At 33.1% G+C, this 72,089-nt stretch overlaps 1 protein-coding gene across 1 annotated transcript; it reads left to right on the top strand.

The window, feature by feature from the left end:
• Positions 1 to 21,255: 21,255 nt before the first annotated feature.
• Orco (odorant receptor co-receptor) lies at positions 21,256 to 71,185 on the top strand. The gene is made up of 11 exons (XM_088226208.1): positions 21,256 to 21,384; positions 28,313 to 28,415; positions 31,656 to 31,866; positions 33,447 to 33,583; positions 34,502 to 34,662; positions 40,027 to 40,240; positions 51,730 to 51,940; positions 57,188 to 57,287; positions 64,656 to 64,760; positions 69,320 to 69,475; positions 70,691 to 71,185. The coding sequence occupies exons 2-11, from the start codon at positions 28,313 to 28,315 to the stop codon at positions 70,739 to 70,741; spliced, it is 1,449 nt and encodes a 482-aa protein (XP_088082334.1). The 5' UTR covers positions 21,256 to 21,384; the 3' UTR covers positions 70,742 to 71,185.
• The last annotated feature ends 904 nt before the right edge of the window (positions 71,186 to 72,089 follow it).

Raw genomic sequence — 72,089 nt, 5'->3', positions numbered from 1 at the left:
CCCCCTGGCCTCGTGTGATGCAAAAAAAATAAAATCACGCCGATTTTTCGTGAAGGTTGGCAGAGAAGATAGAATGCCATATCACTCTGTCTTGGCATACAGATCTCCCTTTCTCTACATTCATGCATCTTCTCATGCACGCGCACCGATTATTCCAACTTTTGACATGTTAATCCTTAAGTATTTGTTGGGTTTGGTCACGCCATGTCTTTCGCGGTCGCATCATAAATCTTTTCAGCCGTTCTTTCGCTGTCCATTTGCTCTTCTTGTCCAAACCAACGCCGACCTCCATTCTTGATTTTGACAATAATACTCCTCTCAGCCTTACATAATGCACGGATCTCGACATTTGTGCATCTATCGTACAAAGTTTTATCATACATTCACCTGAATAATCGCATTTCGACAGCATCCTGCCGATTTTCATCCCTGTTTTTACAATTCCCTACTTCAAAATAGTTTTAACGTGAAACAATTTAAGTTTATCTTTATGACGTCTCGAGGATTTTCAGATTTGATCTTCGCTCTACCACAACCTGAACTCCATTTTCATATTCTTATTTTGGAACGGCCCAATGAATAAAAAACCCTTTATTCGTTATTTATAATTTCAATAAGTAATTATTTAGTTTTAAACTAATACGTATTTGAAATGTAATTTTGGGAAGGATATTGCTCTTAAGTGAAATTGGTCACCTTTCGTCCGGCAGAGCTTTTAAGCCGGAGCTTTTAAACGCCTTTAAAGCTTTTGGGTATAATGAGACCCTCGAGGGGTTTTGGGTCAATTAAGCTCGGTGGTCTACCAGATACAAGCATGAAGCTTTTATACTTCTAAACAAATATTTTAAGATTTTTTAACACGGTGAACCAAATATTATGTTATTTTTTTATTTATGCTTTATTTAGGTACTTCATTACATCTTAAAAACTAATTCAAACTTTTGATTTTATCATAATTCAAACAATTTTCATTATTTAATTGATGTTTCTTCATACAAAGGTACAAATTACAAAACTATCGACGTAACTCTATTTCAGAGAGGCCAAGTGCCCTGTGTTGAGTTGGAATACAACATAATGAAATGTGGAAGCATGCATATCATAAAAAATATCAAAATAAAAATTATTACACAAATCTATCAACATGTATTTGTAACAGGTACATCAGGATTAAATAAAAATTAAATTAATCTTGAATAAAAAAATAAATACAGAAAATTGGGGTGATTGGTAAACTTTTCACTGTTTTAGTCAAATTTGCAGAACGAAATTCACGTTTTGACTGTGTCCATAACTCAAAATCGATACATTTTGAGTAACAACAGTCTTCTACGCAGTGTGCGATATGGGAAATAAATTATTACAAGTTCGTACATAAATTCTAAGAATATTGTAAAATATCATTTATTTAAAAAAATATATTCATACTGTGGCGCCTCCGTCATAGACAATCCTCAAGGACCTACCGAGGAGCGAAACCACACAAGCAAACGCAGCTCGTCAAGTTACCAGCCTGCGGTTCGATACCCAGCCGGAAGTAGAGGGAGACAAGAACAAAGGCTATAAAAAGCGCGAAGTTCAAGGCCCGTTCTTCTCTCCTTGTCCGAAATTCAACTGCAGTGCTTCCTCACATAAAATTAGTCTCCTATAAAACACGTGTTAGATGTAAATTTGAATTAAGTTAGATTTTATTGAATGTGTAATAAAATATCTTTGCATTACACGCTAGTTTCTTATAAAATAAATAGTGTTATCCATGTAAGTAAGCCGTTCTTATTTCTTGTGTGATAAAATATATATATATGAATCCTTTTCCCCGCCACCTTCTGAAAAGAACGTAGTAGGGTGTTGAGCGAGAGGTCATAAGGTACCGACGGGACCGATTGCAGGCTCCAACAGGGACGCGAGCCCCCTAGCGGATGGATGCAGGTAAAAAGGAAGATAGCCTAATCCTACCTCACGCACACGCCCGTGAGTACAAAAGTTACACACAGCGTGTACAGAGAGACCCCAACAGGTAAGCAAAACGCCACACACACCCACAATACAAATACAAAATTTGAAAAAATAAAAAATAAAAACGTTTCCCAAACTCTATGAGGCCAAGGGCCTTGTGTTGAGTTGGGATACAACATAATGGAAAGTGGAAGCACGTACATGATTAAATAATAGCAAAAATAAAAATTAAATGTTATTACGTAAGCATACATATATTTCAAAGGACATTTGAACAACACGCTTAAAATTATATAAATCTATGCAATATCTCGCCGCAGTCTCCTGAAATGGTATCTTTCTTTAGACAAAATCCAGACTTGTACGCTCTTCCTGAAAATAATTTTTGTATTGAAGAACTTTATGTGTTTATAAATCATGATTTAAATTTGTCTACAAAATTTTTGATTCTAAACCGAATACACGATTTTCGAAAAGTTAATCAAAGTCAACTTGAACATAATCATAATACTAGAGAAAAAGTAAAGATCAGATCTCCATTGGAAGCGCTGAGAGCCAGAGAAACTTGGCAAAATGGCTTCCAAAATTTTATGATTTGTGTTTTACTTTAGGTGTTAATATAGATTTTTTAAAACTTAAACAATCTTAGAATATATTTTAATGTACAATTGGTATGATCATGGTATGAACTAGACAGACATGGCAAGTGTGTCATCTCAAGTCAGGAGTGATAACGCCGCTTGCTTCTTGGATGTTGTAGGAACACATTGACAATACTGTTGAGAGAGATTTTGTTAACCGATCTTAAGATCTTTGGCAAAGAGGAAAAGAATCGGACATTGGTTCTAAAATTACCCACAGCAAAGACAGCATTGGTACGCAAGTTACGGTGAGGTACATTAAGAATAATCTGAGCGAGGATCTTATGGGCATCTATATAGTAAGATAAGACAACATGTGAGAGGAATAAATATAGATAGAATGGTGAATGTAACACAGTGTCTAAAGTGGTCACTTGATGCCTTGATGCCCAAAATCCCTTGACCATGTCAAACCAAATCATCGAAAGGGTCGAGAGTATTAAATACCTGGGGGTATATGTTCCGGATAATGGTAGCTTTCAAAAAGATCTGGGAGTGCGGCTAGGAATAACAGGCGCCACATTCAACAGTATGAAGGCTGTCTTATTCTCCTATATGGATGCGAATTATGGCACCTCATTTAGGCCCGAAACAGCAAAATGCCGAGTTTTAAGAATTGTTGTCTCCAAAGAATCTTGGGTATGCGGTGGTTTGACTTTGTGCGGAATGAAGTAATAAAAAAACGGACGCAGCAAACTCCGGTGACAGCTGTCATCAAACGAAAGCCATACGATTGGTTTGACCATGTACTGCTTACGCCTCCTGAGAGCCTTAACCACGCTTGCCTACTTTACAAGGCATCAGGTTCTCGACGTCCTGGACGTTCACTGCTAACTGTTTGTCGGCAGTTCTTTTTAGAACTACAGGAGTCAGAGCTGGCAGCCGACAGAGATGCCTGGAAGATCTTCGTGGACACCGTATGTTCCAACTAGGGAGAGGACATTGAATGATGATGATGATAGTGGCCACTTTAACCAGCGTATGATAGGACATTGTGCAACAAATCCTGTCCTGACCCGGATCAGCTTATGTATAATAATGGATAGAGAATCGAGAAAATTGACAGATTTAAATACTTGGGAGTTCACATAACTGAGAATGGAAGCACGCATAAAGAGCTCGCAAATTGCTGGAGCAACTTTTGACATGATGCGTGTTGTCCATAGCTCTAGTCTTTATTCGGTCAAAGTAAAATGCTGATTATTCAACTCTTTTATAATGCCAGTACTCTTACATGGGTGTGAATCTTGGCACTTTGCCAAAGCTCACAACACCAAACTTCTGAGTTTTGAGAGTTAGTGCTTGAGGAGAATATTAGGTATAAGGTGGTTCGATTTGATAACAAACATTAAAGTCCGAGAACGGACGCAGCAGCCTCCTATAACGAGTGTCTTGAGGATGCGGTGGTGGACCAGGCTTGGACATGTTTTTCGCATGCCTCAGGAGAACTTAAACCCAAATTGTCTCTTCTTTAAACCTGCGGGCTCTCATCGTCCTGAAAGGCTGTCGATGAAGATCTTTTGACTTTATTCGGTGGAACTAAGGGGCACTGGATTGACGTGGGAAGAAGCAAAAGTACTGGCTGGCAATAGAGTCTCCTGGAGGCAACTGGTGATGTCCACATGCTCCACTTAGGAGCGGGTGTGGAAAAGAAGAAGATGATAGGTCATTATTCCTGTAGATGCCTAGACTTCTTTTTTAATTTATCTAAAATGTTCTTTATCTCTGTCGCAATATGTTGATAACAGCTCCCTACGGGGTTGACTCCAGTCCTTGTTTTGAAAAATTTGGACAAACTCAAAACATTGTAAATAAAATTCAATTAAAAAAGGCTACGCAACACCCTGTAGTTTTGCGTAACCGTGTTTGGTCTTGTTAATTAAGTTACCTGTGCTTTTAGTAAAGTCCACCCAGTATAATAATATTATTTTGTTTTCCTTTTTCTATCTGAGAAGCGGACAGTCGTTGCGACATACTTATGTATTAAAAAACCCTTTGACCCACTTCACACGCATCGTCCAAATCCAACGGCACGGTCAAATTAGGCAATTGAAACAATCGGGAAATATCACATACTACGATTACCGATAAAAACATATGAAATGGATTAAGACTGATTAATTGTTTATTCAAAATCAATATAAATATTGTAGAGAAATGTTTAAATACGTAAATTTAAAAAAAGAAATTAAATAAAAACGTGGTAATAGAAAAACGCGACGCGTCTCGGTTGTTATGACGTCAAGATTCATGAAATCGTTCTACTCAATTTTTAATGACAGGAACAAATAAACATGGATTGTGACGTATTAGGGGCGTGGCCAATGGAATGACCGTATTTGCGCGAATTCAAAATTACAAATTTACAAGTATTTTTTATGCTACTATTAGCAAAAAGATATTTATTTACCAGACTTTCATAGACCTTCATTGCTCTCTTTAAATGTTAAAAAAAATAACCGTGATATTTCCCTATTCCACAGTCGGTGCCGGCTCAGTATTTCAATTACAAATAACTATCGACGTGCTTAAAAACATGCTAAGCATTTGAGCGATCACAATGAACAATAATGAACATGCTTAAGTTATCGCAGTCACAAGCCAACGCGTGTGTAATCTCCAAGTCGACGCTCGTGTCGAAAGTTTTTTGTTTTCCTTGTAAATAAATACAGTTTATTGTCGAAAAATCGGCGTTTACTGTTAAAAATAATACATTAAATTGCATTAGCAAAATAGTAAGGAGTATCTTATTCAAAAAAGTGAAAATTTCATTTTAATAACTATGGTGACTGCTTTTTTTTACATTTGGCTTGCCAACCGTCGAAATAGCACAATAAAATTTAAAAAAATGCTGTTTTTGAATATTTTCCATATTTACACCGGTGAAATTCAAATATGTGATTGCGCAGCAGGATTATACATCGTGAAACGTATATATTTTGACATTTAATATAGGTGTTCACGGATGTTGCATTGTGATCGCGAATACGATAAACAACCATGCTGAGAAATTGTTACCTCGTCACTTATTAGCACGTCGATAGTTATTTGTGATTCAGCTACTGAACAATGAAATATTGCGGTCGAAAAAAATTTTTGTCGGCCTCGTGGTGTAATGGTCAGCGCGTTTGCCTAGCATGCAAGATGTCACGGGTCGGATTCCGACATGGTTGATATGAAAAATTTATTTAAAATAGTGTTTTCACACTAGAATATTTCAAAGTCCCTGGACTGCCACTTGAAGCGTTAGACCGATCATTTTACCTTGATGCAACAAAAAAAGATCAAGATACGCTGCAATTGGTGTACCAATGTAATGCCCTATGCACCATTAGGTGCTGAAAGGGAATGATGATAATGATGATGAAATAAAATTAAAAATTAATATTTCAACCCTGTCAGAGATTGAACCCAGGATCTCAAGAATGGTAGACAAACGCATCAATTGCTACACGACGAGGCGGACTTATCTGCACTCGATTTTCTTATTCAAGATTTTTATTTGAGATTAGTCGAGTCGAAAACAATCTCTAGGATCCTGGTTCTTTTCCACAAACAGAACTGTATTTTTCATCCGCCTGTTAACATGTTTTTTTTTACACAACAAAAATAATGTTTTTTTTTTATCAAAACACAATGAATGAGAAAGTTAGTTAGTCTTGATTTTATATTTTTATTTGATAATATTAAAGCGATATTAAAAAAAAAAAATATATATATTTCGTATTTTTAGAGCTTTCAATCTTTTAGTTTTGTAATTTTGAAAGTACTCCCCATCTGACGCTTCAAGTTTTCTTCCTCTTCTTCTCGGTAAACTCTGCTGATTGATCAGTTGACTTACCGTAAACCGGAAATCTATCACAACTCTCTTTTCTTTGTTTGTTTCGGAAGAACTACTGATGTCATTCAAAATAGTTCGCTTTTATCAAAACATTTTTATCATATTTTTCATACATTTCCAAGAAACTTCGCTGTACAATTTAATACTCTAATTTTAACAGCGCGTCGAAATCAGTTTTTTTAGCCAATTTACCGTGGGGCTCATTAAAAAAACAATCTTTTCAGGATAATTTTGAAATCGTAAGCATACAGCACAGAAAACTCGGGCGTGAGAAAAATATATTTTTATTTTTTTGTGTTCTTATCGGGATCGAACCCCGAATCTTCCGTGCTAAAATTCAAGCGTCTTAGCCATACACCACGGAGATCGCCTTTAAAATCATTATTTATAAGTTTTTTGTTTATCTATGTTTGATGTATCAAAGGTTTTTTCAACTATTTTGATATTGTGTGGGATTTCCCATAATCTTGAATATTATCTGAAGGTCAATTATAAATCTGTTGTATTTGGAAAATAATTGAGGTAGTCATGCGGGTCGAGAATAGAATGAATATTGATATTGCACATTTTACAAACGTAAATTAGATTTCAAGAACATTCATATTAAATAATATTCTAATAATTTATTTATTTATTTACATACATAAGTTTATTGTACATTATTTGAGACATAAGTCCCAACTCCATGGGACTAAAAGTCATGTCATGAGATGGGACAAGCAATAAGTGGACTCATATACATGAGTAAATCACCACAAATATAGGATCAGACATAAAAATAATTTTAAAAAGACATATGTAGGTATAAATATAGCACATCCGCATGGTAAACAGTAAACTCAAACATTCAAAAAATCATCCCACTCAAATCCCTCCTACAAAAGAAAATCTAGTCCTTAACTCCTTTCTTAAAAATATTTTTTGTCCTTGAGAGCTTAATACGCTCTTTCGAAATATTGAACACTCTCGGTGCGATAGATGAGAGATGCCTTTGAGCAAACGTCGTACGGGTTTTGGGTATGACATAATTTGTGCTCTGGGAAAACCTCTTACGAACATTTTGCTGAGATCTATTCTCATTGTTCGACCAAAAGTGTGTAAATGCTTCTTTTAGGTACAGTTTTCACATATCCAGGATCTTCATGTTTTGACTGTTTTGATGGGTATGTTGGAGGGCACCGGACTATTATTTTTAATTATAATATCTTAGAAATTATGAAAGACATTAAATGGATGCCGAACAACACCCCCAGCCAGCAATTCTATAGGTTGCAGTGGATTGAAATACAGCAAATTGTTTGGTAGTGAACTGTTGTTTATACAGAATGTCAGATATTTCGTTTTATCGATATTAAATGTTAGAAGATTATCATCTAGCTATTGTTTAACAATTTTTATACCTCAGTTTGGTTTCTGAAATACAGTTCCAGTCACCAGCCTCGAATAACAAAACTGTGTTGTCGACAAACGAAATAGTTTTTCTGGATTTATTTATTTCGCAAAGAGAATTTATGTAGACTTCAAATAAAATTGGTCCCAAGACGCTGCCCTGGGGAACTCCAAAAGTAATAGTTGACAAAATTGTGAAAATATGTATATTTTGTTTTTTTCTTTAGTTTTAAAATATTACAAACATTAAAATATATGAATATCTCAATATTTACTAAAATCTAATTATCATTAAACTGTTTATTGATTATCGAAATTTCTTATCAATGCACACTATGGATTTAAAGAAAAATATTGCAATAGAACCAAAAATTTTCAATTTTGGGAAGAACCAGAAGATTTGTTGCTTAGGGTTTATGTAAAATCACATATAACACAATCACTGAACCACACACCAACCACCGCAGCAGCATATTATCCTATCAAATTGAATATCCAAAATATAAACAAAATCACCATATTGCAAAACAGAGCTTCAATAATAATCTCGAGAAAAAATTCAAATACACAAGGGTAAAGTCGATGTTAAATAAATTCAAAGTACTAATACATTATTAATAAAGAATGCCAATAATACTTTGTATTCATAGCAGATATATATAATGATTATTAAATTATTTTATTTAATTAGCTATGCATACTTAAGTACTTTTTAAAAAGAAAGATTTGGGTTCTTATGATTAACTCAAATATTTAATTTATGATAGCCATTTTCAACGAGTTGTAAATAACTCACTATTAGAAAATGGGAATAAAGTTGTGGTAGTGTGGGGTGCGAACCTCGGAACTTTGATTCGTGAGTCCACGACACTAGCCACGGGACCACAACCCGATTTGAAGTTTTTTACAAAAGGCTGAGTCATGTTAGATGGAGACTATCCTAAATAGACAACGCTCCGTATTAACTCTCCAATTCACTAGTATTAAATAGATTTCCTGGTATTAAGTATGTAAACTTATTTATGCAATTAATTTGTAAAATAAAATAAAATAAAACAAATCTCTGTACAACAATTCGCTAGAGAAGCCTTATATTTCTATTGCATAGAACAAAAGTGTTCCATATTTTTGGATTGGTTTTTAGTTAAACAATAAACCTGTAATGGACGATTTCAGTTTGAGCTTGTAATTCTTGACCTAAGTACCCACGGCCCGTTGTATTGCTGTAAACTGTAGCTTACTCCGAGGTAGATAATCATTGAACGATTTTTGTACGTATGTGCGACTCTATTAGCCTGTGGCGTATTATTACTCTAAGTTTACAATATCATAACATTCGTTCACAAAACCATTAACTGTAATAAAAACACGTAATTTCGGAAAACCAAAAGAACTTTTTCAAAGCCAACCCAAATACGATTAGTTTTTAAGAGCTAACTTATGTGCTACGCACATATTTTTAACACTTTTTTTTCTTCTTTCTTTCTCCACATTCGCTCCTAAATGGAGCATGCGGACACCACCAGACGTTTCCAGAAGACTCACCTCCTACTTCGATCCCGCGTTCTATAGTTCCGCCGCATAGAGCCAAAAGATCTTCATCGATGGCCTACCAGAAAGTGAGAGCCCGCAGGCGCAAAGAAAAGACTTAGATTTAGGTTCTCCTGAGGCATGCGCCGCACGTGTCCACTGCCGCATCCTCAAAACGTTCGTCGTCGGAGGCTGCTGCGTCCATTCTCGGGCTTCAATGTTCTCCTCAAGAACCTACTCCTAACACTTTGAGCACCGGCCGAATAAACATAGAATTTACCCTGTGCCCGGCCCATTTTTTAAAAATTTCATGCTTTGTGAAGGGTTTCTTAAAAGTGTCATAATTATGAAAATACTTGGTTAAATCAATTAAAACTTCTCATATCTATTTGAAATAGTTAAATCAGTCATTTTTATATGATAGTTTTGCCAACATTGGCCTTTATAAGGAGAGCCACATTGCAATGTTCGCACATATACACGGTCTCACTTCTTTTTTTGGGCTTTGTATCCCGGAGCGGTGTAAACACGTGATTATAATAACCACGCGTTGCGTCCCGGTCCCGTGTTTTCACGTGGTTTACCAGCAGCAAAAAAGCACTAATAAAAGTCACTAGAGGTTAGTAAAATGCGCTTTTTTAGACAGTTGGTAAGCCACGTGAAAACACGGACCGGGACACAACGCGTGGTTTTATCATCGCGTGTTTACACAGCTCTGGGATACAAAGTGTTTAATATTAGCGAAGGTGTTTTTTTCAGTAAAATATATCACCCAGCTTGATGTAAAAAACTAAAAATTGCAAAAAATTTACTTGGCCAGTTTTCCTTGTACGCTCACGATTTATGTAATATTCTTACAGTAATTATACGCCACTTACATTACAATATTCGCACATACACAGGACCCCACTCCTTTTTTGTGCTTTGTATCCCGGAGCCGTGTAAACACGTGATTGTAATAACAATGCGTTTTATCCCGGTCCCGTTTTTCCGTGGTTTACCAGCAGCGAAAAAGTACTAAAAAAAGTCACTAGATGTCAATAAAAAGCACCTTTTTAGACAGCTGGTAATCTACGTAAAAACACGGGACCGGGATACAAAGCATGGTTATATATATATTTATATGGATAATTTATATAGCGCCGTTTTTGTGAAAATCACCTCAAGGGCGTTGTACAGTAAATAAATATCCCACCACGTCTTGCAGCCACAGAGCGCATGGACAATAAGAAATCTAGCCCCCATTTACTTTTTTTTTTTATTTGACAATAAAGTTTAGAGATTAAGTGATATTTAAAAAAAAAAAAAAAAATTGAATAGAAGTTAGATTACAACAAGTCTTGCAGTTACTGAGGGCAAGGACGGTTGGAATTCTAGACCTCATTTACTAAATTTGGATATTTGATAGTTAATAACACCATTACCTATTAAAGCTCGATTACTTACTGTCTTGCAGCTACAAAGTGCATGGACGAGTGAAATTCTGGCAACTTAAAATTATCAATTAATTTACAAAAACAAACGTTGAGCATAATAGTAAATTTGTAAAGTAAATTATTATGAAAATAAAACTTTGTTATCAATGTTACACAATTTTATTCTTTTACAAGAACAAAGTTTCTGTTGTGTTCTTGTAAAATAATAAAATTGTGTAACACTGATAACAAAGTTTTATTTTCATAATAATTTATAATGAAGTGTTACGAAGTGAATGCCGATTCAATTAAAAATAATTTGTAAAGTGTTCGTGCTAAAAAGTAAACAATCAAAAACTTAACAGATAAAGCATTTCAACACTATGAATAACATAACAGATAAAAATATCCGAAGGGTAGCTTTCATAGATTTTGGGTAGTCACTAGTCACTGTCGCAGTGTCGCAAAAGTGCAAACACATGTTGTTTGTTAAATTCCTAGAAGATGGTCCGGTCCACGTGTAGTTGTCGGAGAGGGAAAGAAGCCTATTGTTCCAACGACTTTGTATCCATTTTAGTCTGTATTATTTCGTTTTATAATGAATATGAAATTCCCGCTCAATTTTATTTATTTTTTACATTATTATTTGACAAACGTGTGTATGAGAGTGGTTTGAGGATTGACGTATGATTTTGTATGTACGAGTATATTGAAAATATTATTTTAAATCTATTAAATCAATTATATATAATCACGTGTTTACACGGCTTCGGGATACAAAGTGTTAAAACTCAGAAATTTGGTATTTTGAGTTTTGGTAAGGTGCCGAGGTACGCACCTATATCACGTACCCACACGTATTGGCATTATACAAATGTTGAATAACCAGCATTTTGTTTTGGCCTAGAACAGACTAGAGTTCCAGACAACACGCATCGTGTTAGAAGTTGCTCCTGCAATTCGTAGGCGGTTTGTGAGCACTTTGTGCACGCATGTGCATCTTTCTCAGTTATAGGTATGCGAACTCCCAAGCATTTATCCTCTGCCCATTATTAAAGAGAGGCTGGTTAGGGACATGAAATAATTTGTTGCACGTAATCTGGGTATTTTCGGTATTTATTAAGACCCGTCTGGACAGAGTTTCCTACAGTTTTTCAACAACTTCATGAAGACCACCAACAGATTTTTCGAAAAAAATCGCATTGTCTGCGTTCTCCGAGTTCCACAACTTTAGGGGAGTTCACTTCTGTTGTTGCTGGCGAAGCTGCGCCAACATCGCCAGCAACTTTTTCAGCTTTATTTCCTCAAAGTACAATGACTACTTAAATTTCATTTGGCATGTAATAAAATAAAATTACAACATATGTATTTATTTTGTTCATTAATGCCCAAAAGGCATTTACAAAAAATAAAAATAAAATACATACTAACATACTAAATAATACAGAATATACACAAAACATATGTGAAATTAGTTAGAAAGGATATGATAAAAAGTTTAAGAAAGTAAAAAAAAAAATACAATACTAACAAAGGTATGCAAGAAAAAACAGTGAACATATAAACAAAAAATGCAAAGATATAAGCTTATGAAATAAATTCTGTAAAGCAAACACAGTAAATGAAGTGTTACGGTAAGCAAGAAAGACAAATTTAAGTTAAATTAATAAACAAGCAATCATTTATTATCGCGAAAAAAGAAGAAATAAAAATATGTTTAAATGAAATGCGTATTTGCCAATACTACAATGCAATTTGATATAATAGTAAAAAATAAAAAACAAGTATAAGGTAATAAAAATAAACAAGTAAGTAATTTTTTAATTTATGGGATTAAATTGTCAATAATAGTTTGACGAGCAGCTACAAATAAACTTGATATTGTGGACTTATAAGATAATAAAGAATTGGACAGAATGTCTACAGCCGTTCCATACGTGTTACCTAACCTATGCAGCCTCGGTATCAATGAATTGTTTTGTTGGTTGGAAGCAGTACTGGAGCAATGAAACAATAAAGTACTCCTAGTGTTGACAGCAGGTACTCTAAAATTAATCAATTCAAGTACTTTTGGTACGTCAAAAAGAGAGTTTACAATTCTATGCAGTACAATGAGATCATTAATAGTTCTTCTTTCAGAAAGTGTTGTTAGGTTGAGCAGTGTTAATAAATAGTCATAGTTCACATTTTGTATTGGAATGTTTAATTTGTAGTTTGTATATCGTAGACATTTATGTTGAACTTTTTCTATATTATAAACATGAACATTATAGCAGGGTGACCATATTGATGAATAAAAATCTAAATTACTTCTTACAAGAGAACAGTATACAGCCCTACATTTTTAATGCCTTGCTTGAAATTTCTTCGAAATAATATACAAAAGACAATTTTTGATCAAAAAATACCCCGAGATCCTTTATCACTGATACTGTAGAAAGATTGACACCGCCAATACTGTAACAAAAAATGAGTGGTTTTTTTATTCGATGAAAACGAATGATCTCACATTTTTTAGTGTTTAAGTACATTTTATTATCTTTACACCACTAACATATGTAACTTTAAAACAAATACGTATATTGTAGAACAGAAAATATTATTTCAAATGACGAATGATATTTATCATTTTGTTTTGCTTTTAATGCCAATTTTTAAATTTGGAAAAAAACAGGATAAAACTTATGTTAACACCTAATACATAAAATGTCACCACAGTCCTTTTCCGCACCTAATGGTGTATAAGGCAGTGCATTGGTACACCTATTGCAGTGTATTTTAATCACTTTTATTACATGAAGGTAAGATGATCAGTCTAACGCTTCAAGTACCAGTCCAGGGACTATGAAATATTCAAGTGTTAAAACACCCTCCTAAATCAATATTTCATGTCAACCATGTCGGGAATCAAACCCGAGACCTCTTGCATGGTATGCCACTACATCCACAAGGCCGACAAGTATATTATTACTTGTTATCTGTTATTAATTGTTCCGAAACATCATGATATTTTGAACTTTATCATAATAATTGGTCTAATTAATAAAGCTAGTTCATATAAAAACAGCGCTTAATTAAGACACAAATCGTGTCTAGTAGAAATATAACTAATTTTCTAAGTGTTCGCTCCGTCTCTAGTATATAATTATAATATTTAATATTACCCCAAAAATTACGTACCATTTACAAGTTACTCCGACGAAATTGTGATTATATTTTTGAAACAGTACTTTGAGTGTCCAAATGTTTCCAAGACAGACAAAAAATGAATTTAAAATGCAAATTTGTATATAATGTTAATTGTGCATATTGCCAAATGGCAATTTTTTCCAAACAACAATTGCTAGACAGTATGCAAATGATTTGACTCTTTCAGACCTGAATGGATATCTGTGGACATAAAAAATAATTTGTATCATGTATGTACTAAAAGAAATAAAATGTATTTATTTATAAATTTTTTATCTATACTCTCATCGGTATAGGTTGAAAATTATGGCTACAATTCTCGCTTTGTTGGCAGCTGCCCCGAACAAAGGCTGAGCGCTGCAATGGAACAAGTCAAGCAAGTTCTTTAGCCAAGAGATGCGCCTTCTACCTGCACTACGTCTTCCTTCAATCCTTCCCTGTAGAATGATTTATTAAATGTTATGTTTTTTACCTCTTATCACATGTAGAATGATTTATTAAATGTTATGTTTTTTACCTCTTATCACATGCCCAAAGTACCCATTTTTTTTATTTTCTTGTATCTCTTTATCTTGTTTTATCCGTCGGAGAACGTCCTGAAAGTTATTTTATTGCAAGGGAGGTCACGTATCCTGAAAAATGCAGCCTCGCGTCATCTCTATTCTGACTCTGATCTCTTGTTAACTACCAACCAGCGGCCCTTGTTAAAGATTTCATAAAAATTAAAATATGTATGTATTTAAATGCATTATTATAATAAAACTTTTTCAAATTATATGGTTTACATCTGTTTTAATGAATGCATTCAAACAAAACCTAAAATCATACACATTTCATTACTTTACCCATTGTAATATAATTTTACTAATGACTTTTTTACCCCTTGTTTTTCAGAAATCATTACAAAACCACACTCACGAAGGATGGGACACCAACAATAAAATAAAATACTTAAACTCATTAAAATAACATTATATCCATTCATTTGTTAACCCATAGAAAATTTGTCGATAATGATCCTTAAGATAAAAATAACTTTATTTAATTTACTTACATATAACTTTGAATTATGTATCCTTACCTCTGTTATGTATAAATACATTTAACTTTTTAATAAATATACCAGTCTCGAAGATGTCGCGAAAGCGATGAAACCGGTCACTGGATATTCCAAATTTGTGGATTAAAGTATCACTCGTGTTTTATTTATATAATAAATCATTACTTTATAGTTAAATTTATTTCAACCGAAAGAGAATACATCCTCTCTGTTGAAATAAATTTTAATATGAACAACTTCCTAGGGAGGAAAACCAGCCAGTCTGCAAGCATTTAGACATACTCAAACATTGTTTACTTTAAAGTTAAATTATTTTGATTTTAACTCTTTTATTCTCATAGTTATATAAAATAATGATTTACAACCCCTGCATGTACTTGTCTCCCACCAGTCTAGCGGCCTCCGTGGTGTAGTGGTCAAGACGCTTGACTCACGCACGGAAGGTTCCGGGTTCGATTCCCGGTGAGAACACAAAAATTAAAATGTGATTTTTCTTAAGCCTGGGTGCTCTGTGATGTGATTCACCACCGTACTTAGGCCTCCAGGCCTGTTGTGGTGCAAAAAAATCAAATAAAAAAAATAATGTTGGTCTCAATGAAACCCGGTTATTGGTTAAAATTATAAATAAAAATGGAATAAAACTATAAACGTATTTTTATTATTATAATATAAATCAAATAACGTTTTTTTTAAACAAACTCTTGGTCTTAAACTGTTATCGAATTATTAAAGTTTATGAAAAATGAATTTTTATCTTATATTACACGTTTATTCAAACAAATCCTTTTCGTTATAGCTAAATAAATCTGAAACTAGCTTTTAATATCATTAAGAAGGACGAGAAATTCACTCCAAAACAAAAAAAAATAAACAAGCCAGTCATAAGCTAGTTGTCAAACAAAAATCGTCAATTTTTATGTAATGCCGACCACCAACATAAGCAAAAAAAATAGAAATGATGTACTGAACAGAACTGAAAGAGTAAGCGCTAGTTTTTTTTTCATTCGGCTTGTGGCAGCCCTGCGCCTCCCTACAATACTTTACTGAAGGCTATTTAGCAGATGTGTTTTCTCATGGTCTTGTTAAGGGTCGCCACAGAAAATGTTTCAATCAACACTTTGGTTTTATATTTTTATTTTAATCTCCCATATTAAAAAAATCTACTGAAATAACGACTTAATATAACTTTGAATTTTGAACAACCTTTCTTAAATTTAATTAACGCATGTATTTTAAAAAAGGCGTTATTAATTTCTGTTTATTTAGGATAAGCTTTCTCGTATAGCATAGTAGAAGAGTTGAAGAATATGGATGTTTAAACATGGCCAGAATAGTTAATGTTACACAGTGTGTAAAACGGCAACTTAAATGGTCCCCGTGGTGTAGCTTTAAGTCAAGACTCGCACACGGAAGGTTCGATTCCCGGTGAGGACATAAAATTAAATATGACTTTTCTAAAGCTTAGGTGTAATCTACCACTGTAATTGGGTCTCTTTGAGCCTGTTGTGGTGCGAAAAAAAAATTACATGCCAATAACAGGACGTAAGCCTTGTATATGCCTCGACATATATTCACTTTCTAAAAATGTTTGCCCTCTCTGTTGTAATAAATTTCAATACTTATAGTTTAAAGAAAGGAAAATAATTCACTGGGCACATATGGGCATTTTAGTAATTGCGAGGAGAAAAGTAGCCGGGGCTACTCCCAACAGACAAGAGTCCGTTCAATCAAACATATGCCAATTGGCCGCAGGTTGAAGGACCATTTCTCTAGTTGTATACCGTAATGGAAAAATGAAGAAATTCTGTGGTTTGTCATATTTTTTTTATTTTATAACATACCACCAAAATAAGACAAAACTTTTAAAAATATTTTTATTTATCGAATTATCAGCGCTATAACTTTATTTTTTTGTGATTTATGAAATAACTCCGCCTACTACGTCGCAAGTTCTCTAAGGTGAGATCTTCTGATTAGTGCGTTGGCCTTCCATAAATATGAAATCTATCACAACACTATATCATTGATTGATTTTAATAAACTAGTGACGTCGTGCAAAATTTATATTTTTTTCATACATTTTCGTAAAACAGCCGTACAATCAACTGCTTAATATTTTTTATTATATATCCGATTTCCTGTAACACTGAACTCCCTCATTCAGCTAAATGAATCTTAGACACATCAGTAAAGGAATTTTTATTTCACAAAAGCCAAAAGTTGCCATACATTTAAATACGAATTACTAAGAAGTGAAATCTAGTATTGCCTGCAAACGTTTTGACATATTTAAAATACTGTTGATTTTTTTTTATTCAGTCGTTCTTAGTTTTGTATTATTTTTTTATACCACTTTTATTATGTACATCCCTAGCTGATAAAGTTTCGTGACATTGCAAACGTTTCTTACCCTCCAATGGGAAAAAGTTTATTTAAATTATCCCTTAGAATGCCACCCCATTGGTCCACGTAAAATCGAATATCGAACATCGATGACACTGGTATTAATTTATCATGTAGTTGTTGTGAATTTTATATTAGGAAAACCAGGCCAGGAACATACAGATGTCAATGTCATCAATACTGTCATATAGCAGACCGATACGGGGGAATAGAGCCTATTATGGCATAGTTTAAAAAAAACCGCATCCCTGGGGGACCACCGCCTAGACCTGAGTATTTTGTTTTATGTACATAATGGCCCGATACCTTATGGGTCTGGTCTAAGAAGGGTAAATTTAGCAAAATGAGAACACTCGCCGTTCACACGGAATAATCAGGGTCATGCCGAACACTCTTTTAGTGAAACGGAAGGCTTGTCGACAATGAGGAAGTTCAGTGGTTTTTTGTAAAATTTAAATTTGTTAATAGACTGTTAAACTAAGTCAATTTTTTTATTTTTTATTTTTATGTATCGTATTATCGGCGCTACGATTTTTCAAAGTTTTGTATTAACTCCGCGTGTAACGTCAGAGGTTCATTTCCGCTTATTCTCATTCAGTTCTTCCCATTGGTCCAGAAGCGACAAGCATACCTGAAATCTTCCATAGCTCTCAGATCATAGGTCGATTCACATGAACCAGTGACGTCATTTAAAGTAGTGCGTTTTTATCAAAATATTTTTTATTATTTTTTCTGTACATTTTCAAGAAACTTTGACGTACAATTTAATGCTTTAATTTTTACCCCACGTAAGAAAACATTTTTTGTATCCAATTTCCCGTAGGGCTGAAGTTCCTCATTGTCAACAGGCCGGCTTCTCCTGAAGAGTTTTAAGTGGTTTCCTCTCCACATGAGCAAATGCTGAGAAGTTCCTGATTGGCCCACATTAGAATATCCTTCCTGATCCCAACAGTTTAGCTAAAATAAAGTAATATAATAGCAGAAAAATTCTCTTTTAGAAATATAAACCTTGTATATTATAAGCAAGGTAAAAAATAATGTAACTCTCATTGAAAAAAAAAAAAAGTAACGAGGGTCTTTAAAGGCCTGGGCTTGGAAGGCGAGAACTAACTAATGGAGACCTATTACAATAGGTCTTCACTGGTTGCAGTGAAGTCAGAGCCTCAAATATAGGATTGACAATAAAAACAATACACAGGTAGGTACAACATCCATACATCAATGAGACGCACACGCGCCAAATGATTTTACTTTAAATCTAGAGGGTAAAATATAGGATTAACAAAATAAACACAGGACTTTAACTCTCAATAACAAATAGATGGCGAATCCACTGTTGCGTTTTGGAGTGCATCAATTTCATTTTCGCCGTAGTAACGTGAAGAAAATGACCTATAAAAGGACACAGTGCGTAGTAACTTAGTGCAGTCAATACAATTTAATCAGCTTAGTTCAGTCAATTCAGTGTATTTATAATTTTTTTATTAATTTATTTATTTGTTGAAATCTAGTCATTTTATGTTTATTTTATTTTATTTGGGAAATCAAAAGTTCTACATACATATTTATAGTAAACAAACAGATATAATGTATAAACTCAGAACTAATAACAGACTCCCACACAGTATACAAAGTTAATGAAGAAAATATATTACATATCAAATAAATACATATAAGTTTATACATTTGGCAGCCTCCGTGGTGTAGTGGTCAGGACGCTTGACTCACGCTCGGAAGGTTCCGGGTTCGATTCCCGGTGAGAACACAAAAATCAAAATGAATTGTTCTCAAGCCTGGGTGTTCTGTGATGTAATTCACCACTGTAATTGGGCCTACTGGCCTGTAGTGGTGCAAAAATAAATGAAAATGAAAATATAAAAATGTTATTTTGATGTACTCGTAAATATTTTTCAATAATCAAAGAATTTTTTTAAATATTTTTTTAAGAGCAGGAAGTTATTGTAAATTTGGCGAGATTAGGACAAGAATGCTTGAAGAGAGGATAAGGAGGGAAATGGAGATGTACATATTTATTATTATAATGTCTACTAAGTTACATAATGCATTTTTAGTGTAAATTTTAAATCTGACAGAGTGATGTTTGTTTAATCTATAAATTTTGTATTGTACACTGAAAAAGTCCTACGAAAAAAAGCATTTTATACAATACGCTTATTATATAACAGATACTTAAAACTAGACTAAAAATGATCTCAAACTTTTAATTATCAATATACGTACTGTGTCATAAATAAAGTTATATTATACAAGAAATGAATTTGGAAAACCATCATTAAAATGTTAGTACATATTTACCATTGTAAATTAAAAATAATATGAAAAAATAATATTATATTTATTCATCACTACTCACCCACGGTGACAATGCCCGCATGCTGTCGCTGATTTCCCCTTTGAATTTATTACTATTCAAGTTGAAAATATCACTCGCATTAGCTCCAATAATATTATTGTATAGGTTGAATATTCTATAAATGCACTAATTTTTTGCTGCATTAGTGTTTATATCGGTGCAGTAATATAATTTGATACATGGAAATGAATTAAACTTAGTAAATAGGGGCCAGTCAGTAATACCATTTAAAAGCTTTAATAGAAACGTTAAGTTAGCAATCTGTCGTCTATTATCCAAAGAGTTTATTATAAATGTACTCTTGCTTTATTATAAATATTGAATTGGTAATTATTTCTGTATGATGGACATTTAATTTATTTATTTTGGACTTTTTCTATTTTATATTTGTGGTTTTCATAGCATGATTATCATAGTATTTCATATCATCGCCGTTACTTTCGCATCTCGTAACTAAGGTGTGTGTTTTATTCAACATGTGACAAATAATATTGATGTTTTTTGTTGATATTTCTCGATAAAACTCCACAGTTAATGATTTTGATAAAATTATAAATAAAATTATCAATGAAAATTATTGGTTTAGTTTTATTTTTTTATTGTTTTTACCAACGAGCGCTTTCGCCTAAGTAGGCAGGCATCTTCAAGACTGGTGAATTGTTTACAATGTTTACAGCTTTTATTTCTTAACATATTTTCTGTCCTCTGTTAAAATATGTATTTGATCTTCTTATCTCCAAAATATGTTAAGAATAGTACAAAAGCTGAAAACGTTGTAAATAATTCACCAGTCTTGGAGATGCCTACTTAGGCGAAAGCGCTCGTTGGTCAAAATAATAAAAAAGTAAAACTAATCCAAGAAGTTTCATTTATAATTTTATTAATAATTTTTTCAAAATCATGTGTAATAAATACACATTAAACATCACCTTAGTTTCTTATTTCATCTCCAACTGGGGTAGCGGCTTTAACCTAACAATAAAAAACAAAATCTTACACACATTTTTTTCACAATTTGCCATCCAACTAAACAAAAGCCTGTTCTAAAGGTCAAATTGCACTAGAGCGTCACTGTGCAGCACTGCTTGGCGCGTCGCAACAACACGAAATATTATTTTCACTGTTTTGGATGAAACAAACGCACTTTAGCTGCGCTACACTGCATGGCCCTCCATACAAAATTTTGTCGCTAAAAATTCCCATGTTTTGAATACTATAAATCCTTGGTGCATTGATTGGTTTTTGATACCGACTTTTCTCATTTCCCTATTCATGTATTTGTAAGTTGTCGGTTTTAGGATAATGGCACTGTTTCATTTAAGGCAGCTCTCATAATAGCCGACTTTCCCCTACACCGTAGTGACACCGTGATGTCCATATTGTGGCTTTTATTGGAAATTAATTGAGACAAGTGTTTGTAACAATCACTCATTATATTTCTTAGACCACGAAGGCATGACGTCTTTACCACGCGGTCATTATTCAATTAAAATAAAATAAAGGTGATGTGTTAATATGATATACGAGTAATTCAAAGTTTATAGAGAAAATCTTTTTTTTCTAGTCCATCGAAAAACATAACCAAGGTAAGGAAATCGTAATTTTTAACTCCTTAAAAAGATTTAAGGATTCAATTAATGACGTTTTGATTCAAGCATTATTTTTCGGTTTTCATATACATTTCTCATCTATTCATAATTTTAAAAACCTGTCTGGTTACCATAAACGTGAGATTCTTAATTATAAGTAATTGGTTAGTATTTTATGCCAAATCAGCGTGTTTTTAACCTTAAGATAAATAAAAAAAATATTTAAAAAATAACGTATACGTCGGCCACGTGGAGTAGTGTCAGTACGTTTGTCTACCATACAAGAGGCCTCGGGTCCAATTTCCGGCATAGTTGACATGAAATACTTATATAAAAATGTGTTTTTACGCAAGAATATTACATAGTTCCTATACTGGAACCTGAAGCTTAAGACTGATCATCTTACCTTCATGTAAGAAAAACGATCAATATACATTGCGATTGGTGTACCAATAATAATAATAATAATCATGGTTTAGTAACAAAAATAACAATTTCTTTATCTACTACATACACACTTAGGTAATAGATTTCTCTGGATCATGTCTAGTCTGCCTAACTAGGTACAACCTGTTTTAAGGCAGACATTTTTCGAACAAACAATAACATAACTACCTACTAGTTAATGAATTATTGAGTGATACAATATCAATTTATACCATTTATTAATTAAGAATGATTTTGAGTAAATTTTCCGATTTTTCTCTACCCATTAACTATTTATTTACAAATTTATTTAATTAAATAAAATAAATAAAACAACTTTGTTTTTAACCATCATGATATCAAATTACCACCCGTGTAAGAAAAAAACCACTTGATTTATTGGGTCCACGTGTAGTATTTAGTGAACATGATAGAAATAAAATAAAAAGGAATCAATTTATTAGTTAACAATATTTTGAGTTTGTCCAAATTTTTGTAGACAAGGACTGGATTCAACTCCCTGGGGAGCTGTTTGTATTAACATATTACAACAGAGATGAAGAACATTTAAGAAAGGGTAATATAGAAGTCTAGGCATCTACTGGGCTTATAACCTGTCAATGGCTAGTTTAAGTGGCCACTGTACACACTGTGTAACATTCACCATTCTGCCTATATTTGAATATCTATATTTCTTCAATTCTTTCATCTGTTGATGTTTGTGAAGTTCAAGAGTTGAAACCTTTATTTATGCAGGTGAGATTCACCTAATTGAATTATTTCCCCTGCAAACTAGGCAACGCCTGAAAATGTTATTTTTTCAATTTCTATACTTCTTCATGGACCAGGTAATTTATCTGCATAAATAAAGGTTTCAGCTCTTTAACTTCACAAACATCAACAGATGAAAGAATTGAAGGAATATAGATGTTCAAATATAGGCAGAATGGTGAATGTTACACAGTGTGTAAAGTGGCCACTTAAACCAGCCATTGACAGGTCATAAGCCCTGTAGATGCCTAGACTTCTATATTACCCTTTCTTAAATGTTCTTCATCTCTGTTGTAATATGTTAATTCATTAGTTACTTAAACCTTGACAAAGAAGCTTGTTTGCTTTGAAACCGGTAGGTGAAAAATAAAAATTAGTGGTTAAAAACATAGTTGTTTTATTTATTTTATTATAATGAATAACCACAAAGTTAATATTTCAAATATAAACTTTATTTATTGAATTCAGGTCATGGTTTTGCAATGTTCAGATAACTTTTTGAGTATTTTGGGACCCAGAAACCTGAAATTTATTTGCTCAAATTCAGAGTTTGTGGTAGACCCCATGACCAATGCAGTGACCTATGCATCATTAGGTGTGGAAAAGGAATGATGATGATGAAAATATGCGTTTCATTTTAATTGAGACTTTTAACTTAAATACTAAAATAAATTTAAAAACTGAAAAATTGTTTTCAGGCATTGCTTAGTATGAGAAATAATTCAGGCATATGAATCTTTTCACAAAAATAAAGGTTTCAGCTCTTTAACTTCACTAAAATCAACGAATGGAAGAAATATGGATGTTTAAACATAGGCAAAATGGTGAATGTTACACAGTGTGAAAAGTGGCCACTTAAACCAGCCAATGACAGGTTATAAGCCCTGTAAATGTCTAGACTTCCATATTCCCTTATTTAAGGTATTCTCCATCCCTGTTGTAATTTGTTAATAAAATAAAGGTTGAAATTCAAGTAGACGGAAGTGAGCTTTTTCGACACCTCCTTTTATTTGTGTTCCATCGAACGAATAAAGCTGCCAAAGCTGCCTGCGATGTTTGCGTAAAGGGTGAAGATACCATGAATGAAAGTACAGCTTGTGGATGGTTTTTGCGTTTCAAAGGCGGTAGAACAATTGAAGATAGCGGTAAACAGTCAGGTGACTATCATTTATCTGCCAAGTCAATTCTACGGTGGTTTTAAGGGGATCTCTTTTCTCATGCCAACGAAGTGCATATTATATACTTCTGGTTTACCTTCTTTGAGCACAAAGATGCTGAGGCTACTAGATTACAGAGAGCTCCTTTGGGTAGCTTTTCTCGTTCGGCAACGAGCAACTTTTTCGTGTATGTGGGCACCGCCAAGGAGACATAAATCCTCAGATGCTGTGAGCGGTATGTGGTGGGCAAGTTGGTTTCAATCGAAGTCCACTGGTCGTCCAGAACACTCCGTGTCTTTCGGGTGGAATCGTTTAATTTATAGCGTCTGTGCCGAAAACTGCGCAAAATTGCAAACAGCTTCGGCAGTTTTATTTCCTCGACTAAACGCGAACAGGAGGCGTCGAAAATGCATACATTCGTCTACTTCACATTTCATGTTGAAGTAATTGTAATCAAATAAAATGATACGTGTAACGTTAAAGCATGACATATTACAACAGAGATGAAGAACATTTTAGAGAAGGCAATATAGAAGTCCAGGCATCTACAGGCCTTTGACCTGTCATCGGCTGGTTTAAGTGGCCACTTTGCACACTGTGTAACATTCAGAATTCTCCCCCTATTTGAATATCTATATTCTTTCGATTCTTTCATCTGTTGATGTTTGTGAAGTTAAAGAGCTGAAACTTTTAGTCTACAAAAATTTGGACAAACTCAAAATATTGTTGATATCCAATTTCTATAGCTCCCACCCTGCGTACTTGTTGGTATTAATTTTAATGAAAAGTTTCTGGAACATACAAATTGATCACTCAATCATTTCTTTCCTCTCTATTGAGATTTATCGAACCTTTTTTGTTAAATTTACTCAAAACGCAATCTCAATAATTTGATATGCTGTTTTTTTTTTTCTTTCTGTAAATATGATTTTTGCTATACAACATACATTCATTTTTTTATTATGACTTTAAATATGTTTCTTTCTATGTATTCTGTTTTTTTTCGCATTTTACTGAGTTTAAAAATATTTTTATGGACATATTTATATATTTTCATGGTTTTTTTTACTATGTTTTCACTGCATTTATTACTTTGTTTTTGCAACGTTTTTTTTACTACATTTTTACTATGTTTTTACAACATTTTTTACCATGTTTTTACTCCATTTTTTACTTTGTTTTTCACTTCGTCCTGTATCTTTATAACTGTTTCTATAAATTGATTACTGTTTTTTATATTTTTTGACTGTTTTAGAACGGGGTAAATAACCCTAGTTAGACAGTCAAAGCAACTTTACATAAATTATAATTTTGTGTATGTAATATGATGATAATAAATAATAATAAAATAATAATTGAGTCTACGCATATGTAATATTAATTTATTATTTGAGAATGTATTTAAAGTAAGTTTTCCGATTTTTCTCGACCTAAACCCAGTTACCATTTTTTTACAAATTTATTTAATTGAATCCGGGTCATGGTTTTGCAATATTTGGGTAACATATTGAATATTTTGGGGCCCAGAAACCTGAAATTTCTTTGCCCGAATTCAGAATTTGCGGTAGACCCCATGACCCATCCTCTAGCTCGACTTCTGGTAGTGTGAGAGAGTTCCTTTTGGGATTTGGTAGAATAATTTGCATTCATAAACATCATTATTCTAAAAATATAAAATTGTCTTATGCTTATATCTAAGATCTCAAATAACTTGATGCTGGGGTTGATTTTTGAGTGGATTCGAGAGGTTTTAATATTGATTTATTATAATTCTTTAGCCTTTGGTGTTTGAACACTTAAATATTTTTGTTTATGGTTTAAAAAAAATGCTAAAATAATTTACTCAAAGAAATGTATCATTGGCTATGGTAATGTTATTGTTCAAACTTGACCAATAAGAATAAACGTCAAATTACTTAACTAGCACCTCAAAAATTACAACAATAAAATTCAGCAGTCATTTAAAGTGGTTCAAATAACTTATTATGATGGTTACAAAGTAAATTGAGTCTTGCAAATACTGTCACAGATCACTTATATTGATTGGCACTTATGTAGCGATAGTAATACATAGATAAGTGTAATAAACTAATTAATAAACTGATTTATACACTAATCGGAAACAAGATAATGTGAGGTAAGCATAACACTCGCATTGTATTTCGTCTAACAATAAAAGTTGCGGAAATAATTATAACTTCCAATCTTCAAAACAAATTACCATTTGAACATTAGATAATTTTTTACATTTTACAGAATACGTGCAAATGATTTTATGTTTCAAATTTTATCAGTTACACCCTGGTGGCAGTTTTTGAAATACATTATAAAGGCCAGTATTTACACAATATAATCCACTAGTCACATAGTCATAAAAATGTTTGAAATTACTTTTATACTCCAATTATTGGTATGTTGCAGATCGTCTACATTGGGAAATGTAGCGTTAAATTTTAGAAATTAATTAGAAGTTCATGGAACAGATTTAATTTTTTTTTTTTACTTATTTAGGAAAAACAACAGTTGTTATTTAAAAATATTAAAAATTGTACATGGATGTTAAAGTTTTTCACGAATATAATTAGAGAACATGTTACACAGTTAAGAGAAAAAATAATATATTATATTAGACAAAAATAAGGTGAAGTGGTTTTCACGGCCTTCAGAATATGGATAGTGTTTTTCTGGGTTATTATGCCGTGTTTGTGTAGTGTTTTTCTGGTTATTATGCCGTGTTTGTATATGTTTTTCTGGTTTATTAAAACCTACGAACCTTGATTACGAACCTCTATGGGGAGGAGATCTACTTTTCTACACGACGCCTGGAGAATCTCCGGAAGAAGAAAGTGAACTTGCTAACTAGTTTAGCATTTTTGCTGAGGTGTAGAGACCGTTGGCAATACAAAGCCCACAAACACGGCATAATAACCCAGAAAAACACTATCCATATTCTGAAGGCCGTGAAAACCTACGAACCTTGATGACGATGTTCATGTTTAGAGGGTATTCGTTTCACAGCAGTATTTTTTTGTAAATCACATATTTTGTATTTGAATTATTTTAGAATTACAATACTTTTCACGTGGTGTAGTGGTTAGCGCGTTTGCCAACCACACAAGAGATCTTGGGTTTGATTTCCAACATGATTGACACGAAACATTTATTTAAAAAGGTGTTTTTATAGTGGAATATTTTATAGTTCCTGGATTTGCACCTGAAGCGTAAGACTGTTCATTTTACCTTCATGTTACGAAAATGGTCAAGATACGCTGCGATTGGTGTACCTATGCAGTGCCTTATGCACCATTCTGTGCGGAAAGACAATGATGTTAATGATGTTGATGATACTTTTTATTTCGGAAAGTTAAATACCTATTTATCAAAATCGTCTGGCTTAGAATATCCTCTTAAGGCTGTATGTAGTCTGATAAATAATAAGGAAATCGTTAGATTTTGGCATTTGAAAACGCTAGTATGTTAAAATCGTGCAATTAAAAAAAAAAATACACATTCTATGAAAACAATCTTAGGTAGGTATTTTTGCTAAAAAATTTCCCTTTTTCAGAAATTCCTTTTAAAAAAATTGCTTTCCCATTTTTTTTTGTTAGTTTTGTTAGTAAAAGTTGACGAAAATTATTTAGACCAAAAATTAATTATGAAAACAGTATTACTAACTTAAAATAAATGTGTATCAAAAACGTCAACTAAAAAATAGTGACATAATTAATGTATTTTATTTATTTATTTATTTATTTACTTAAGTTAGTTAATATTACATTGTATATTAACTAATATATTTACAATTATAACAAATACTTTTTAAATATTTCTTACATAACTACATTATTACAATAAACATATACTCTAAATTATTCAGAATCAGAATGTTATTTTTCGCTGTGTATTTTTTTATACATCGGCTTCTTTATGGCATTGTTAGGTTATAAATAAATCGTAAGTTCTTGGTTCTGAAACAGTGAATTTTCAAATTGTGACAAAATGTTTGTAGACGCATACTAATTCATTATTCACAAGCGAGGCGGCTAAGATAAAGCCCAGTAATAAATACAAAATGGAACATATACGAGCTAATTTTTTGATGCAGTAGAAAAAAGGAGAAATAGGCTTACCCTAAAATTAAAATATGTCAGGAACAAAACTAAAAGTAAAGTTTAACATTTGGGTGATTTGAAATAGATTCAGATCCAAATGGTTTCGCTTGAATTATTACCATTACCAACATTATTTCGTAAAAATTGTACATTAAACAAGCGCTTATCTGAAGGTATCTCCTCCATTGCTGGAGCGACGGGCTGTAGCGCCACTGATGATGATGATGGTATTTTAACCATTATAAAACAATAATCAATGCCGGCTGATTATTATTTGATAAAACAATTTTCCGCCATGTTTGCTCTAAAGTAGCCCCGCGGTGCGGCGTTTTTAAACAACCAAATCATATGATTTTTTCGTTTTATTTTTTACTGTCAAAAATCCATTTTATTTTGCTTGTTTTAATCAGTTCCTAATTAACATGTTGACTATGTAATATTTAAAATTTCCTTTTTCAGATGTCGATCAATCAATTCAAAGTCCACGGCCTCGTGGCCGATTTGATGCCAAATATAAATCTTATGAAGGCGTTTGGATTTTTTCTTTTCAACTACAATGCAGGTAAAACGTTTTATTTAAATTTATTTAATACATTTCGAAACACAAAAGAAGAACCATAACATGAACATAAAAATAAACAACGAATTTCTTAAAGAACTAGAACATATGACTTACCTAGGACTCACAATGGACATACAATTAAAATGGAAAAAACACATAGACGGACTCACTAAAGTAATGGCATCACTACATAGCCTTTTCTACAAAATTAAAGATTTTATACCAAGAAAGGAAAAAATTATGATGTACGAAGCCTATGTCAAAAGTAAATTGAGTTACATGATCGCCTTCTGGGGAACTGGTAACAAGACAGACATAACAAGAATACAAAGACAACAAAATAAAATTCTTAAACTAACATACAACCTACCCTACCTGACCTCTACGACTGAACTGTACAAAAAAACACATCAGCTTGACATAAACTACTTGACTAAAATTGAGACCTTAAAAATTGTGCACAAAATAACACTGGGAAACATACAAGACGACGACATAATATTAGTCAAAAATGCTGACATACACAAATATAACACCAGACAACAACAACACTATCATATTGAAAAAACAAAGACAAATACAGGACAGTCAAAAATACTACAAAATGGACTTAAACACTACAACGACTTACCTTACTACTTGAAAACTTTTACTGGAGACAAATTTAAAATCAATCTGAAAAAGCACATGATGACTGAACTAACTAGACTAGACGAGACATAAAATGACTAGACAATATTAAATTTCTAATGTAACTTCTAATGTAATGTAATTTCTAATGTAATTTCTAATGTAACTGTAATTGTAAATAAATAAAATAAAAAAATAGCTGTGTCGGTTTACACGGTCACTGTCAACTATATCAATAAGATAACATATGAGAATAATATGGGGTATCTCAAAGTAGAACTGTCTTTGTTCAGAGGCATTTTATAGTATTCGGTCCAAGGGTTTTTATCATGTTGAACCCTGGCATAAGGGGGCCAGTAAGTAATAATGTTTATAAGAAAATGTAGTTGGATAAGGAGTTGACTTGTCAATTATTTCTATGACTAAATGGTAAACTTTCTAATTTATATTCATGTTCCATTTTATTAATGGAATATTTTCTAATTTTGACTTTAGCCTCGATTTTTATGATTATCAATGTGCTCTCAAATTTATATTTTATTGAAATAAACGGCACTTGGTGCCTTTTACATACTAGTTGCATATACAATAAAATACATACATGTAAGTGGAGTTATTAGTAAAATATAGTACTTAAAACAAATTATTACTGAACAGTTATATACAAATTAAGGAGTCAAAATAAAGATTCACAGTTTAAAAATTATAATAACAGTTTTAAAAATACTTGGTTTTAGAAATATTTTAAACCTGTAAAAAAAGTAAGAAAGCATCACATATTGATTAAAAAAATTAAAACAATTTTAAATAACACTGAATAACACACTGATAAAAAAAAATTACACGTATTATTACTTAAAACTACTACTTAGGTAACTAGTATAAATATACAAAATACTGATAAAAAGAAAAATATTTTATTTTTCGATATTATAATTAGTATTTGAATTTTTAAAGTATCATTTAATGAAAAAAAAACAGGTGTAAAAAAGAAGGTTCTGCCTAAGCACAGGAATTTCCTAGCTAGTCGGGACCTGAAACAAAGAACCTTATTACGTTTTAGAGCTGTGAAATAAATCAAGAAGGAAGGAATCATGTGTTTGAAAAACCACATTGTAAAACGAGGCTCGCACAGAGACATGCATATTTTATGGGTCCAAAAATTTTTAATTCTTTTTTTACTGATAACTTTTTCATTGATTCCAAACTTTCAAAAAACTTGCACTATCCTGGATACAAACTAAAGATATGAACACTTTTTTTCTATAATTTATTTTGTTGCCCTTTAATAATAAGTAATATTTTTGTGTTTTTTTTTAATATTTTTTATTCCCTTTTTTAATTACTTTTAAAAAAATACCCTATTATCTTTTAGAGAATATTTTCTTTTTTCTTTCTTATGTAATACAAAAATGTTATAACTGTCCATTATTTATTATGGGAGCAAAAATTCATTAACATTTTCTTGTATACCCACGAACAGGCCATGCCTTTGTGGGATTTTTGTTTACTATTTTTCTATTAATATGTATTTCATTGATATGTAATTATGCTTAATTTTTTTAATATTCTGTTTTATGTTTAATGTAAAAAAACAAAAAAATTGAAATATTTTTTTAAAATTATTTTAAAAATTTACTTTGGTTAATCTCGTGTAAGCTGTATTCGTTACGACGTTTCGGCTACCATTGCAGGAGCCTTCAGGGTAAAATTTCCGCTATTGGTGCTAGGCAAACCCTCAAGTGATTAATAAGGCTCCATTACATCCGGTTAGACTCACTGTCTGGTGTGACCGGACCATATTTCTTCAAAAATGAACAACAACGTACCGTTACTGTGAATGGTGAGCGCTATTATGTCGTGTTGAATGATTTATTATTTCCTCAAATTGAAGAAATTAATGAGAACGATGTTAATTTTTAACAAGACGACACACTTTTCCATACAATAATTTGACAAACAGCTTACGATGGGGGTTATTGCCTGAAAAAAATTATGAATGAATTATTTCACGAAATGATCCTTAAAATTGATCACCAAGATCTTGTGATTTAACATCACTAGACTATTTTCTGTTGAGCAATATTAAATCACAGGTTTACGCCAACAAACTCGGTACTCTTGATTAGCTCGAAGCCAATATTCGCCGCTCCATAGTCGCCATACCATCCGAAATGCCGAACAGTCATCGAAAATTGGCATCATCATTGCAAGAGTGCTGTGAGTGAAAATCAGTTCTCGAGAAGCTGTGGTGGTCATTTAAACGATATTTTGTTCAAATCATAAATGGCATACACCCACCATCGAATTTATTGTGTTTTATTACAATTTTAAACCCTATCGTTCTTATCGTTAAACCCTATATTATTGTATCAGTTTTCACTATTTATCGGCCTCATGGTGTAATGGTCAGCGCGTTTGCCTACCAGACAGAAGTCTTAGGTTCGATTCCCAAAAGGCTTGGTATAAAAGAAGTGCGGAAAGGGTATGATGATAATTTCGTGATTTGATCAAAATAAAAAATGATGGGTTTTACCGGATTAGTAAACAGTACCCTCCATTGCGATTGTTCTCCATTTGCTAACTAATGTGTTCGTATTTTTGCCGTAGAAAATGGCGCTATTCAAGTTTTACTGCGCAAGGTGTACGCAAGTTTTCATATAATTTTGGTAGTCATACAGTTTGGGGGACTTGTGGCCAATATGGCCATGTTTGCCGAAGACGTAAATGAGTTAACAGCGAACACTATAACAGTTTTGTTCTTTACTCACTCAATCGTCAAATTCGCCTTCTTCGCGTTTACCAGCAAAATATTCTACAGGTAAGTGTAATTTCTTATTAAATTTTCTTCCAAACTATTCAATATCATTTTGGCAAAAGTCTAAAACAACTCTTATAAAAACATTCTGCAAACGTGGGTAGTTATTTATCTTAGGTAGGGTAGGCCCGCGGCGTAAATAATGTATGAAAATTATTTAAATATTTTTCTGCCTAATTCTCTCAATAATAATTCACATTTTTCTTGGCCGTTCCCTCATACACACAGCAAACATTACACTTGATCGCTTTACAGTTTTATAATCTTTAAAATATTGGTAAGGTAGCACGTGCAGTTTTTTCTATTTGGGCGCAAATTTCCAGCCACAATCACAAACACCGGATTTCGTGTTTTACATTTTACATACATTCTCCCTCCCAACTCCAATATATACTTAGTGTCTCGAGCATTTTTTTTTGTATTTTCTCTAATGTTTGACTATCAGACTATTGACCATTGATTGAGAAAGAAGATGCTGAACACTCAGTGGAAAAGATAAGCCCAAAAAGCAAATGACTATAAAAAATTCGTCATTAGGTAACAATCTGCAGTTAAATAGAAAGTGATCAGCAGTCTTCAAAAACAAGCATATACATATGTAGGGTTCATAGTCCATAATCGATGACACACACGTGCTAAAACGTTTCACCTGAAATAGTGTGATAAGCGAAAAAAGCAGTGAATCGGGTTGTGGTCCTGTGGCTAGTGTCTCGGACTCACGGACCAAAGGTCTGTGGTTCGAATCCCACTTTACCCCAACTTGATTCCCATTTTCTAATAGTGAGTTATTTACAACTCGTTGAAAATGGCCCTCAAAATTAAATATTTGGGTAAATCATAAGAACGCAAATATTTCTTTTTTAAAAAAAAAAAAAAAAAAATCATTTTCTATAGAATCCAATACAACATTATTATTCAACTGTAACTGTATTGCACATAAATCGTTAACATCGTTCTGCAGTACATTCACATCGACCCTACCATGAAGAAATGAACTACAAAGGAATGTCGCCTATAAAGAGACCTCAGGGCGTTGCAACGCCAGTCAGTCAGCCCAACAAGTTCAGTCAACCAGTCAATTCAATCAGTCTTGTTCACTCAGCCAGCATGTTGTTCAAGTACAGTTACATCAACTTTTCATTGCCTTAACACTCGTGCAACATAATTCATTATTTATTCGCCATGTAATAAATTAACATCAAAAAACAACCTCGTGTCTTCACATAAATCAGAAACAATTGCTCTAAGACAACTAAAAAATGTACTAATCGGACTATGCCACGCTATGACTATGCTTTATTTATATTAAATGTCGTTTTTTTCAGCACTGAACTAAACTAAACTTAAACAGCAAACGATTTTCAAAAAACTCATTGTTTTTTCTTACATTACGCTTATAGAAAATTAACGATAGAAACAAATAGAATAGAAATGAAAAAAAATAAGGCAAAATAAAATAAAGAAATAATCAAATAAACGAAAGTTTTAATCGACAACTAAAACAAACATGAGGATTATCGTTAACTTTGTGTGCAATAATGAATTACCGTATAATAAACAAATCAATTTGTTGTGTTTTCCAGAACTCTCGCAATTTGGAATCAGTCCAACTCTCATCCTCTGTTTGCTGAATCCAATGCACGTTATCACGCCCTGGCAGTGACTAAAATGAGAAGATTGCTCTATGCAGTTGGCCTGGGTTCTATTTTAACAATTGTATGTAAGTAGAACATAAGTCATTAATTATTTGTTCAAATTTAAAGGAGTTTCTTGCTGTCCATTCTTTATTATGTCGTCAGCATCGTAGCCTTTTTTATTTTGTGAATAATGCTCGAGCCGCACAACAACACGGTAGACTGCAGTTTATCTCGGTTTTTCCAATTCTACATTCGTCACTTGCATTTGAGTTCATATAAGGACTCCCTTGTGAACTGCCAATTTTGCTTCCAGTAGCAATAATTTATTAAGCGATGATGATTCAAGCGTATTAAACATATTTTGTGTTTATTTTGAGAGTGGTTTAAGGTATATTAAATAAATATTTTGATTTATAAAATGGGGTGTCTATTTATGATTTGCTTGAGCTAATGTGATTGAATTGTTGATCTGTGTTTATTTTGCGGGGTCAGAAAAATAGTAGCAAAGATGGAACAGAAATTCGGATGCTAAATTCTCCAAATCCTTCTTTCCGGGTAGCGCTTTGGGTTGTCGGTGATCACAGAACTTAACTTCGTCACTAAATGATAGTAGAGATGAGTGTATATCTATGAATGCGGCGGCGGTCAAAAGATGAAAAGGTGTGCGGATGCGGGCAGATGATTTAAAGGGCTAGCGGATGCGGAAGAATTATGAAAACGTGTGGTTGTGGGCAGACAATTATATAAAGAGAAAAAAAAAATGGGGATGATTCGCTTTTGGGATTCCCTTAATGCAATAGATTTTTTTTTATTAATTTTCCAGAAACTTTGCGTTGCTCTAATTTTTACCGCGTGTAAGAAAACGTTTTTCGTATCCTATTTTCCTTCCCACTGAACTTCATCATTGAGGTACTCATGCGGTGCTTATGCATCACCGGGTACAGATGATGATTTTTTGATTATATTTAAAGATGGTTTTAAAAACAAATTTTTTTCTTCAGCTTGGACGACCATTACATTCTTCGGAGAATCTGTAAGTCTGGTAATTGACCATGCTACCAATGAAACGATTACACAAGAAGTTCCACGACTGCCGCTGAAGTCCTTTTATCCAATGAACACCTTCTCCGGGCCTCCATATATAATTGCTTTTGGATTTCAGGTAAAAACAACTATTATTTTATTTATTTATTTATTCACACTCTTTATCAAAATACAATTCCATGTTCACTTTGCCCAGCTAACAAGGGTACATACCCCGTTCCAAGCTAGGCAATTACATTTTAATATATCATAATAGTTAACAAATTAATATAGAGCACAGACAAACAAAATATAAACTTATTCGGATACACATTTTGATTCATATACATACAGACATACACATATACACATACATATATATAAATATACACATATATACACATGTACATACACACACACGTACATACACCCATGCGCATACACATACATACATTCATAAAAACATAGACAATTTATTTATGCGAAACTTCATGGTTGTCATCTATAAATATATATTTTTTTTATTATTCCTTATTTTTTATATTTTATTTTCGACATCCAGTAAAAATCTCCAATCCGTGGCATGCATCAACTTTTCTGACTCCCTACGACCAATGTCATGAAAGAGCGAGGTCAATACCTTCCGCAACTTGACAACACTCCCGTCTTTCCACGATTCTGGCAAAAGGTTATGGACCTTTTTGCCTACGTAATAGTGTTGTCTCGATGCCAGAACAGTGTTGACCCCTTCACTTAGTATCAGATCCCTATTAGAGTATCTTGTATTATGGTTGTGGTTGACGCTTGGGTAAATGTCTCTCTTTATGTGTGTAACCACTACCGTTCTCAATATATACTGTTGAATAATATTCAGTACTCTGAATTCTTTGAAGAGCAAGTCACTTGGATAACGAAATGTTTTTTTTTAAATGACTCGGATTAAAGATTTCTGTGCAATTGCTACAGGTTCAAGGGCGTTATTAACAATGATGTTTCTGTGTAAAAATTTATTTTTTCAATGGTCAATTTACAAATAGCTGAATGCTGTCGATATGCAATTTCTCCGGCGAATGTATGGTTAAACTTTGTACGATAGATGCACAAATGTTGACATCTGTACATTATGTAAGGCTGAGACAAGCACTATCGACAAAATCAAGAAAAGAGCTCTGCGCTGGTTTAGGCATCTAGAACAAATGGATAGCAAAAGAACGGCTAAGAATGTTGATGGATGCAGAAATAAAGGAAGACCGAAAAAGACATGACATGACCAAATCCAACAAATACTTGACGATGAACATGTCAAAAGTCAGAATAATATATGCGCGCGTGCATGAGAAGATGTATGACTGTAGAGGGGGAGAGATCTGTATGCAAAGATAGAGTGAAGTGGCTTCTATCCTCTCTGCCTACCCTTATGGAGAAACGACGTGATAGTTTGTTGTTGTTGTAGATAAGGAAAAAACAATGTTAGATGGAGACTGACCCAACCAGAGAACACTACATATCGATATATTAAAGTGCCTGTTCGGACCAATGCTCATCCTAATCTATACCAACGTACCCGTCCTTCCCATTTCCTAGCGCACTCCATGTAACAATAATTCTACGAGTACCGGAAAGAAACATTATTTTATCAGTACCGAGTGAAGTGCTTAACTAATCTTTCCTCGAGCGAGCTGTGCCTGCGTCTTTTTAGACCGCCAGCTCCATACAAGATAACTAGATTTCTGAAGGTATAAATCTTTTCATCAGCATCTTCACCGTTAGATTTTTCAAGTGCTGTGGGTGTTTTCTGCAAATTAAGAAATTCTTTTTTTGTGATCAACTATATTTTCAGAATGTGATTACTAAAGTTTTTTTCGTATGAAAGCGGCTTGGCAGTTTTTAGCAGAAAACAAATTTAACCGTACTGCACCCAATAACACAGATACCTATTTTTTTCTAAATTGTGGACTGGCTGCTTTCTGAATTACTTTGTTCAATAGTTAATATCACGAACCATCATCCCATCCATTAACCCTTACACTCCCCTATCTAGCCGCTTTCATAATCCGCGTCCGGTGCGTATCTCCTCGTTGGTCAAATACGTTTTTAATCTCAGTCAAAAGAAAAAAAAAACGGTTTACCTAAAAAATTAGTGTGTATATTTTCAAAAGTACATTTTTTTTCATGTTCTTCTAAAGTTTCACGGTATACATATAAAAATTTGTGTATTTTATATTTACTGGATATAAATAAACATATTTGTACTTCTACGAAATAAATTACTGAACAAAATAATTTAACGATACCGAAATCCAAAAAAAACTTATATCGGAATAAAATGTCACCCTAAAATAATGTCACATTCTACCGAATGACCTAAATATATTATAATTGTACAATGACAATATTTTGAGTTTATCCAAATTTTTGTAAACAAGGACTGGATTCAACTCCCTGGGGAGCTGTTTATATTAACATATTACAACAGAGATGAAGAACTTACAAAGAAATATAGATGTTCAAATATTGGAAAAATGTTAAATGTTACACAGTGTGTAAAGTGGCCACTTAAACCAACCAATGTCAGGTGATAAGCCCTGTAGATGCCTGAACTTCTATAATGCCTTATCTCAAAAGTTCTTCATCTCTGTTGTAATCTGTTAATTGTACAAGAGAAATTCTGTTTTTTCAATCAGTTTTATTTTCATTGCTCCGTTTGTTTTGATTTTTTAAATACAAATACTTTATGTCTTAATCTTTTTATCTGTACAATATTTTGTTGTGAGTATATCCTGACATTTCATACATTTTTATTGTATGATGTTGAGTGTCTCGGGTTTCAAATAATTTGTAATATCAAGAAACATGATTCTTCCAAGTTTTTGCCTGGTGGAGTATGTTTGAAAGAAGTTGAAATGTTTAAAAGATACTCTTTCAAAGAAAACTGTTGAAGAATCGATCATAACTTTGGCGACTGTTTGTTTGACTTTAAAAACTTATATCGATTTTGAATTAAATGATAGAGGCTTCGAAGGAAAAACTGGTGTTCAGACATTTTTATTGAATAAGTATACAAATGTGGGAAACTTTTGAAGGATAATTATATAAACAATGCATATTGTATTATACATTTACATTAAAATATAATAATATGTTAAGGGTGGGATATTAGAAATATCACTCCGCGTCATTCCAATAGAAGCTATATTACTTGTTATTGAACTGTTATTTTTTTACGAATAGTAAGTTAAATATTGGTAAATAAGTATAAGATAATAGTGATTGATATCTAGAAAATAACATTTTAAAATCCCATTAGAAATAAATGTAGGAACTAACACATAATTATGCTAAAACGCCTTTTTTGTCATGCTCCGTACTCTAATAATAATAATAAAATTTGGATAATTTATATTGTGCTATTTTTGTGAAAATCACCTCAAGGATACAGTAAATAAATATTCCAACACGTCTTGCAGCTACAGAGCGCATGGACAATAAGAAATCTAGCCCCTATTTACATTTTTAAAAAATAAAAAATAATTTGACAAAGAAGTTTAGACAACAATATTTTGAGTTTGTCCAAATTTTTGTAGACAAGGACTGGATTCAACTCCCCGGGGAGCTGTTTATATTAACATATTACAACAGAGATGAAGAACATTTTAGAGAAGGTAATATAGAAGTCCAGGCATCTACAGGGCTTATGACCTGTCAATGGCTGGTTTAAGAGGCCACTTTACACACTGTGTAACATTCACCATTCTGCCCATTGATATGATAAATTACCTGGTCCATGAAGAAGTAAAGAAATTGAAAAAAATATATTTTCAGGCGTTGCCTAGTATGTAGGTGAAATAATTCAATTAGACGAATCTCACCCGCATAAATAAAGGTTATAGCTCCTTAACTTCACAAAAATCAACAGATGAAAGAATTGAAGGAATATAGATGTTCAAATATGGGCAGAATAGTGAATGTTACACAGTGTGTAAAGTGGCCTCTTAAACCAGCCATTGACTGGTCATAAGCCCTGTAGATGCCTGGACTTATATATTACCTTCTCTTAAATGTTCTTCATCTCTGTTGTAATATGTTAATGAGGTTTAGAGTTTAAGTGATATTTTAAAAACGAAATAAAAGCAAATTTATTAGAAGTTATTTAAAAGTTAGATAGCAACAAGTCTTGCAGCTACTGAGTGCATGAACGGTTGAAATTCTAGACCCCATTTACTAAATTTTGATATTTGATAGTTGATAACATTTACATCATTTGATAAAAATAATATGATAGCTAACATCACAAAAAGTCCTGCAGCTTCAAAACGCATCGAAAAATCGATCTCTGTTTATAAACCTAGGCATAATTTTATACCATCTTTATGAGTAAGACCCTAAATACAATCAAACGACTTCAAATTAATTTATTTTAAATGTAATTCAATCAAACTTTGGGAATATTTTGCAACGCTAGAGTAAAATGTAGTGTCTTCGAAGAAGTTTGAGCTGGACGCACGACAATATGAATTGTTAGCCTTAAAGATAATAAATATTTAAACGTTTTGGAGCTTGATTCTTGTTTATCATTGACAGTTGTGATCTCTGTCAACTTCGTTATTACGAACCAAGTACATTTCCTCTTGTATCGAAAAAGATAAATTTATCAAGCAAAACATCTTCCATAATGGAGAAAATTAAAAAACTCTTGAGCCCGAATTACAATATAAGATAACAGTTATCTTAAATTTTATCAATAATATTTTTTTTTTAAATGTGAAAAATAGAATATGCATACATTTTTGTTTCTAATTTATTACAGGTTTTAATTACAGGTTACCGACGAAGAAACTTTTTTTTTTGCAAACTAGAGAATTCGGCCCTTCGGGCGTTATGTAATTGGCACTCCTGGCCTTATTTTATCAGCCCCAACGGGCCTTATTTTTCGGCTCTTCGCGCTTCGGTTAATAAGGATCTCAGTCAATTAGAAGTATCGTCCCTTTGAGCCTCACTTTTTTTCTGTTTTTCCGAGTGATTTAAGTAAAATAAAGAAAAACCTCTCATTCAAAATAATTTTACAAAAAATACACAAAATTTACGGATATATTTCAAATCCTCGTAAAATATTGAAGAGTAAGCGATTAAAATTAAAACTGAAAGAAATAAGTGATTTAAAAAGACAACTGCTTTGGCAGACTGTTTAATACAATTTAAACAGACAAAAATGACCAAGATAATAAGGCTTAAATTTCTGTGCGCTAGTATAAGGAACACACGCCATCAATCAATTCTAGATTATTCATATTATAGATATACATGTATTTTTTACAACGTAAAATTTGATTTTACTTTATAGACAGTCGAAAATAAATCTATTGATTTCCAATTGTAATCAGGACATATTAGATTACAATCATCTTTATTTTGAAGTAAAAATTGGTGTACCAACATCAAAGCGGCTTAAAAAATCTTATAATTTTAAGCATTACCAAGTATTTCACTAAATATCTCTTTACAGTTGTATTGGCTGCTCTTTACCATGATGCACGCTAACCTTTTGGACGTCATGTTCTGCTCCTGGTTGATCTTCGCTTGCGAGCAGCTTCAGCACCTCAAGGCTATCATGAAGCCCTTGATGGAGCTGTCAGCCAGCCTGGATACCTATCGCCCGGACACCAGCGAGCTCTTTAGGCCACCCAGCGAGAAGTCGCACAAGGAACTCATCGCGCCGGGTAAGTTGATTAATTTAATGTTTGCGTATTTTAAAAATATTATTTAACGCTCTTTATACTTAAAATTAAGCTATAACATGTATAGGAAAAAATACCCATAAAGACTTCAGCGTCTGAGTGTGGGCCATTCCTTTTTTAATTATTGAAAAGTTTATAGCATATATATATGGCATGATATAAATATGAAATAAAAAGAAATGAAAAATATAAGAAAAACCAAATTAACATATGCTGATATTACGAAAACATAATTTATTTGCAGTATGCAATTTTTTTTTTTTTAAGAATTTGTCTATCTGTTTCTTCCCTGCTAATCCAAGACCTCAAATCTACTTTATACTGTACCATATGTATTATGTGAGCGTGAGTGTTATATGTGTATGAGTGTGTGAGTGTTGTATGTATGTGACAATGTGTAGTGAAGATGAGTGGACTTATTGAACAATGATATTCAAAAATGATCTGTTTTTTTTTCAAATCTAAATGAGGAAACTTATCAACCGCTTTATCGATTTATGTGAAAATTAAAGAACGCTACCACAATTTTATTCCCATCTTCTTGTGAGTTATTTACAACTCGTTGAAAATGGCTCCCAAAATTAAAAAAAATATTTTTTTTTACTGCTTTTTGCCTAAGACGGGAATTTTAGGCACCTTGAACCGGCAAATCTTTATTTTGAAATGGTTGCCTAAACTGTAACCATGTTTAATCACCCTTTTTCCTTAAATTTTTCCATCTGTTGACTTTTGTGAATTTGAAAAACTGAATCCTTTATTAATGCGGGTGACATTCATCTGACTGAATTATTTTACCCACATACTAAGCAATGCCCAAAATTTTTGTACCTCTTTCAATTTTCATACATTTTAACCAGCCAATGACAGGTTGTAATCCTTGTAAATGCTAAGTATTTCATAGTACCTTCTCTTAGATGTTTAAGAGGTCCAAGTTTTGAATCCTACCTATCCCAACTAGATTTACATTTCCTAATAGTGAGTTATTTACAACTAGTTAAAAATGTCCCCAAAATTTAAATAGGTTCGGTAAACGCAAATATGAATTAAAAATATATATATATTACATTCTTGGGGATTGAATTCTGTCGTTGTCTGCGAAAATGTAAAGAGACTAAAACTATTGTTGGTAATTAGAAGGTATTGAATAAATAACGTATTTTTTTAAATACCTCCACTGAAAAGTCATATTAATTAGCTTTGTGTATCTTATAAATAAAACTTATACGTTCTATGATCCTTCATGGTATTTTAATAAAATACTTGTCTTTCTTTAATTAAAAAATATTTCGCCGTATAAATAAATCCACTTGTTGAAATCGCTGCGTTCAAACGATTTATAGCCCCCGTATTAAAAATCGTGTTTAAATATGTACTTTGTATTACTATTAAATACATTTTGTTTTACATAAATTGAAATATATCTAACTCATTACGTACACACCTTAATTTTTTTTAATGTATTTTTTTTAATTTATAAAAAAGATAAAAGAAAAATAGGTTTACTGCTCGTCCGCTCGTTAAATCGACTTTCAGAGGGAACCTGATACGAATACGATGATTTATTACATCGATAAGGTTTAAATTACTTTTGGTATTGACATCCTAATTCCCCTTTCGCATCTAATGGTGCATTAGGCACTGAACTGGTACACTAACTACATAGTATTTTGATATTTTCATTTGTTACATAAAGGCAGGATGCTAAGTCTTCCGTATTTGTAACTACCTCGAATTTTGAAATCTTAACCGTCAAACTTTACTCCGTGCTCATTGTCAAATAACAATTTATTTATTTCTTTTTCGTTATTTTAATTGGCTTCTGTAATAACAAGTAGATACCTCATAATTATTTAAAAATGTAATAAACCACAATAATCAAAAAGTGCTCGCTCGGACGTAATGTTTGTCTAAGTGTGTAGATGTGTGTAATATTGTACAAGTGTTTTCTAAAGCCATCGATAAACTAACATCAACATTGTCAATGCATGCATGGTCAATAGTAAATATTCGTAATCGCTCCGGAGAATTTGTCTTCAACTATGCAGCAGTGGCGAGCGGTGATTTATTTTATAGGTAATCGACAAAAAATGATAATTAATTTGTACTTAAATATAAGTACATAATATACAAGCAATATAATTTTAAATGATTATTTGTCTTGTAGTTCTGTGAAAATCAACTCAAACAACAATTATTATTTACTACGTGATATAGGTCGCTTTATTCTACACGATTTTAATACAATACTTGTTCAAAAGTTTATTAGAAAATACCACAATGACATTCAGTAGATATTAATATTATGATTGAAATGTAAACACTGAGCACTAGCCAATTTTTTTAAAATGAGTGTGGAGGAGACGGTTAAATGATGAATTAGAGGCACTGTATGGCGAACCCAACATTGCACAATTCATTAAAATAAGACGATTACAATAATTGGGCCATGTGCTCACAATGAATGAAAACCGTACCCCAGAAAATATTATTTATACCACCCCGGAAAGCAGACGAAGCAGAGGCAGACCAAAATTAAGATGGCTGGATAATGTGGAAAGTGACATTAGAGCAATTGGCTTGACAAACTGGAGAAGATCCGCGGGGTACAGGGACGAGTGGAGACAAACTCTGGAGGAGGCCAGGACCCACAACGGGCTGTAGCGCCACTGATGATGACTTATAATAATACATAAACTAATATTGACAATGCACTTAATAGATAAATTTTAATTTAAATCTACTCTAGTCCAGGATTCGGATATACTAAAAACATTATTGATTAAACTAACTGGTACAAGAAGAAGCATAAAAATTGAAAAAAGAAATTCAGGCGTTGCCTAGTAGGTGAATTGATTCAGCCGGATGAATCTCACTCTCATGATAAAAGTTGTAGCTCTTTTGCTTCACAATACTCAACAGATGGTACAGTTGAAGAAATGTGGATGTTTCATCATTTTGCTTATGTTTAAACATGCACATCTCCTCAATTCTTTCATCCGTTGAGTTTTGTGAAGTAAAAGCGTTAAAACCTTTATCGTGTGGGTGAGATTCATCCAGCTGAACCAATGCTCCAAGCAGGAAACGCTTGAAAACAGTTTTTCAATTTGTATACTTTTTCTGTCTAAATGACTTTCTGGCGAGGAAGTTCAGCCTGTATTTAAACATTTGTTTACTCATTACTAATGAACGGACCATTGCCCATTTATAAACCATATTAGATATAAAGTTGAAAATTCAAATACAAAAAATCAAAATAACAACAAAAAAGGAAAATAGCCTAAATGTCATAGGTATTTGCTTCAATATACGTATAATATTAACATATTACAACAGAGATGAAGAGACCGAGAAGAGACAGAGACCTGTCAATGGCTGGTTTAAGTGGCCACCACAGAGGTTTCAGCTCTTTAACTTCACAAACATCAACAGATGAAAGAATTGAAGGAATATGGATGTTCAAATATGGGCAGCATGGTGAATGTTACACAGTGTGTAAAGTGGCCACTTAAACCAGCCAATGACAGGTGATAAGCCCTGTAGATGCCTAGACTTCTATATTACCTTTTCTAAAATGTTCTTCATCTCTGTTGCAATATGTTAATATAAACAGCTCCCCTGGGAGTTAAATCCAGTCCTTGTCTACAAAAATTTGGACAAACTCAAAATATTGTTGATAAATTACCTGGTCCATGAAGAAGTATAGAAATTGAAAAAATAACATTTTCAGGCGTTGCCTAGTATGTAGGTGAAATAATTCAATTAGATGAATCTCACCTGCATAAATAAAGGTTTCAGCTCTTTAACTTCACAAACATTAACAGATGAAAGAATTGAAGGAATATGGATGTTCAAATATAGGCAGAATGGTGAATGTTACACAGTGTGTAAAGTGGTCACTTAAACAAGCCATTGACAGGTCATAAGCCCTGTAGATGCCTTGACTTCCATATTACCTTTTCTTAAATGTTCTTCATCTCTGTTGTAATATGTTAATATAAACAGTTCCCCAGGGAGTTGAATCCAGTCCTTGTCTACAAAAATTTGGACAAACTCAAAATATTGTTGATACGTATAATAGTTTGTACCTATTTAATAAAGTCAGTTGAGGTAAGAACCTCCCCCGCCGTCCGTAACTGCTGGGGAGGTCGTGCATAATAAATTCAACTTGGTTTATAAATTTGATCCACCTCAGGGTGTAATTTAACAGCTGGTTGTTCTCAGATCGCATCAATATTTTATATCCGGTTAAGGACATAGCTTGTCCTATTCCTGTCAACGTGTTTTATTTTAAATCGACCCTTTGAGGAAAAGCGGTCTGACTTTTTTCAAACAAACGTATTCTCGTATTGGAGTAGTGATTTTTTGATAAAATGTAGATAAAACTTCTTTGTTTCCTTGGCTTGTTATACTGTGTGTCATTTGTACTCTTTACCAAAGTTTCAGGATTGATGTTGTTTTGTGAAGATTAATGAGGTTTTCCGGTAATTTTCTCTTTTTCTTTTGAATTTCTAAAGTCCCGAAATGACATCCTTTGAGGACATTTTTAAGGAAGAAGTCACAAGGACTGAGGTCAGGTGAATAGGGCGGCTGGAGAACCACAGAAATACCTTTAGAGGTCAAAAATTCTGTTATGGAGAGGGCAGTGTGACATGAAGCGTTGTCATGATGGAGCATCCATTTGCCTGCAATGTCTGGTCTCACACAAATGACCCTTTTTCTGTGCCTTTCAAGGACGTCCTTTCTAAATGGACGATTCCCCTTCCGTCAAAAAAACAAATCAGCATCGATTTGATTTTCGATTTACTCATTCGAGCTTTTTTTGGTCGAGGAGAGTTTGCAGTGTGCCATTCCTCACTTTGCCTCTTGGTCTCAGGATTGTATTCAAAAATCCATGATTCATCACCTGTAATCACACGACTAAAGAAATTTTGCTCATTAGCTATTCTGTCAAGAAGGTCAAGACACTTGTTTTTTCGAATCTCCTTTTGCTCAATTGTGAGGTTTTTCAACACCATCTTGGCAGAGATCTTTTTATGTGCAAACGTTCAGTCAAAATTTGATGAACAGTTAAACGATTTAAATTTAATTGCTAACCCAACATTTTTAATGTTTACCGACGGTCTGATCTCACAAGAGTGTTCACACGTTCGATTTTTTCGTCGGTTTTCAAAGTTGAAGGCCTACCTGAACGATCTTTGTCTTCAACGTGTTCTCTGCCTTTCAAAAATGATTTATGCCCCCGAAAAACCTGTGTTCGGGATAAAAAATGTTCCCCATAACCCTGTTTTAATTACGTCACACTTGCCGATTCTTCAAGCTTAACACAAAGTTTAATGGCACAACGTTGCTCCAAATTCCGCTGTTCTATTTTGCGGGACACACAACCAAAACACAACTTCACTAATAGCAGCCACAAAAATTACGTGGTTAACGTAAGGAAATGAAACTCGCACTGGGCTATGTGAGGTAACTAATACACGTGCTCTATAAAAAACAACAACGCAGTGTTACCAGATCGCTTGCAATGATGCCAGTCTCATTACTTTTCTGCCACATCTCTTATGAATAAATTAACAAAATATTTTTTAAAAAACCGTCCAGAGTTTAGTTCTTAAGATTTGTATCTTGACGCAGTCGTTAACTGTCTATAGATCGTTTCCAGTGATAAAAAAATAACATTAAAGCGTAGACGGTGAAGCGATAAATTGAGTTTTTTAACTACTTTCATTGATATTTCATTGATAACCTTGGCATGTAATATAATATGGAAACTTCACTGGTCCATTAAGGTTAAGTTTAATATTGTATACTAAAAAACTATCTGATAGGTTCATATTACATACTAAAAATACCCATAAAAATATGTTAAATGGATTTACATAATTTATTATATTTCCAAAATCAATATGGATATTGTTGAGAAATGTCTTTATACATAAATGTAAAAAAGAAATTCAATAAAAATACGTTCGTAGAAAAACGCGACGTGTTTGGCCTTGGTTGTTGTGACGTCAAGATTTGTGATATTGTTCTTCACACATTTCTTTGACCACGAACAAATAAACATGAGTCGTGACGTATTAGGGGCGTGGCCAATGGAATCACCGCTTTTGCCGAATTCAAAATTACAAAAAAAAACTTTTTACTGGAGAGTATTTCATAGACCTTTATTACTTTAGAAATGTAAAAAAAGCAATATTTTCCTAGTGCACTGTACGTTTCCTAAAAATAGTAATTTAAAAAAAAGGATTTACAATTAGCGTGGCAGTCGTTTTGCTTTTTAAATAAATTGTTTCTTATAAGAGCCAGGACCCTCCAAAAATCCAAAAAAGCGCCTTGTCTCATTTGTCGTCTGACGTACGGTATGCAAAATACTCTTTCTCAAAGAAAAAAACAAATTCAGTTCAGTTTTAGGATGCGAAAAACAGGACGACGGATTCTCAATTTTGTTAATTTTAATTGGGTGTAATCAGTCCAACGTGCAGTTTCCTTTTTGCTCAATATCGGGGGAGGCATCTTAGAAAGAGTGAGAAAAACAATGTTCAAACTCATCAAATTTCTCTGACACCGCCTGTCCTCTTAAACATTTTTAATCCGTGACCGAGCGGATGAAGAATACAATTATATCACTGAAATGAAACTAGAACCCTGGACGAGTAGTTCAGACTTGAGTGATTACGTACTTATCTCCAATCCATTTATTTTTTTTGATTTCACCTGAAAGCGATTGAGTTAAAAACAATGTACAGAAATCTGGTTCTATTTCACACTCAGAAGTGTATTCCTTATCCGTTCAGAAACACAAAAAAGTAACTATTACTCGCATATAAAATTTACACAAAGCCTACTATCAGAATAAGATTAATATATTAGAATTGTTTTCAAAGCTTCTGACAATAAACGAAATCCATTTGTCGGTCAAGTACTGTGAAATCGATATATTAAATGAAGACTCTTTCATTTTATGTTTGCATATGTATTAGTTTTTATGTTTTTTTTAAGCCAATCGACAGGTTTGTAAAACCCCTAATAAATTGGCATTAATGATACAAAATACATTGAATAATTAACTTAAACAATATTAGAAAATATTTAAAAAAACATTTGTATATATTTTTTAAAATTTTTTATAAATTTATTACATAAAATAAGTAAACATATTGAATAACAGGGAATCTATATAAAACTAGTGAATAGAAAATTTATTTATTTATTTATTAACGGACATTGTCCATGTATACAATTTATAAGGTTTAAATATTACAATAAAAGAATAGTTTAAAACATTTTTAAAAAAAGAAAGAAGCATTGACAAACATAAGGGACATCGAGACAAGATCTGGACTATTTATTTAGTCCTCGTTTAAATCTTAACATATTACAACAGAGATGAAGAACATTTAAGAAAAGGTAATATAGAAGTCTAGGTATCTACAGGGCTTATGACCTGTCAATGGCTGGTTTAAGTGGCCACTTTACACACTGTGTAACATTCACCATTCTGCCTATATTTGAACATCCATATTCCTTCAATTCTTTCATCTGTTGATGTTTGTGAAGTTAAAGAGCTGAAACCTTTATTTATGCAGGTGAGATTCATCTAATTAGATTATTTCACCTACATACAAACGAAAAAGAATTGCATTAAGGGATGGGGCTAAATTAATTAATAAAGAGAATTCTTGGCCAGTCCAACCTCAGTACAGTAGCGTATGCGACGGGATTTGCTTTTACCTGTCCACCGTACATTTACCTGTGTCTTGTAAATTAATTACGTTTGCCTCGCTGTTGAAATACAAACAAGTCAACAAAAACTAACCACTCTTCGTTTTTTTTTGTAGAAATATTGTCACGGTGCAACAAGTTTTAGTTTTTCAATTTTTATTTTTGTACTATTATTTATTTTATTAGGTAAACAAACAGTATGTACACATATATTGCCAATTTCTTTGTATATTAGTGTAAGAAACTCATGCACACGCCAAACAAATTGTTTACACTTAATACAATTATTTAAATTACGTTCAATATAAAAAATGTAGAAGATAAGAAATGAAAAAATATGTATATAATAATAATAATAAAGTTGAACATCTGCTTCTCTCAAAATTTCTATATTTTTTTACCTAAATTTACATACATTGTCACAAAAAATATCAGCCTCGGTAAATATATTGTTATATTGGTCGCATATTCTAGGTCTTGTAGATTGTTTATAATAGTTTGTTGACGCGTTTTCAGTGTAAAACAGAAGATTTTGTCTTGTCGGTCTAGACGGCACACGGAATGGAAGCCTTTCAAGTAGGTTTGGAGAATAAATTTTATTATTTATTAATTTGAATAAAATTAACTATTAGAATGCATGACAAAAAGGTTTTTTTTGTAGAAAGTGTTGATTATAGTTATATTCATCGTTTGAGTATGAAACAGCGACTGATTTTACCCCAAAATTTAATTGATACCTGAAAATACGAAGGGACTATTTATGCCTGATTTTAAAACACTGTTTATCCGGGATTTTAACCCTAGACAAATAATTTTCGTCGCATCGACAAATACGCAATTAAAAAAACGCTGTATTTTTTTTCCGCGAACACCGATGATCGTGTAGTCACTTGTTAACGTAGTGCTTGCCACGGTCTCTCAAGAGACAGTTTTTTTTATTTTTTTTATTTATTAATTTTTTTATATAGGAGTTGCTTTATTATTTACCTTGCTTATAATATACAAGGTTTATATTTCAAAAGTAAATTTTTCTGCAATTAAATTTCTTTAAATTTATCTAAACTGTTAGGATCAGGAGGGATATACTTATGTGGACCAATCGGGAACTTTTCAGCATTTGCTCATGTGGAAAGGAAACCATTAAAACTCTTCAGGAGAAGCCGGCCTGTTGGCAGCAGTCAACAGGCCTTCCGTTCCACTAGAGAAGTTTTCGGCATTTTGTTCCCTACTTCGGTTTATTTTCCCAATTACCTGCTCTATATTGACCATGTATGATACTACCTCTCGTGTGAGTTCTTTAAGAGACTTAACTTGTTCAGAGACAGTTATGTCCAGCTGTCTTTGTAATATTTTTGAGAAGGGCACATGGAAGTCTAGGCATTTACAAGGCTCACGACTAGTCATTGGCTGGTTTAAGTGAACGCCTTACACAATGTATGTAACATTCACCAATCTGCTTATGTTTGAACATCCACATTTCCTCAATTCTTCTATCTGCTGACTTTTGTGAAGTAAAAAAGCTGAAACCTATATCATGTGGATTAGATTCATCTGGCTGAACCATATCACCTACTAGGCAACGACTGAAAACAGTTTTCCAATTTTTAAACTTCTTAGAAGGGAATGTAGAAGCCTTAGCATTCACAGGGCTTATAACCTGTCATTGAATGGTTTGAATAGCTACCTCACACACTGTGTAACATTTACCATTCTGCCTATGTTTGAACATCCACATTTCCTCAACTCTTCCATCTGTTGACTTTTGTGAAGTAAAAAAGCTGAAAACTATACCATGTTGGTGAGATTCATCCGGCGGAACCAATTCACCTACTAGGCAACGCCTGAAAACAGTTTTCCTATTTTTATACTTCTCAGAAGGGAATGTGGAAGCCTAAGCATTCACAAGGCTTATGACCTGCCACTGGCTGGTTTTAGTGGCCAACTCACTCACTGTGTAACATTCACCATTCTGCCCATTTTTGTACTTCTTTTTTTACCAGGTAGTTGATTCAGTGATGTTTTGAGTATGTCCCAAAGCTGGCTGGATTTCCTCCCTAGGGAGCTATTTACATTTAAATTTGTTGCAACAGAGAGGGAAAACATTTTGGACAAGGACGGACAGTGTGTGAGGTGGCCACTTTAACCAGTCAATGACAGGGCATAAGCCCTGTAAATGCCTAGACTTCCATATTCGTTAACAAAAATATTTTCCCTTTTTGTTGCAACAAATTTAAATTACATAATCGCAAATATTTATCTTCTATTTATATTCAATAAAAAATAAATATGAACTACGGAAATTATTTAAATCTCATTTTTACATTATTAATTGCATGTGTATTGTGATATGCTTTCTCTGTGTTTAAAAATATTTTTATTTTTTTTAATTGCACTACGACAGGTCAGGATGGCATTCCAAACGCTCTCACGGCTGTATTATCTCGCGTATTTGCTTAAAAAATACACGAGAAAAACTATTTTCTCATTCCGCGAAAGCAGTTCAGAATAGCACCCTGAGAGGCCCAATAGCAGTAGCGAATTACAGTGCAGGACACTCAAGCTTGTGAAAAATCACAATTTATTTTGGTCTCACCGGGAATCAAACCGAGAATCTTCCGCGCGTGAGTCGTGGGTCCTTAGCCACCATGGAGGCCGCCATTGTTTTATCTCGGATGTTGCTAGAATTGGAAAAACCTGTCTATTTATTATGCGTCAGCGATATTAATATCATAAAGATTTTATGGGATAAAGGGACATCAGCTGTTTGATAATCATCCCACGCTTTTTGTTTCATACTTAAATTATTTTTATATAAGTTCAAACGTGACAAAAATATGAATGTAATGCTTCTTTGTTAGATTAATTTTATGTCGCATAAATTTTGGTAGCGTTTTTCGCGCTATAGTACCATCTAGTACAATATACAATATTTTTAAAGAAATTAGAGTCTATAAAATACTGTACAGTAAAAAAAGTAATTTTAATTTTTAATTTTCGCAAAAACAGTCATTGCATTGGCCTCGCCTCTAATACGTCACGATTTAAGTTCATTTTCAACTTTGTTCCAAATCATTCAAATTTTCATACAACATCATCACGAATCTTGACTTCACAACTATCACATGTCGCGTTTTTCCAATAACATTTTTTTTATATATTTTTTTTTAATGTTATATATGAAAACATTTCTCCACAATATCCATGTTGATTTTGAAAATACAATTAATTATTCTTGATCCATTTTATTTTTGGTTATTATTGGTTTTAGTAGTACGTGATATTTCTCTATTATACTTTGAATTCGATGTATAATTTATAATAAAACAAATATAAAGTGATGTAACATAAGAATAAAAATAGCAAGTGTACCAATTATATAAAGTAATAAGTTTATAAATCTACATATATTTTTTTTAAATCTCTAACAACTTAATGACTTAACGGGACAATTTATTGAAATACGCTCTGAGAGACTATCGATTAAAATTTAAAAACAAAAGACAGATCAGAAACGCTTCTACGTTTAAAAAGGGAAGTTTAACTATGAAAGGAAGAAGAGTCTTCGTATGATTTAAAACAAGTGTACGATTTACGATCCAGAAGCTTCTATCCTAATCCTAGCAAAAACAATAATTATACTAACCGATGGCTCATAGTTCATAATTTACTTTGTTATTAATAAGTATTTTCATTTCGCAATGATCCCTGCCCAATTTTAAATAAACCTTTATTATATTTCTTTGCAGACGATGGTATGAAAGGACAGGAGTCCATGGATGTTGACCTTCGAGGAATCTACAGCAACCGCCAGGATTTCGGTATGAATTTCAGAACAGGATCCACACTGCAACAATTTGGGACTAACGGGAATAATCCAAACGGATTAACTAAGAAACAGGAGATGCTGGTCAGGTCGGCGATCAAGTACTGGGTCGAAAGACACAAGCACGTTGTAAGGTAAGCAATATTTAATAAAGTTTTTTAGGTATAAACTTGTTGTAACGTAGGCAAAACATTTTTGAGAAAGGATCTTTAGATTTTTTATTTCAACAAACATTTGGATATGCTCAAAGCTTCGTTAATTAAAGTATTTTTTAATTGACTGGCAGCATACAGCCTTAAAAATGTATACATATTTATTTACTTTTTCTTTAATTTTATATTATTACATACATCACTGTATTTATAAAAACATAAAATCACACATTTATCCTATTTTAGGTCAAACTTTAAAAAAAAGTACCGTATATTTTACTTTTGGTGAAAGTGTTCCTTTGGCCTATGAAGGGGATGCTTCTAGTGTCTTAAAGAATCATCATCAGCATTCTTTTCTCCGCACCCAGTGGTACATTGGACACTGCACTGGTAAACCAAATGCAGGGTATTTCGTTAACTTGTCACATGGTGGTAAGGTAATCAATCCCTCGCTTCAGGTGCCAGTCCAGGATATGGCAGTTCAAACAATCTTCAAAATCAAAATTTCAGACCCATCCTGCCAGGAATCAAACTCAGAATCTCAAGAATAGTGGACGAATGCATATATTACTGACGCGGACTTAAGCTCACTCGATTTCATTATCCATGAGTTTTACCTGAGAGCAGTGGTTAAGTCGAAAACACTTGTTGACTTGTTTTCCACATAATCACTTTCCCGTTCAATGCATGTGGTGAACCATGGTACAAGCTTCTTAATGCTGTCCTCAAAGAACTCTCCTGCAAGCTCCTTTCCCCCTTCAAAGCCGCCTACTGCATCTGTTTGTCAGTTTTAAATTAATTTCCACCTATGTTTGCCTTCAAGGAGTTAAAACGGGGAGTGGTTCAAGACATCTCAACCAAATGAGTCCAAAAGCGCCATGGTGGCTAAGACTGTGTGAGGACAGGCGTTGTCGTTCAACAAACACACTCCACTCATCAGCTTTCCCCTCTTTTGGTTTTAAATTCTACTTTTGAAATATTTAAGGTCTCACAATATTGTTGTGCATTGATGGTCTCCCCCCGAGGAATAAATTCGTCTAAAGTGATGCGTTTGCGGTCCCAAAACACTGAGGTTCTGATTTTTTTTCCGCGATTGTTGTTTCAAACATTTCTACTGCCTCCACAAAACTCCCTACACCACTAAAACACACTCGTTCTGTTCATAACACCTTCGCCGTAAACCGTTTTGATTCGCGAAAGAAAATTGGTATGTGTTATTCCTTCCACGAGTAGAAAGCGGATTACAGTACGGGGCTCGCACTTGGCGAAATTTCTTATCGACATCTTCCACCCAACCGGACACTACAAGGTGAGTTTACGTACTACCATGTTCCTGCGATGAGATGCTCGCTCTGTCAAAAAATCCGCTCAGTGTTGCCAACCCCCAAAAAACAAAAAAACCACGGCCCCTTATGGTCACAGTCTCAGAGTACTTATTCGCTATCACTTAAATAGAAGACCTTTTGCTGCATTGTATTGAACCAAGGCGTTCCAAATTAATGGTTTGGTTTTCGGTTTAACAACAAACGTGTAACGGGCGCTTTCGGTTTGCGCTTGCAATTCTCGACCCGAGTACTTACATCCTGTTGTTTTGCTGAAAACTGTGGTTTATTTCGTTGTTAATAAACGTGTAATTATTTTTATCCGCATGGGCGACTCTATTAGTGGCGTATCATTACTCTAAGGCTTTGGTCGGCAAACCGCGGCTCGCGAGCCGCATGTGACTCTTTAGCCACTTGAGTGCGGCTCGCACAACCCAAGTTTCACTCTTCGCTTATTTTGTCAACGGGTCCTAATGAAGATCTTTTAGGGTTATTGCCGCTGAAATGTCAAACAAGTGGCGAGGATATTACAAACGCTGTCATTAAATGCACAAAGAAACAGCATCTTACACTTGATAAAATTGTTTAAATTTCAACCGATGGGACAAAAGTATGATTGGAGAGAGAAAAGGTTTTGTTTCTATTTTGAAGGCAACAATTGTTCACGAGATACTTGTTTATCGTTGCATCATTCACCAAGAACCGCTTTGTGCGAAGATATTTCCAGAAGAAATTCTATATTTTGGAATTGGTAATCAAGATTGTCAACACAATAGGTCAATTATCGCCAATTCAAAGAAATTTAAGTTGAAAAAAACAGTAAATACGCAAACCTTCTACTACATAATAAGGTCCGTTGGCTTTGAGAAAACCTTTTAAAAATAAAATAAATTTGGCTAGCAAATTTTTAAAAAAATCTTGTACCGCTGATATTTGGCTCATTTGACTATGAGTTTGCCGACCACCGCTCAGGAATATTATACCTAAAATAGCCATCAGCATTAAATGTTTCATAACCAGCTGATTTTTTGCACATGTATTCTGGATGTGGTACTTAACTAATACCTAAAACTTCCCGTCCCTCCCCAGCTTGCGTCTTGAGATATTAAATTATTTAGCGTGTTCGGTGGTATATCATATACTTAAAACGGTTATAACTTTTAAACGCAGGTTACTAGAATAATTTAAAGTATGGTGTTTTAATAAAAAAATAACGTTTTAATTTAGCACATAAAAACATTGCTTGAAAGAGCGGCGTTGTTTCGCTATCGAGGCGTTATTAAAATACGATTTTTGCTCTCAGCGACGGCGGCGCTAAGCAAATTCTGTAAAAATTAAAATATTTGCGCGATAAGTTACGTGCCTTGAATAAAGTAAATGGGGAATTGAGTATACAGATAAAAGGCTTCAAAAACAGCTGAACAGTCGTGGCCAAAGCCTAGCTTCATCTGTGTCGTATGCGTCTGATAAAAAGGCCTATCGCGGAAGTGATTCGGTGTTGAAAAATCGACAAATGTCAACCGCCGATAGCAAAAGCATGCCGCTCTTTCACTCAAAGTATAATACTAGTTTTAAAATCTGCAGCATATTACACTTACGTACTGAGTGTCGATATAAGCCATCATCTTTGTAAATGTATTTAAGTTGAATCCTACAGTACAACTGTTTCTGAAATATTGGACTAAATTATTCAAGTATTTTCATGCTTTTACCTCAGGGTATTGAAAACAAAGAGATATTTTATTCTTGTTTTTAAATCGCATTGTTTTGGTTTTAAGGAATCAGTATACGAAAGAAACAATTCTCATTCTAAAACTCGTTTAATTTTGCCCCAGGGAAATGCTCCTTACTTTATAAAATGCAAATCGTAATACAGGATTACAATAACCCGAGATAAAACAAACGTGAAAATAACAAATGAAGATCACAATGTTTCTAAATACACACAATAAGGTTTTTATTATTTTTAATTTAGATAAACATGACTGGGTAAAAAAATTCAAGTTTGCCGGTGAAATTTTTTGATGGATGTTCATTGTGATTTAATTCCTGTGTGGCTGTGATGAAATTTGTGTCTGTAATTGTGAATAATAATGTGTGTGTAATGTGATGGATATGTTGAAGGAGTGTAATATAGACAGCAACGATCAAATGTTTATTCAAAAGCTATTCTGGTACCAAACAGCTGAAATCAGACGTGGAAACGAAATATCAGATGCAACACCCATGCATCGGGGACTGTGAAAAGGTTGTATCCTGTTTCTCTTGCCTTTCAACTTGTATTCTGTTCATATTTTTAAGAAAGCGCTGAACAACAATAAAATAGGCCTGAAGATCAATGGAATTGTTATCAACAATATCAGGTACGCTGACGACACTGTTTTGCTGGCGAATACCACTATCAATCTTTAGAAACAGTTAAATAGTGTGGATGCATTTGGAAAACAACTGAGTTTAACAATTAATGTTGGCAAAACAGAATGGACAACATTTGGCAGACTTGATTACTCCGCATTTTTTCTAAAACCAAAGGATAGTGACATTGAAAAGGTGAACAAGTTAAAGTACTTCGGCAGCATTCTAACAGAGACCCTCTACCCAGGAAATTAAATGCAGAATTGAGGCAGCAGAAGCTGTTTTTAACAAAATGATAATCAAAACTTTAAAACAAGGCAAATATTGGTAAAGTGTTATATGTTTTTGAAAATAAACAAGTCTCTTTATGCTTGAAAAGACAAATATATGAATCATGCATCAATATTTGGCAATCCGGTGGCAACATATGGACTAGAAACCATGTCTATAACACAAAAAAGTACCCAGAAATTAAAATGCACGTAGTGATCCATGGAAAGATAGATGCTCGGTGTATGTCTAAGAGACAGAATAAGAGATGAAGAAATAAGGCGCCAAACCGGAGTCGTGGATATCATGGATCGTGCAGCGAAATTGAAATGGCAGTGGGCAGGGTACTTGCCGATACAAAGTGATGACAGGTAGACACCCAGAATAATAAAGTGGAGACCATGGGCAAATAGAAGAAGTGTTGAAAGACCACAGAAAAGATGGGTCGATGACATTGCCTCTATTACCAGTGAAACGTGAATTATAAAAGCGGGTGAAAGGAAGGAATGGAGACGTTTGGAAGAGGCCTTAATCCAGCAGTGGAGAGAATAGGGCTGCAGAAGAAGAAGAAGAAGTTATATGTGTGGTCTGTATTATTGTATGGCGGTGAGACTTGGACTCTGAAGGTAAAAAGTTTTGAGATGTGGTTGCACCGCAGAATGCCTAAGATATCGTGGACAAACCTGATAACAAAAAGTCTTGAGTCGAGCTAGAACAAGCAGAAAACTATTAACCACCATAAAAGTTCGCAAAATTTCATATCTGGGGAAAATATTGCGCGGAAAAAAGTACCCCTTGCTTCAATTAATTTTGAAGGGCAAGATTGAGGGTCGCCGAGGGGCTGGAAGAAGACTTGGCTGTGTAATATACGAGACTGGACTATGGAGTAGATTTCTCGGAGGGCACAGGACAGAGAGATTTTTGCCAGAGTGATTGCCAACGTTTCGAGTGCCTGACAGGAACTAAAAAAAGAAGAAGTGCCTGTGATACATACGATACAAGACTTATTCTCTTATTTTTTTTAAGGATGAAGTTGTATTTTTTATAATCTTCTAATAGACGTTTTCACACTGTATTTAGAAAGTTAAGTTTATGTAAATATGCAGGATTTAAATATCAAAAATATTTATCGTTATTATTAGACAACGAGGTTGACGACAAAAGACAGTTTACAAGCCCAAAAAATGACAAAATTGCCATTTTCCCTTCTCAAAAATGTTCTCGATCTAGTCGTTTACTGTAGTTGTTTATAATAATTTGTTTTATTTATTTATTGTTTTAGATTGGTGGCAGGAATTGGGGATGCATATGGAACTGCCCTTTTATTTCATATGTTGATCTCTACAATTACACTAACATTATTGGCATATCAAGCAACAAAGGTCAGTTATTTTAAGCCTAATTTCGTCAAGTCGATGTAAAGGTTTTTTTGTTGGGTACGGATGATTAGGGAAATATCTTTTTTTTTAAAACATTTTTAAAGTAATAAGGGTCTCTGAAATACAGTCCTCTAAAAAAATTGATAGTTATTAGCTTAAAAAGTATTTTTAAATTGGTAATTTTAAATATCCGTAAAAACTGTCATTGCATTGGCCACGCCCCCAATACGTCACGATTCATGTTCATTTTCAACTTTGTTCCAAGCCATTCAATTTTTTTAAGGATATCATTACGCATCTTGACGTCACTACTATCAATGCCAAACATGTCGCAAAATTTTTTTTTAGATTTTTTTAAAGTTAGTTGAAAAATTAAGTTAATAGATTTTTTTGTAAAGATTTTTTTTTAAATAACGAATCAACTTTGTATTGTAGGATAAAAGATACTTACTATTAAGCTATTTGGAGAAAAAAAATACGATCGTTGACTCAATAGTTTGGCTACACTTGGGACATCCAGCCTAAGTTCGGATTTTTACTAAAATTTCTTAAAAATCCGAATAATTGACGAACGACTGAATATTGCGGAACATACAAGGGGGATAAATCGATAGGCATTAAGGTCCTCTATAACATTGCAGGGACGAACCATGTATAGAAGCGATTATGCGCAGCTTACCATTATATTTGTAACTTTATTTACAGAAAAACAAATAAATAATTAACATTTATTTTCAATCATTTCCACCGTTTGTATTTTTATCCTAATATAAATATGAATTTTAATCAAACGCGCCCAGCACCTGCGGTGAACCAAGAAACTAGCCGATTATTCCATCTTATTTTTCATACAAGTAAGTATACTTTATTTTGAATGTATTAACCTCAGTGCGGGTTTTTTCTCCTAGATTAAACTTGTAGATTACACAAATTATTTGAAGATTTTTGATTTGGAAAACAATATTTCAAACGTTGTTTCTTAAAGACTATTTGTCTTTGAGAAGGTACTTTTCACATAAGACCATAATTACTTTTATGCATCATATTGCAGGACATATAGCGCTCCACGCGGCCGTTTTTAGCACTATTAATTACTAGAACAATTCGGCCAGTTGACATTTTAATTGAATACCTAATATCGACTGAATTCATAGTGGTATTTTTTATTTATTTTTAATGAATTATGTTTTAAAGTAATGGATAATATAACTATATAATATATCACGAAGTTACATCGTTTGAGTTGATTTCATGGATGAGAGTTGTTGTATCGCACAGAACCACAGAAAAATATCAATTTATAGTATGTATTACTTACATTATATTATGTACCTTTTATGTAGGTACAAATATATATTTGTTTATAGCTTACCTGTAAATAAAATCACCATTTGCCACTGCCACCTATGATTCACCTTCCCAGTTACAGGCTATATGTGAAAACATTCCTTCTCAATATCCATATTGATTGTAAAAATACAATTAATTATTTTAAACCCATTTAATATATTTATACCGGTATTCATAGTTCCTACGTGATATTTCCCTATCATAATTGAATAGTTTGTCTTTCATCACTTAATTTTTTTGCGATAGCAAATGTATTTTTTTTATTTTATTTAAATCTTTAAGTAGGGCACACATATCAAACATATTGTGATGTGTGTTCTAATAATAACATTGCAAATATATTTAATTTATAAATTGTTTATCACATATGTCTTGACCATTATTTTAAATTTTGATATGTTTTTTTCTTCTTAAATATTTTTTTCCATTTCGTAATACATGCTTTAAATAAAATTGAATTTTGTGACTTTGCCTTTTTCCTAAATGGAAGTCTAATTTTGTTATTTTCTCTAGTATTGTGATCGTGTTCATGCTGGTTCCTATCATTTTTTTTACAAAATTCTGTTTTTTTATTAGAGTTTATAATTTTATGAACAAATATCATTGTATTGTAAAATATTCTTTGTTTATATGTTAATAATTTCATTTCATTTACCATCGACTTTACCCTCGTGTATCTGTTTTTTTTCAAAATGATTCTAAAGGCTTTATTATAAGAGTATTTAAATAAATAATCGCAAAGATCAAAACATACAAACAAACAAACCTTTACGCTATTTACCTGTAAGTGAAAGCAAAGAGGAAAGAACGTCATATAACTCTGTCTTTACAGATGCCGCTTCCTCTAATTTTATACATCCTTTCATGCACGCCCGCCGATTATTCCAGCATTCCAAATTCTGTCCATCTTCAAATATTTTTCAGATTTGGTCATTGCGTGTCTTTCTCGGTCTTTCTCGATTTTTTCCAATTCTCGATTCCTCCATTCGTTCTATATAAATCATTTACTTGTACGAGTATACGCATTCTCCTTGAATGCAGCCCTGGTAGATAGATGATTAAAACATATATACTCCTAACATCTTTTTTTACATATTTGATTCTACATTTACAGTAGTGCAAAGATCTACATTTCCCTGAAAACCGCTCGTAAATCGGTTAGGCGTTTAGGAGGAGTTCCGTGACATTACACGTACAAAATATATATATATATATAAAGATATAAGTTAGCACATTATAACAATAGAATTCCATAAATAATTTAAATCAAACGAATACAAATATTATTTTAGCACATTATAACAATAGAATTCCATAAATAATTTAAATCAAATGCTTACAAATATTATTTTACAAATCCTTTTTTTCTTTTTAAACTACAGAATTTTACTCATTTTTGAAGATAACGTAATGTTTGCAAATATGTGGTGCGCTTGGTAAGGCAATAAAATGTCTATTTGTCAGACATCAGTTGTTTAACTAACGTAATTAAATGTATTAACACAACATTGACCCAAAAATATTCAATTGCATTTTTCTCTAAACGATTGCATTCAATATTATTTATATTTGATATGCTAAAAGGAATTCAATGCAATATAAATACGATATTTTAATTACTGTATGAAACTGTTTTAATCTAAATGATTAATTTACAATTTATGGAAATTTAATGTTATTAATGACATCACGTACAAATATTTTTTTATAATTTCAAGGAAATTGAAATTTGCAGCGGCTGGGAGAAACAAATGATTTGTACTCATTCTGTTTAAATAACTTATTTTATTTTGTTTTATTTTTTATTTGCTACTACTAATATGATAATTACATTATGACTACACCAGAACCTTATTTATTAATATAGAGAAGTTTCATATAGTACCTACTTAGTAAAAAAAATGTATGATGCAACTAAATATTTTTGTATTATTGATCGTTTCAACATTCAGCTGAAACAATTTTCCAATTTTTAAACTTCTTCTAGGACCAGTTGGTTTTATTACAATATTTACCATTCCTGTTGTAATTTGTTAATCTGAATGACTCCTGAGGGGGTGAAATCCAGTCTTTCGTCTACAAACATTTGGACAAACTCAAATATTGTAATAAATAGTTTATATTTACACCTGATAATGGGTCACTCAGAATACCTGCAACTAGTTTTGTTATTATTTATTAAACTCTTATATGGTGAAAATTACAACGTGTGTTATTGTAAATACTAAATATTTTAATAAAATAAATAAAACAACTTTGTTTTTAACCACTAATTTTTATTTTTCACCGACCGGTTTCAAAGCAAACAAGCTTCTTTGTCAAGGTTTACGTAACTAATTGAAAAGTGAAGTGAAAAATAAAAATTAGTGGTTAAAAACAAAGTTGTTTTATTTACTTCATTATAATGAATAACCACAAAGTTAGTGCTTCAAATATAAACTTTATACTAAATATTTTATTTATATTACAGCATACATTTAATTTGCCTACAGGTTTCAGAACATAACTGTTCCTTTGTCGAGGCTTAAAATAAAGTCACACTAAAGATTTTAATTTTTTTACAAATGATGACTATCTGCCTAAAATATACTATCTGCCAGTGGCGAATGGTGATTTTATTTACAGCTAAGCTCTAAAAAAATATCATATATTTGTATCTACATAAAAGGTACATAATATGATGTAAGTAATACATACATACTATGAATTGATATTTTTCTGTGGTTCTGTGTGATACAACAACTCTCATCCATGAAATCAACTCAAACGATGTAACTTCGTGATATATTATATTATGTAGATATATTATCCATTACTTTTACATATAATTCATTAAAAAATAAATAAAAAATACCACTCTGAATTCAGTCAATATTAGGTATTCAATTGAAATGTCAACTGGTCGCATTGTTCTAGTAATTAATAGTGCTAAAAACGGCCGCGTGGAGCACTATATGTCCTGAAATATGACGCATGAAAGTAATTATGGTCATATCAAAAGTACCATCTCAAAGAAAAATAGTCCTTAAGAAAAAATGTTTGAAATACTCTTTTCCAAACCAAGAATCTTTAAATAATTGGTGCAATCTGCAAGTTTAATCTAGGAAAAAAAAACCCGCACTGGGGTTAAGACATTTAAAATATGGTACATTTATTTATATGAAAAAATAAGCTGGCTAGTTTCTTGGCTCACCACAGGCGCTGGGCGCACTTTATTAAAATTTATATTTATATTAGGATAAAAATACAAACGGTGAAAATGATTTAATATAAATGTTAATTATTTATTTGTTTTTCTGTAAATAAAGTTACAATAAAACATTATTATGGTTAGTCAAATATAATGGTAAGCTGCGCATAATCGCTTCTGTACACGGTTCGCCCCTGCTATCTGCTTACATATCGCGGCTTAAATTCAAAAGGGCCATAAATCAAAAAACCCAAAACATCGTTTGATAACAAAAACGAGATTTAAATCGGTCATATTTTCTTTAAGAAAAGGCCCTAATCGATTTTGCCTTGGAAATGACTTAAATCATACATTTTGCGTGTTCGTAGCTAACTTCAGAACGAAACGGCCATCTTAATCAAAGGGGGCTGATGTGATGTTTTATGTTTCTGGGAGACAGTTAGCACAAAACACCATAATTAGATGGATTAAGCTGTAAAAAACACATGCACTATTAAAAATTAATATAAAAAGTAAGATACTAAAAAAAGCTAAAACTCATGTCAAAAACTGAATTGGCTTAACCGAAAATAATGAAATTTTGATGTGTGGCCTCTTTCAATTTAAGCAGCGATGTGTTCAGTGCTGAGTGTAAATGGATTAAATGTCTCACATATTTGCAATAGATAAGTATGAAAAATTTGAAATTCAAAAAGCTGTCATTAATAATATTCCCATAATAAATAGCTAAAAATGTTTAAGAAATTAAAAATATTGGGCAACAATATTTTGAGTTTGTCCAATTTTTCGTAGACGAGGACTGGACTGGAAATTTGGAAAAACTCAAAATATTGTTGATAAATCCACCTGGTTCATGAAGAAGTATAGAAATTGAAAAAATAACATTTTCAGGCGTTGCCTAGTATGTAGGTAAAATAATTCAATTAGATTAATCTCACCCGCATAAATAAGGGTTTCAGCTTTTTAACTTCACAAACATCAACAAATGAAAGAATTGAAGGAATATATATGTTCAAATATAAGCAGAATGGTGAATATTACACAGTGTGTAAAATGGCCACTTAAACCAGCCATTGACAGGTCATAAGCCTTGTAGATGCCTAGACTTCTATATTACCTTCTCTTAAATGTTCTTCATCTCTGTTGTAATATGTTAAAAACATTTGGTTTTTGTTTATTATAAGCCATGAAAAGTCATGTTCCAAAACCGTTTGGTAAATTAAATTTAAGTTGTGATTTTACACCAATATTTTTTTAAAATACATTCGGGGTTTCAAAAAAAAAATTTTTAACTTACGTAATCCAAGTCAATCCGATATTTATTTATTTATGTTTTATTTTATTACTGTGACGTTTAAGAAGAAAAGCCTCATACTTTGGTCAAATATTCGTACATGAAGGATAGAGAGCAGACGGGATATGAGACGGAAAAGAGCATCATGGGTCAGAAATCTCAGAGAGTGGTTTCGTGTGCCGGATACGACCGCGCTAATTAGACTGGCCCAGAGCCTCGATTATGATGGGTAGATAAAGACGTCATACCTTCACCTTGACGGTGAAGTTGAAGATAAATTCCCCCTAGCGATTATAAAGATATACTACCGACCCCCCCGCCCCCCCCTTCAAGTTTTGGGTAGGTACATCAATATGAAACAAGGGGAAGCGTACGTCACGGTACACATATCTACGCTCTATAATGACATAGCTTCAGTATGACGTCATAGTTGAAGATAAAAGTCTCTCGACCGACTGCAAAGGTATAGTACCGCTACCCCCACCATCAAGTTTTGATGTAAGGACATCGGTTTATACCGACGGGTCTAGAGCCCCTCGATACGCTTATCTACGCTTTAAAATTGACAAAAAAATTGTTCCACCAAGCAATTTTTCCTTTAATTATGATTTATTAGAGTTTTTTATAGTTTTGAGGCTGCCACTTTTTTCTGAAAAGCCTATTAAAAATATGAGAGAGAAATAAGTAAATTTTGAAGTTGAATTAAATTCCGACATACCTGTCACTTTAATTAAATGAACGCCTCGATGAGAAAATAGTCGCAAGGTTCTGTCTTATTAACAAATAAGAGTATCTAGGCGTTAGAAAGTTACACTAGTTATTATATCGTTTTTCTATATTTCCAAGTGTATGTATCGAGACGTTAAAGAAGCCGGCTTTGTAGCCGACCGGTAGATACATACAGACGATCGTTAAGCGATTTCATGTTCAAGCAAGCATTTTTTGCTTGAATGAGTTTATTTGAGTTTAAAATCGCGGAAGTGAGCACTTTTTATTACAGAAGCCTATTTAAACTATAACTGAGAACTATTTTAAATGTTAATGACGTAAGGAACGCGCAGTAATTATTTCGATCATATGAAGTCAATATAGACGATGTAGAACATTCCAAGGTACGATACAAATAAGTATACCGTCTCGATATACTCAGATAAAGAAAGCGTTCATAATCGAGGCACAGGATCGTGATGTATTCAGAATGATGCTCGCCAACCCCTGGTAGGAGAGGCAAAAGAAGAAGAAATTAACATATATTTTAATAATAATTAGAATTAAGTTAATATAAAGAGTTTCATGTATTATGTTTGTACTATTTCAAGATCAAATAAATTAAATAAATTATGCTACACTCCGTCGGTAGACTGCAAACATTGTATTTATTACAGTGTATCTATGAGTTGACTAACTCCGTAAACCAGACGCCAAACAATCTTATTTTTTACATTTAAGTTAAAAAGTGCTGAAAAACTAAACAGTGTCGGTTAGATATATACTTTATCCTACGTATTGTCTGATGTACGTTTTTTGTCTGTTTCAGATATCCGGGATTGATGTTTACTCCTTGAGCGTTATTGGCTACTTAGTTTACTCCTTGGCTCAGGTGTTTATGTTCTGTATCTTCGGAAACCGGTTGATCGAGGAGGTATTTATAATAAATTTCTTAGAACTTTACGGTCGTTCAAATGCATGAGGTTTTCTGGGTTATTATGTCGATGTCGTTCGCCCAATTTTAAACATTTAGTTTCGAAGTAATTTGATAGTTAATAGCGTTCATACACGGAAACTAGATTAACAGTCGTTTTGCAATTATGTGCAAACCGCATTGACGAATGAAATTCTAGCAACTTAAAATCACACTTTAACGGACGGTTAAGCGAATGAAATAAAAATGCGAAATATATTTTCAGGGTTCTCGGTATCTGTCAGCTAAGTGCTAGACCCACAATAAAGTATGAATGATCCACTTCCGGGCCTGACCTTAGCTATACCGGGGTACTATATAATAAAATAAGATGTTTAATGCCCAAAAAAGGGACCTTCTTTTGTATGCCGTGGTGGCGGCCAGTAAAAATTGTGTTGCGCCCCTGAGAAGGGCCCCCATTTTTCTCGATTTTGATTAATTTTACCCTAAAAGGGCACTGTCTTTAACTTCGACTATGATTGATTGATTGATTGATTGTGGATTGTGGACACATTCCAAATTGTAGGTCTGCCACAGTACATATCAATCGTATAGAAATATTGCTTTTAATATTAGCCCTTCCCCTACTATGCCAAAAACATCCGCGCGTTACGGTGCTGTGTAGTCATTATACATACAACAAATGAGAGATTTTAAGTCGGAATATTCGTGAGCTTCAATTATTTATAGCTAAAGTCAAAAGTGATAATATTTTTATCCTTTTTTTATTGCTAAAAACATGAGCTCATGCTCGCAGCGTGGGAAAAAACCACCCCTGACGAAAGTCAGATAGCTACTAACTGGCTTCCGGGAGAAGTACCAAACTTTGCTGTTAGTGCGTGTGACGCGTGAAATTGTCTCTCTTGCTCCCAAATATAGCTGTATTATCGAGAGTGAGATGTAAATAGTGTGTGAGACAATTGAAAGCCGCCAGTCCACAATTCAGGAAAAATGAGATATTGGTGTTATTGGATCTAATAAGGTAAATTTTGCGTTCTGCTTAAAACCGCCAGAGCGTTTTCATGCAGAAACCCATAAAAATCACCTTCAGAAAATAGTGTCGATCACCAAAACGGCATTTCTCGAATTGTAGAACTCACCCACAGCACAAGAAAAATCTCACGATTTATGTAAATGCTGATGGGAAAATAAATGCCTCCATAAATCTAGTTTCTTAAATTAATTAAGTGAATAGATACAATACTTTTTTGATTTTATAAATTAAAAAAAAAATGTTTTAATATAGAACGTCACCTCATACATTCAAAGTTTGAAAGAGGTATCGTCCAATATTAGATCTGTCTGTTTTCGGGAAAATTCACATCTTAGATTGTGTGGTCAGCCAGACATTAAAATCATTAAAACAGGTCAAACACGTTATCAAATTGTTATTCGTATTTTATAAAAAAACGAATGCACGCATTATTTATCATTTGTGAAGTAGTAAACATTCCAACTGTTGTGTAGATTTGATTATTCACCCTTTTCACAAAAGTGCTATTATCTTAGTTTCACTTTTCTATGGCTGGCTGGTTTCTTAAGACTTTGACTTCGTACAAGGTCTTGTATGTTCAATAGACCATTTAGAAATAAAAGAGTTATAAATGCCAATATGTTCATTATTTGAGTACGCGTTCATGTAGGTTAATGATTATTTTTTCCATTACTAAATAATATTTTCAGCATTTTTAGAGCGCCAATCTCCACTTACTGATTTTACTTATTTGACTTAAAAACTAGTAGAATGTATTTTGTGCAATTTGCAAAATGGTATATTGAACAGTAAAAGTAAATTTTCTATTGTACTAGAGATTTATCTCCGATTTTCGATAAATTGCTTTTTATGTTCTCAAAAAGCATGAATTATTCAATAAAAAAATATTTTCACTGTTTCATAATTGTAAAATGGGGCCGACCGAAAATCTAACTTATAATTTATTCTACTTATAGAGATATTAAAGTTATTAGATGCAATTTGTACTAGCCAGATATCCCCGGCATGGGAAGTTAATAAAGCCAATTTTAGTAATGAAAATTATTATAGAATATTATCGTAGGTGTTCTTGATATTATGTTACTACTACTGACATCTATGATAATAAATTCATAACTAATGTGCTTCAATATTGCTTGTAAATACAGAAAATTATAAAAACCGCTTCGCTGCTTTGCATTTTAAATTGTAGGTGTATTAGATAAAACTAAAGATTAATTATTATTTTATATATTATAAAGTTAACAAAAAAAAACTCCACTCTACCCCAGCTAAATTTCAATTTTCTGATAGTGAGTTATTTACAACTCGTTGAAAATGATCCCAATATCAAAATATTAAAAAAAAAAAAATTTTGGCGAAATTTGATGAATACGTATTTGGTCATAGTTTTTTTTCACTCTCTCACTAATGCCTTCCCGATATCGTGCGAAAATACAACCGCAAATCGTACTGATTATGCCTAGCTAAAATCGGCAAAATCGAGATTTCGGTGTCCCGTTTTCCGCACCCTAAATCTGAACCGATTTTTTTTTTCATTTTAGAAATAGCATCAGAATGAAATTTTCTGTGTAGGTATTTTTTTTTGTTTTTCAGAAATATTTATCATATTTGTATACTGTACGAAGAAAGACGGCGTGTAAAACTGGGCGGTTTTTTGAGTTTTCGGATGGTCCTAGCTCCCATGAGAAACAATTTATCAAAAAAGCACAACAATAGAGACGCCAATGGTATATATCTATATTGTGTAATAAATTCACTGCTACAGTCCAGGGAGAAAATATGAGAACACTTTTGTATGAAGTATGTGTCGGGTTCATAGTCCATAATCGATGACACACACGTGCTTAAGCGTTTTACCTGAAATAGTGTGATGACCAAAGAAACAATGTCATCATTTTCTATAGAATCCAATACAACATCATAATGCAACTCTAACAGAATTGCACATAAAATCTGGGGCATCGTTCTGCAGTACATTCACATCGTCCCTACCATAAAAAAGGGAACTACAAAGAAACGTCGCCTATAAAGAGACCACAAAACGCAGTCAAAGTCAGTCAGCCCAACAAGTTCAGTTCAGTCAGTCAGTCCAGTTCAATCAGTCACACAGTTCCAGCATGTGGTTCAAGTGCAGTCTCTTCAACCCATCATCGCCGCTATGCTCGCGCTACACAACCAAGTGCTGTATCTTATTCGCCATGTAATAAAAGCGCATTCAACAGTAATCTCGTATCTCTAACTGGGGTAGAAGCTTCAACCAACCCTCAACTACTAAATCCTACATATGTATTTCCTCTTCCGTATAGGGGGAGAAGTCAATCGTATGCGCACTCTTTAAATTCTTTACTGTACATATGTTTGAAGTCAATTAAAATTCACATCTTAACTATACAATCAGAATTTCTATCGTATTGCAATTTTAGACGGTTGACTCTGAATACAGGTCCAGATAAATCTACAAACTTACCTAAACATACTCTGTTGTTCAAAATAATAATTTTTACATCTTTTGAGAAGTTTGCCTGAGTCTTTTGTTTAGTTTTGTCTGGTAGTTTATTGTATAATTTCATTCTCTGGTTTATTAGTCTCGATTGTCCTTGTCTTGCTTTAGAAAATTGGATATAATATTTTTCTGATATTTTTGTATTATGTCCATGTTGACTACAATTTTTTACAAGTTTTAGTTCTTCATCTACAATTACATTAGTGGCTAACTTATGGAAAATTTTAATGACTCTAGTTAAAAGAGTTCAGTTCTAAATAATTGCTTAGTTTGTTTAAAAAGTTCTCTAGTTGCAGTTAAATAGAAAAGATCATATACTAACTTTACTATTTTATTTTGTTGTCTTTGTAGTCTGTTTATGTCATTTTGATATCCTGTTCCCCGTAGTAATTTCATATAACAAATTAATGTTTTTACATAGGCTTCATACATTAGATTTTTTTCCGTTTTTAGAACAAAATTTTTGATTTTTAAAAAAAGACTCGGTAATGTCGCCACTTTGTTAATTAAATTGTTGATATGAGTTTTCCATAAATATAAGTTTTATGTGACAACAATTACAATAATAATTTTATGTGGAGGCATCTAATTGGACTTAATGGTTTGTATTTAGAATATAATTGAGTTGATAAATATCGAACGGCAGTTTGTCCTCCCAAATTATTTTTTGAGATTTGTTTTACAAAAAGTAGTGAAAAAAAATATAATCGTTTCAGTACAATTCAAATTAAAACACGTCATTATTACAATGAAAACACTGTCAAAAAACTCTGTTTCAATTCAGAACCTAATAGGTCCACATGGACATTGTAGTAGATTGTTGTGGACATATTGGCGTTTGATATTTATCAATTCAGTTGTAACTTATAAAGTGTATAAATGTCTGTTAGCTTTCCAATGAAATAAAAATAAATAAATGAGGAAAAGTAACACCGCGTTTCCTCTTAACTCTCCAGATTTGCAATATAAAACTTTGTTTGTTGATCTGGTCTTAAATGTGTCAAATTTGTCTTTTTACAGAGTTCCTCAGTTATGGAAGCAGCTTACTCCTGCCACTGGTACGATGGATCCGAGGAAGCTAAAACCTTCGTCCAAATAGTCTGTCAGCAGTGTCAGAAAGCCATGAGCATTTCCGGAGCCAAGTTTTTCACCGTGTCTCTTGATCTTTTCGCTTCGGTAAATATTAATCACATTTTTAATATTACCGATTGCCGAAAAAGCTGAAATAATGTGAATAAATATTGGTGAATAACTTAGTGACATATCAATACATAGACATACCCTGAGCTATAAAAAATGATCACACTTAATTCATGCCCAAACGCTCAGTAATGCCTAACGCGTATTTAGTTGTTCTTCGACCGCTACCTAGGCGTGACGTGGCGTTTATAATCGAAGCAAAAATGTTTACTTGTGTCATGAAAACGTGTAAAAACCTTTCGGATGAACATTGTTAAAAGGTATTACAACAGAGATGAAGAACATTTACGGAAATTGGCCACTTTACGCACTGTGTAACATTAACCATTCTGCCCATGTTTGAACATCTATATTCCTTCAATTCTTTCATCTGTTGATGTTTGTGAAGTTAAAGAGCTGAAACCATATCATACACATTTCCTCAACTCTTCGGCTGCTCAGCCGTATGAATCTCACCCACGTGATAAAGGTTTCAGCCCTTTTACTTCGCAAAAGTCAACAGATGGAAGAGTTGAGGAAATGTGTATGTTTATACATGGGCAAAATGGCGAATGTTACAAAGTGTGTAAAGTGGCCACTTAAACCAGCCAATGACAGGTCATAAGTCCTGTAAATGCCTAGACTTCCATATTCCCTTCCCAAATTTGTTTCCCTCTGTTGAAATGAATATGTTCTTTTTCTTTTCCACATCCGCTCCTAAGTGGAGCATGTGGACATCACCAGTTGCCTCCAGGAGACCCTATCACCAGCCAGCACTCTCGTTTCTTCACAAGACATGTCAATCCAGCGCCCCTTAATTCTGCCAAATAAAGTCTAAAGATCGACATTGACGGCCTTCCAGAACGGCGTGATCCTGCAGGTTTAATGAAGAGGCAACCAGGGTTTAGGTTCTCCTGAGCCATGCGCAGCACGTGTCCAAGCCAGGTCTACCGCCGCATCCTCAAAACGCTCGTTATAGGAGACTGCGGCGTCCGTTCTCGGACTTCAATGTTAGTTATAAAATCGAACCACCTTATACCTAATATTCTTCTCACGCTCTTACTCTCAAAACTCAGAGGTTTGGTGTTTTGAGCTTTGGTAAGGTGCCAAGATTCACACCCATATAGGAGAACTGGCAGTATACAAGCGTTGAATAATCATCCCTAGAATAATGTTTAATATATCTAATATTTATTTACTCGTATTTTACAGGTACTCGGAGCTGTTGTAACATACTTCATGGTGCTGGTTCAACTGAGTTAAATTACTATTTTATTTACAAGAAGGAGATTCAAATTTCTACTGCATACTCGTTAATGATATCAAAACCTCACATATAAAAAATACTGTTAGGCTAAAAGTAATATTCACACCATCATAGTTGTTTTTTCGTGGCATTGTGGTTCATATTATTAGATATCATTTTTACATTTTTTATAAATTATTTAAATTATCTCTAAGGTATTTTGGTTGCTGTATTCCTTCTTTAAGAACAAAATATTTAACAGTATTGACGCTTACCGTGATTAATTAAACGTATTAGCCATTGCACTACAGAAGCCTCCTATTTAAAAAAATCCGTTATTGCCAGTATATTACTACGATGCGACGTATTGAATTGAATTAAAAAAAATATTATATAAGGTTCACAGTGAGCACTACGGGTTGTCTCTTAAATTGTTTGTGATTAAAGAAACTTGACCCGGTTGAAAGCATTTTTTAGATTTTCCCGAAATTCATACCATTTTTTCTTCCTTAATGAGTTCGATAGATTGGAATATTCTAAATTAACCAAATTTTACTATTCATAAACAAAAATGGCAATTCGTTCAGTAAAATTAACTTAATATTTACATGTAGATTCGTTTGTATAACATAACAATTACCTACCTTAAACGCTTTAAAATCTAATATTGTAGTTACCATAGGTAAGCACCCACACTGGTTACGCCACATGCATTATATGTGTTTGTATATAGCATATTTACTGGACTGCGACGTTAGATTTATTTACTATCTACTTGACCCTGGTAAAAATATTGTAATTTCTACTGTACGTACCATATTCTGGCTAAAATAATAACCAAACTGTCACCGAGTGAACAAACTAGAGTGTCACAAACTGAACCCAGCACGATCGCAAATGATTTGTTTTGGCGATTAATAATCCACTATGTCGTGTTATCGAATATTAATAATCAAGAAACCTTCAAGTGCCCATCCTTTCTGACCACACGATCTGATCCTGCATGCCGTGAAAAAAATTTGAACAATAAGGTGCCAAGAACTCCAGTACAATATAGATAATTGCCTTAGATTGTGTTAGGGTTCAGTAGCAAAGAATTTAATGAAAACGCAAATCCATGAACCAGTAATTCGAGCGTCCATCAGCTTCAAGCGAGTGGCGCGATCACACGAAATATAATTAAAAACAACAATGCGCGGATACACTAGGGTAGTTAACTTTTGTCACTACACAAACAATAATATTTTTTTTGAAAAAAAAACTAATTTTTAAGTGAACTCAAATCATTGTGATGAAACGTAGCATTTTTAATAAATAAAATATAAATAACCCTGCATTTAGACACAGAAAATGACAAACAAAGGT

The sequence above is a fragment of the Micrasema longulum genome, unplaced genomic scaffold (genome assembly GCF_059751315.1).
Source record: "Micrasema longulum isolate JH-2025_06_02 unplaced genomic scaffold, ASM5975131v1 h1tg000039l, whole genome shotgun sequence".
Taxonomy (NCBI): domain Eukaryota; kingdom Metazoa; phylum Arthropoda; class Insecta; order Trichoptera; family Brachycentridae; genus Micrasema; species Micrasema longulum.
Note: the sequence above shows the minus strand (reverse complement) of the source record. Positions and strands in the feature narration are given on the sequence as shown.

Bases quoted from the DNA above. Each gene is read 5' to 3' on its own strand.
- Orco (XM_088226208.1), top strand. From the start codon at position 28,313: ATGTCGATCAATCAATTCAAAGTCCACGGCCTCGTGGCCGATTTGATG. The intron at 40,241-51,729 runs GTAAGTTGATTA...ATTTCTTTGCAG, and splicing joins CAAGGAACTCATCGCGCCGG to ACGATGGTATGAAAGGACAG. The intron at 64,761-69,319 runs GTATTTATAATA...GTCTTTTTACAG, and splicing joins GAAACCGGTTGATCGAGGAG to AGTTCCTCAGTTATGGAAGC.